The sequence below is a fragment of the Tenrec ecaudatus genome, assembly GCF_050624435.1.
Source record: "Tenrec ecaudatus isolate mTenEca1 chromosome 2 unlocalized genomic scaffold, mTenEca1.hap1 SUPER_2_unloc_17, whole genome shotgun sequence".
Classification (NCBI taxonomy): domain Eukaryota; kingdom Metazoa; phylum Chordata; class Mammalia; order Afrosoricida; family Tenrecidae; genus Tenrec; species Tenrec ecaudatus.
The window spans coordinates 225,377-297,465 of record NW_027457577.1 but is presented as its reverse complement, the minus strand read 5'-3'; positions in this window follow the sequence as shown (position 1 = coordinate 297,465).

Genomic DNA, 72,089 nt, shown 5'->3' with positions numbered 1-72,089 from the left:
ACCCTTCCATTAACCTCCTTAGGTAATATTTTTCCTCCACAAGTCCTCACCTGGGAGATGGTTGAGGGTGTCTACACTCATGGAGTTACACCCCCAGCACCCAACAGGAGCAGTTCTACTCTATAGAAGAGGGTCACTAGGAGTCAATATAGACACCAAGGTAGTGAGTTTGGTTTGGTTTGGAGTCCTCACACAGCACACTTGTGTAAGTGAATAGCACGACGGGCTGCTAACTGTAAGGTCAACAGTTCTAACCACCAGATGCTTCTCTGGAGAACGGGGAGACTTTCTATTTCCACAAAGATCTGCAATCTCAGAAACCCACAGAGACAGCTCTACTGTGACCCATAGGGACACTAACATCAGAGCTGAATTGATAGCAGTGATTTTTAGATGGGACCTCACACTGAGGAGCACAGAGGGTAGAGGGAGTTGTGCCTGCTAACTGCACGGTCAAGAGTTTGAAACCACCAGGACCAAGGTGAGGTTTTCCACTAAACCCAAACCGTAGGGATCAGTTCGGCTCTGTCCACTTGATGGCAGTTTGAAACCACAAGGTGAGGCTTACCACTCCTCACAAACCATAGGGATCAGTTCTGTTCTGCCCACTTGATCACAGTTTGAAACCACCAGGACAAGGGTGAGGTTTTCCACCCCTCACAATCAGTAGGGATCAGTTCTGCTCTGTCCACTTGATCGCAGTTTGAAACCTCAAGGTGAGGCTTACCACTCCTCACAAACTTTAGGGAACAGTTCTGTTCTGCCCACTTGATCACAGTTTGAAACCACGAGGACCAAGGTGAGGTTTTCCACTCCTCAGAACACATAAGTCTTTGCTCAATCCTGCACCATGATTCTCTATTCCCATGTGGAATGGAAGTCAAGTAAAAGGAATAAAACACAAGCTTTCCTTTCTCGACTGTTAATTCTCTGACACTATGCAGGCTCTAAATTACATAGAAGATCTCCACCAACCAGGTTGCTGCTGCTGATGCTGTCACCTGGGAAAAAATTTTATGAGCATTGACTCGATGGCAAGAAGGGCTTGCTCCTCAGAGGACAGACTCTAGTCACCCTTCCATTAACCCCCTTAGGTAATATTTTTCCTCCACAAGTCCTCACCTGGGAGATGGTTGAGGATGACTACACTCATGGAGTTACAGCCTCAGCACCCGACAGGGCAGATCTACTCCATCGAAGAGGGTCACTAGGAGTCGACAGGGACTTGATGGTAGTTAGTTGGGTTAGGTTTTGAGTCCTCACACAGCACACTTGTGTAAGTGGATAACACGACGGACTGCTAAGTGTAAGGTCAACAGTTCAAACCACCAGATGCTTCTCTGGAGAAAGAGGAGGCTTTCGTTTTCCACAAAGATCTGAAATCTCAGAAATGCACAGAGACAGCTCTACTGTGACCCATAGGGACACTAACATCAGAACTGAATCGATAGCAGTGATTTTTTTGTTGGGACCTCACACTGAGGAGCACAGGGGTAAAGTGTATTGGGCCTGCTAACTGCATGGTCAAGATTTTGAAACTACCAAGACCAATGTGAGGTTTTCCACTCTTCACAAACCTTAGAGATCAGTTCTGCTCTGTTCACTTGATGCCTATATATCAGAATATATTTAATAGCAGTGAATGACTGTAATCCACAAACAGAAACCCTATTGGAGCAGGGATTTAAGCATCTGGATGGTAACTGCAAGTTTGGTGCTAGAAACCCACCAGACCCCTCCCCAGGATAAAGATTAAGCTGACTGCTCCCATAAAGAACCGCACACTTGGAAATACTGGTGGCTTTTCCTACTCTGTTCTGCAGAGTCACACTGAATCAGAAGTCTCAATGAACGAGAAGGTGGCTATAAAGTAGAATCAGCAAGGTTATTGGATAATAGCGACTGCAGGACACAGGGTACTAGGAATTTCAGAAGCCTAGGGATTTGAGTGGAGACACTGATTCAGGTCAATGTTACTTGAACCTGGCGACAACTAAACCAGCGTGAACCACTGTGAAAAGCTCTTGTGTTTTCATTGTTCTTGGTTGTCTGAATTACACTCACCTGGAGCTTTTATTTTTTTGTTTTACACCTGTAGCTTTTGATTCTGTCTTCTCTTCTGCAGGCTAGTTTTTCAGGTTATTGACATCTCTTTCTATACTTGTGACAATCTGTTAGTCTGCAGGTTTGGAGTCTGGTGCTGGCTGCAGTTGTGTCTATGGGAGGGATAGGGCCACAGAATCAAAGGGTCTGTTCATAGGGTCTATGTGTCCTACTGCTGAAGTCAGACTGAACAGTCTGGTCACTGTATTTGCCATCCACCCTGGGACTGAGTTTTGGTTGCAGGAGAAGAATGATAGGGAGAAATATGATACAAACACAAGCAAGTATTTTCAATATATTGATCCCTTCAGAATCCATCCTGTACACTCATCCTTTTTTAGAGTCTTTACATACAGTCGCCCTGACTCCAAAACAGTTCTTAGGAATCGGTTATTGTGACTGAGTAGGATGGCTCACTGCCTAGATATCAAACGTCCTACGTCTGCATGAGGGCTCTTCCACCTCAAGCGGTGTCTTCGTGTGCCTCTGTTTCCTTGTCTGGAAAAGGGGGTTGATAGTTCTCCCCACATCATACACTTTGTGGTTAGTCAATTAAATTACTAATCATGAATATTGGTTATTTAAAATTAAGGGGCTTTACTGCTAATCAAAATGCTGGCTATTTGAATCCACCTGGAGGTGCCTTAAAAGAAAGGCCTGGTGTTATACTTCCAAACTATCAGCCCTAGGAAATCTATGGAGCAGAGTTCTATGATAGACAGAGGGTCGCCAGGAGATAGTGTCAGTTTGATTGCCACTCTTCTTTTTTCCCTATTTGTGTCACACATCATGAGGCCTGGTGGTGGATTGAGTGTAACATGGGCCTGCTAATCATATGGTCAAAAGTTCATAACCATTAGCTCCCTTCTCAGGAGAAAGAAGAGGTCTGGTACACACAGAAAAGTGTTCCAGCCACCAAAATATACACAGGGGCAGTACTACCCTGACCCACTGTGTCACTAAAAGTCACCCACAACTCGATGGCAGTGAGTGTTTTAGAGATGCACTTCCATGTGTGTTAGGCAGCAAGAATACATACATCCTGAATCCAGCCTGCTCAGATGTCAGGGTCAACATTTAGGCAACGAATAGGCTTGAACCCACACCATTGTCTTCCTGGAGATGTGACCACTGGCCATGTAGCTAGCCCTCACCTCATACATAGGTCTTTGCTCCCTCCTGCAGCATGATTCACTATTCCATGAGGATGGAAACAAAGGAAAAGGAATGTAACTTGAGCTTTCCACTTTCAGCTGTTAATTCTGTGGCACTCTTCTGGCTCTAGACTACATAGATGAACACCACCAACCAGCATGTTGCTCCTGCTGCTGCTGTTGCTGCCACCAAGGAAAAAAATTTTTGAGCATTGCCTCGATAGCCAGTAGGGCTTGCTCCTCAGAGGACAGACTCTAGTCACCCTTCCATTAACCCCCTTAGGTAATATTTTTCCTCCACAAGTCCTCACCTGGGAGATGGTTGAGGATGTCTAAACTCACAGAAGTAAAGCCTCAGCACCCCACAGGAGCAGTTCTACTCTATCCTGGAGGGTCACTAGGAGCCAACATGGACTCGATGGTAGTGTGTTGGGTTTGGTTTTGAGTCCTCACACAGCACACTTGTGTAAGTGGATAACACGACGGGCTACTAACTGTAAAGTCAACAGTTCGGACCACCAGATGCTTCTCTGGAGAAAGAGGAGGCTTTCTATTTCCACAAAGTTCTGCAATCTATGGAACCACAGACACAGCTCTACTGTGACCAATAGGGACACTAACCTCAGAACTGAATCAATAGCAGTGATTTTGTAGTTGGGCCTCCACACTGAGGAGCACAGGGGCTATAGTGTGTTGTGCCTGCTAACTGCATAGTCAGTAGTTTGAAACCAGCAGGACCAAGGTGAGACTTTTGACTCCTCACAAACCATAGGGGTCACTTCTGCTCTGTCCACTTGATCTCTGTTTGAAACCAACAACCAAGGTGAGGCTGTCCACTCATCACAAACCTTAGGGATCCGTTCTGCCCTGTCCACTTGATCACTATATATTTGAATAGATGTAATAGCAGTGGATAACTTTAAAACTCAAACAGAAACCCTATTGGTCCAGGGGTCTAAGCATCTGGATGCTAACTGCAAGTTTGGTGCTATAAACCCAACAGTCCACTCCCCAGGACAAAGATGAAGCTGGCTGCTCCAATAAAGATCCACAGCCTTGGAAATCCTGGTGGGTTTTCCTACTCTGTCCTGCAGAGTCACTATGAATCAGAAGTCTCAACGAACGAGAAGGTGGCTATAAAGTAGAATCAACAGGGATATTGGGTAATAGGGACTGCAGGACACAGGGTACTAGGAATTCAGAAGCCTAGGGATTTGGGTGGAGACACTGAATTAGGCCAATGTGACTTGAACCTGGCTACAACTAAAGCAGCGTGAACCACTGAGAGGAGCTCTAGTGTTTTCATTGGTCTCAGTTGTCTGAATTAAACTAACCTGGAGTTTTTTTTTAACTGTAGGTTTGATTCTATGTCTTCTCTTCTGCAGGCTAGTTTTTCAGGGTATTGACAGCTATTTCTAGACTTGTGACAATCTATTAGTCTGTAGGTTTGGAGTCTGGTGCTGTCTGCAGTTGTGTCTACGGGAGGGAAAGGGCCACAGAATCAAAGGGTCTATTCATAGGGTCTATGTGTCCTACAGGAGAAGTCAGAAAGAACAATCTGATCACTGTAGTTGCCATCCCCCCTGGGATTGAGTTTTGGTTGCAGGAGAAAAATGATAAGGACAAATGTGATACAAACACAAGCAAGTGTCTTTAATATACTGATCCCTTCAGACTCCAGTCTGGACACTTATCCTTTCTGGGTCTTTATATACAGTCTCCCCTGATTCCAAAACAGTTCTGAGGAGTCGATGATTGTGACTGAGTAGGAGGGCTCACTGCCTAGATATCAAACTTCATAGGTATGCATGAGGGCTCTTCCAACTCAAGCGGTGTCTTAGTGTTCCTCCATTTCCCTGTCTGGAAAATGGGGTTGATAGTTCTCCCCACATCATCCGCTTTGTGGTTAGTCAATTAAATAACTAATCATGTCTGTAGTATATTTAAAATTAAGGGGCTTGGGTGCTAAGCAAAAGGCTGACTATTTGAATCCACCCACAAGTGCCTTAGAAGAAAGGCGAGTTGTTATACTTCCAAATTCTCAGGCTGGTAACCTATGGAGCAGAGTTCTATGACAGACAGGAGTCGCCAAGAGTGGGTGTCAGCTTGATTGCCACTCTTGTTTTCCCTATCGGTAACACACATCAAGAGATCTGGCAGTGGAATGGGTTTAACATGGGGCTGCTAACCATATGTTCAAAAGTTAATAACCATTAGCCCCTCTCTCAGGAGAAAGAAGAGGTCTACTACTCCCAGAAAAGTGTTCCAGCCACCAAAACATACACAAGGGCAGTTCTACCCTGTCACCCGGTGTCACTATAAGTCACCCTCAACTCGATGGCAGTGAATGTTTTAGAGATGCACTTCCATCTGTGTTAGGCAGCAAGACTACATGCAACCTGGATCCACCCTGCTCTGATGTCTTGGTCAACAATCAGGCAACTTCTAAGCTTGAACCCACACCATCGTCTTCCTGGAGACGTGACCAGTGGCCAGATAGCTAGCCCTCACCTCACACATAGGTCTTTGCTCACTTCTGCAGCATGATTCACTATTCCCATGTGGATGGAAGCCAAGGGAAAGGAATTAATCTTATGCTTTCCATTTTCAGCTGTTAATTCTCTGACATTATGCAGGCTCTAGATTACATAGATAGTCTCCACTAAAAAGGTTGCTCCTGCCTCCTAGGAAAGAATTTTATGAGCATTGCCTCAATGCCCAGTAGGTCTTCCTCCTCAGGGGACAGACTCTAGTCACCCTTCCATTAACCCCCTTAGGTAATATTTTTTCTCCACATGTCCTCACCTGGGAGATGTTTGAGGATGTCTACACTCAGGGATTTTCAGCCTCAGCACCCCACAGGAGCAGTTCTACTCTATCCAAGAGTGTCACTAGGAGTCAACATGGACTCGATGGTAGTGAGTTGGGTTTGGTTTGGAATCCTCACACAGCACACTTGTGGAAGTAGATAACATGATGGCCTGCTACCTGTAAGGTCAACAGTTCGCACCACAAAATGCTTCTCTGGAAACAGAGAAGGCTTTCTATTTCCACAAAGATCTGCAATCTCAGAAACCCACAGACACAGCTCTACTGTGACCCTTAGGGACACTGACCTCAGATCTGAGTCGATAGCAGTGATTTTTTAGTTGGGCCCTCACACTGTGGCACACAGGGTTTATAGTGTGTTGTGCCTGCTAACTGCATTGTCAGCAGTTTGAAACCACCAGAATCAAGGTGAGGCTTTCAACTCCTCACAAACTGTAGGGATCAGTTCTGCTCTGTCCAATTGATCAGTATATATCAGAATAGATTTAATTGCAGTGGATTACTATGTAATCTAGAGACTGCATGGTGTCAGAGAACTCACACCTGAAAATGGAAAGCTTGAGTCACTATGGTGTCACTATGAGTCACCCTCAACTCAATGGCAGTGAGTGTTTTGGAGATGCACTTCCACCTGGGTTAGTCAGGAAGAGAACATGCAACCTGGATCCACCCTGTTCAGGTTTCCCCGGGCTGAGAGTTTGAAAGTATAACACGAGGCCTTTCCTATAAGGCACTTCTGGGTGGATTCAAATATCCAGCCTTTTGCTTAGCAGCCAAGACCCTTAACTTTAAATATCCTATTGGCGTTGTTACTTATTATATTGACTAACCACAAACTGAATGATGTGGACAGAAGTATCAACCCCATTTTCCAGACAAGGAAACGGAAGCACACTAAGACACAGCTTGAGGTGGAAGAACACTCATGCAGACCTGGGCTAGCCTGCAGAACAGAAGACATCGAATCAAAATCTACAGTGAAAATAAAAGCCCCAGGTGAGTGTAATTCAGACAACGGAGACCAGTGAAACCACTAGAGCTTCTCACAGTGGTTCATGCTGGTTTAGTCGTGGCCAGGTTGAAGTCACATTGGCCTGAATCCGTGTCTCCATCCAAATCCTTAGACTTCTGAAGTTCCTTGTACCCTATGTCCTGCAGGCCTTTTTACGCAATAACCCTGGTGATTCTACTTTATAGCCACCTTTTCGTTTGTTGAGATTTTTTTTTAATTCTTTTTTATTGAATAATGTTTTTTGGAAATTAAAAAAAATTAAGCCATTAGAAACTTATTTTCTTAAAAAATAATTCCAGTTTGCAAGTAAATGTCTGGATAGGCTGAGTAGAAAATAATAGTGCCGACTCAAAGATGGCAGCCAAGCAATTGCGTCATTGAATGTGTATCACTATCCACAGTGTTGGAAGAAAATTGGCGTCATGAAACAGGTTCCTGAAAGGTTCCCTAATATCTATTCCAAGGATGCAAACCATATTTTCCCCCATGCCATTTAGCCTTCAAGATCATTAAAGTTTTTTTAAAATGGGTCAATTTCACATTCTTTCCATCAGCCCAAAACTGAATTGGCTCATATCAGTTCAAAGACCGAGGAAACACAATCTCTGATTTGTGCTATATTCACGTTATGATGAGCTGCATTATTACCATCTGCTTCTCTTTCTTTTTTAGAAAGTTTACCATTAGTACCATGCACTCATTGTATTCCACATATTCCTGATGTCATTCTAGCTGTAAGTTTATATCTAATGTTTTCAAACCCCACATACTAATGATGGTCAAATGTGTAAAGATCAAAATAAAAAGCAAGAATCATGAGGTACTTGACTTCGATCAGGACTGACTCATGACAGAATCACCAGAATAGAGCTGGTTATAACTCGGGGACTGAGTACCTTTCATCCAAACATTTACTGTGGGGGTAGATTCCAAGTCATGGAACTACCATGTTTGCAGTGCTAAACTGAACCGTGTTAGATAGGGGCTTCAAGGCTGTGTGAGGTTTCAAAAGCAGACCACCATGTCTGTCTTCTAAAGCACCACCATATGGGTTCAGATGATCATTTTAGTTACAAATTGAACTCTTAACTGTTTGTGCCACCCAGAGATGGCATGGAGGAAAATAGCTTTTCTCTATTTAGTGTCTTTCCCAAACTGAAAAGGGTGCTAACTTGTGTCCTGGCTTTTCTTATATTACTTGTGTCTGTCTGAGCACATTAGAGAAATAAATCCCCAGAAACTCAAATGTATAAAAGAAAGATTTAGATAAAGGGTAAATGCACATGAAGAAAGCATCCCAACCCATTGCAGCCCAAGTGTACAAGTCCAAAATTAGTCCATATATCCCACACCAATCCACAATGTCCTCCTCCATCTTAACAAACACATGCAGTGATGGCGGCTGCAGGTGGACAGAACTGCCCATCTGGGTTTTTGAGGTTGTTAACTCTTTACTTGAATAGAAAGCCACCTTTTCTCCCCTGGAGCGGCTGGTGTTTGTAACCACTCAGCCACGAGGGCTCCATCTCCTTGTGCAGGACTACTCATGATTCATGATCTACACCAATGTTGCTCCAAGCGAGGTACATGGACCGGTGCTAAACTGTGACGAGTTAATTATCTGTCCAATTTCAGCTAGGTACACAAAGTAAGGTCAGATTCCAGGTCAGTGGTATTTCCAATGCCAGCAACGTCATGCAAAGAGCAAACCGTACAGCAGTGTGTCCAGACTAAGGACACACTGAGGATGAAGGAATTCACCACGGAAAACCTTATGCTCATTATGGAAACACTGTCAGGTAGTGGAGGACTATTAAACCAAGGCAGAACCTTGTCAGAGAGTGGGCCAGAGGATGAACCCATCTTATCAGAAGAAAGGGGAGGGCCAGTGACAAAGAGGCAAGCTGTTGGCAGGATGGATGTCCACGGGGGCTGCAATGATGGATTCAAACACCAGAACGATGTGATTGTGGCCCAGGACTGGGAAGAATTTCCTTTTCTTGTACATGGGGGTTGCTTTGTGGCAGACCAATTGGATAGCACCTACCAGCAAGACCAACCAAGGAAGAGAAAGCCCCTATGATCCCAGAATCTTACATTACTGGGACGTATTAAGAGTCTTTTATAAAGGTAACCAATGGCCTGGCCCTTCATCACAGAAAGCTGGGGAAGCACCGTTGTCCTGGTTTACCAGACATTCCCCAGATGAATTACTGTCCAGCTGCCCTTAGAGCCAGCTGGCTCACTATCACACCCTTTATTGACCGCCTTCCAACTCTTTGCTTCCTTCTCCATTCCCTTACCAATGTTTCTTGCATCACCCCAAAAAAAAAACTTGCACTTGGTTCCTTCATTATGTCAGGGTCTGCTTATTGGGCACCCCAATCTCAGACACCTTCCCTTCGAAAATGCTACTGACAATGCAATCTGCTGCCTGAGGCACCTCACTGGCACCACCTCTACCCTTCCCCCCAAAAGTTAAGTAGCCCATTAAAGATGGTAAACTTATCTGCCCAGCTCAGCATTTCTTCCTGCTTCCATGGTCCTAGGCCATTATGATTGCGCATACTGCACTTTGCCACTTCTGAGTAGAGAAGACTGGTGAAAACTGATGGAAGGCATGCTGTCAAGCAGATGGCAGCCAAGAATTGCCAATATTTCTGTAAATATCGAATGGCCCACCTAACCTTCCAAATTCGTCCTTAATAGGGGCTGCTGCTTCAAGATAAAATTCTGAAGCATTAATTTGTTGGTCAGAGAGGCAAGTCAAGAAAACCTGTACTTTTTACAAAGCTACTTTTGCGTGCCAGTGGAATGCTTTTGTTCGGCTACAAAGCACTGAGCCATGGCCTTTTATGCCCTGAATCATTTCCAAGTGGCCAAGGGTCTCCTTTGACTTGAGTGCTATTATCCCCTTGTCTGTTAGACCATGCAGCTCTATCTTAAGACTTGCTCCTTGGTTGTTTATAGATTTCACAATCTGCTTGCTCAGGCTGAAAAAGGCTTGCTTACCCATAAAATTCCCACCGTTCTACATCTCTCTCTCTCTCTCTCTCTCTCTCTCTCTCTCTCTCTCTCTCTCTCTCTCTCTCGCGCTCTCTCGCTCTCTCTCTTGCTCTCGCTCTCGCTCTCGCTCTCAAACCTCACTTCTCCCACTTTCCTCCCTGTTTCCATCCCCTCCGTCCCCTTACTCTCAACTTAGTCCTTAGGACTCTAAGAACCTAGATTAAAAGCAATTTTGAAATCTTATTTTGTTCTTCCCCTTATAACACCTGAATCACCTTGGAATATTTGGAGTGTCTACAGGAGCCTTGGTGATGTGGGGTTTACAAGGTGAGCTGTTAACTGGCAAGATCTGCAGTTCAAAATCACCAACAACTCTTAGGGAGAAAACACTGGGCTTCCTCCTGTCCAGGGAAGAATCCCTAGAAGCGATTTTAAAAAGGCCTACCCAGAGCCTAGTTTTACATTTCTCAGCTCAAACCTTGGTTTATCAACTTGTTTGCATGTGAAGGAAAACAGAAAATCCTGCATTTCACAGGCTGCCCTTTTGTGTTGCTTCACCCAGAGTTACGCTTGTCATTTTGAGAGTGCCCCCAGCAATTGCTTTTTCTTTGGAAAACAAGCATGTCATTTCCCATCGTCAGTAATTTATGGGAAACTTTGATTCCCGCAGGTTCCCGTATGTAATAATTACATAAATGATGGAGCTTTATGTATTCAAGTTTTTCACAACAGGATATGCTTATTGATATTGTTAGCTTATCACCCCAATTGTCCAATAAGCACAGCTGGTGTTCATTCAATGGTGCAAGGACACATTCATTTGTCAGAGTAGCTTTGCAGGTACACAGGTATCTTGAATTTTGAAAGACACTCCAGGGGAGAGATGCCTTAGCCAGTTAACGGGTACTGTTTCCAAAGCTCAAGTACACCAAGACATATCTGAACAGAAGCCACAATATCTGACCACAATACAACTTTGAGTGCTCCACAGCTGTATGGAAATGCCGACCATATCTGAGATTATTTCCCTTTCACTGACATGGCTTTTCCCAGCACTCAGCCTCATTCCATCAATTTTATGAGATGGTGAGAGACTTTGTGGATTCGGGAGGGGCATATGAGGTAACGTTGAGCTTATGAGATTGAACCACTCTGCTAGGGAATTTTTCTTGATGTGTACTTATACATTTAATTACAACTCTCTTTTTTACACGTGTGTCTGTGGATTTATTCGACTAAAGTTCACAGAATAGCACATTCCCTTAGATGGGTGAAACTCCCTTCAGTCATGTCTATAAGCATTTTTACTTCCTTGACGCTCACATTTTTCCCTACCCACACATTGCTTGGTGAGTATACTTGACTTCGTTTAAAACAATTTAAGCCTGAAGTCAGGGGTTTCACCACACCTTTCCCAAGAGGAATTGCTTTTACATCAGCTCAATGGTGCTTCAAACACTTTCACTTATGTGAGATTCAAAATTTACGCCAGGAGGTTCATGAATATAATAAAGAGGGAGACCTACTGGTTTATTGCCTTCCTCTATATAATGGGGTTTAAAATTTTTCCCCTTATCTAAACTCACTACTTTCCTTCTGGACTTGATTGGATGTAAACGAAAACAGTGAATCTCACATTTCCTGGGGTGACGTTTTTTGCTTCCTGACCCGCAGTTACCTTTTTCTTTTCAAGAATATACTCGGCAAATATTATTTCTGAGGACAACTAGCATTACATTTCTCATAATCATCAGTTTATCGGCATCCTTTATTCCTGCGTATTCCTGTACACCTAATTACATTAAACAATGGAGCTTGATGTATTTTCCTGTTTCTCACAACAAGTTTTGCTCACGTAGGTAGTTAGCCTATTATCCCAAACTGGCCAATACACACTGGTGGTCTTAAATGAAGGGCAGAGGTATACATGGCTTGGCTTGCCTGGCTTTTCAAGTTCTCAGGTCTCTTGTTTCATAAAGGACAGTCCAGGGTGAAGATGATGTCATCACTTAACATTTTGCTTCCAATGCTTACTTCCTCCAAGTAATCTCGCAGCAGAAGCCACATGGACTTATCATGATGCAGCACTTTTTTGTCAGAAGCAATGTGGAGATCCCCACCATTTTTGAGATGATATGCCCCACACTGACTTGGATTCTGCCCTATATGGGTCTCATTTCGCCTCTTTTGTGAGATGGTGAAAGATTTTTGGATTTTTGTTGCACATAGTACAATGTTGGGACTGTGAGCTTTGGCAGCTATGGGGAGGTATGTTTTCTTGATGTGCACTGAACATTCAATCAAAATTCTCTTCATAAACGAGTTTCTGTGGATTTGTTTCTCTAAAGTTCCCACACTTTCACACTCATGTAGCTGTGCGAACCTCCCTTCACTCATGTCTTACCTATATTACTTCCTGACCTCCACATTTACCTCAAGCCTCATTATTGCCAGAGTTGTTTATTTGACACTCATTGATATGCTTCACTGCCATAAGTAGCTGTTTCACCACAATTTTCCATGAGAAATTGCTCACTGGACTTGGTTGGCTGAATTACACTCACCTGGAGGTTTTTTTGGTTTTGTTTTTCACCTGTAGCTTTTGATTCTATGTCTTCTCTTCTGCAGGCTAGCCTAGATCTGCATGAGGGCTTTTCCACCTCAAGCAGTGTCTTAGTGTGCCACAGTTTCCTTGTCTGGAAAATGGGGTTGATACCTCTCCCCACATCATACACTTTGTGGTTAGTCTCAAACATACACACACACACACTTAAAGAAAGTGGTGAACTTCACAGAATGTAGTGTGGACTTCACCAAAAGGGAGGGTTGATGGAAGTGAACAGGGTTGGGATGGGTCTAGTACTATCCATTGGAAAGGCTCTAGGCTAAACAGAAGTGTCCGGTGGTATAATAAGTTCAGTGCTGACCTGCTAACCACCAGGTCAGCAGTTCTAAATCCACCAGTTCCTCCATGGAAGAAAGATGAGGCTTTCTATTTGAGTAAAAAATTACAGTCTCAGAGACTCATTGGGGCATGTTTATTCTGCCCTATAGGGGCACTGCGAGTCACAATGAACTCAGTACTGTACAAAAATAGCAAGCTGTGCTAATACAATTCCAGATAGACAGTGGTGTCTCAGGGAAGACCCAGTGGGACATTGGTTTGAACTGGCTCCTGTCCCTGAGCAAAGATGAGGCTTTCAGGTTGGTAAAATTACTTCTGTGGGATTTTCTAGAACCAGAGATGCTCTGAATCCCAGACTGGAGAGAATGTTATGGTCATTACCCTTGTATGCATTATTTTGGCTGAGCCTCTTCCCCATCCTGTGTCAGGGAACACCCAGTGCTCCCTTCTCAGCCCCGATACACGGTGTTGCCAAAATAGTTCACAGACGTTAAGCAATCTGCTCAAGATCACGTGGCTCAAAGTCAGTAACAGAGCCAGACAATGAAATGCAAGAAAACTGACTCCTATGCCCAGACCTGGGACAAATCTAACCCTCTGACAGAGCTGGGTAGATGCCCCTAAACATCCGTCTGCTGTGTTTGTATGGGTGTGTGTATCCACATGTGTATGTTTGTTTTATTTGTCATCAATATAATTACAGCATTTTCTATGCAGTTAACAATGAATTAAGCCAAGGTTGGTGTTTTGCAATTTGCACAAGTCCCTTTATGAACTATCATGATTTACTTTCTTTCATTGGGAGGTAGCTCCAAGATTCAGACCGCTTCACTCCCCAGGTGAGGTTCTACATTCAGACCAGAGTCAGAGGAAAGGATTGACCAGAAAGAGTCAGTTGACTGAATGAGGATCCTTTGAAAAGGAAGCCAAAATGGCCCTTAAGCTCATGACCATCAAGTCAATACTAGCTCATAGTGAAGGACCCTGTTTAACAGGAACCTATGGTACAGGGTACCTCTGTCTCTGTGAGTTTTCAAGACTAACTTTATGGAAGCAGAAAGTGCCATCTTTCTGCCACAGGGCTGATGGTGGTATCAAACTACTGGCCTTTGGGATGTCACCTCAAATTGTAACCACTATGCCACAGGGGCCCTTAGTCAATCTAAAACATCTGGCAAAATGTTGAGGCAGACAATATATACTGCAAATGGCTGACCACCACTACTGCCACCACCACCACCACCACAAAAGGCTGGCTTTCTGATAGGGTCTTCTTCTATTGGCTGGTCCTCTGTTGTGGCCCTCCTCCTTTCAGGGATGCACATTCTGGCACTTTTATCAACCACGTCCTGGTGCCCCAGATTTCATGCTGTGTTCTTGTCCCAGAAACCAAACTCGAGGCTATTTGGTCATAGTTAGCATAATGTATACTTTATTCCCCTAGCCATTTCATTTGCTCCATTATCTTGGTTCTCATTCATTGGTAAGGAAATGTTTCTTAGTCTGCCCTTGCCCTTCCTTTGTGCTGAGGAGGAACAAAGGGAAAACTTGTCTCTACTTCTCCTTTGCAGGACAACTTCTGCCATATCCCTCCATTATCACCCCTTTTCCCATTGCCAGTCTGTGTGTAGATAAAACTTTCCATCACTATTAATTAGCTTCAGTGCTATGATGGGTAACTGCTACCACCAGGCAAGAAGTTCAAACCCACCAGCCTCTCCACAAAAGAAAGATGAGGCTTTTTGCTCCGCTATAGATGTACAGCTCCAGAAACTCACGGAGGCAGTTTTGCTCTGCTTTACAGGCTCACTATGAGTTGGAATCAATTAGATGGCAGTGAGTTTTTTTGTTATGGTTTGGTTTGATTTGGTTTTCTGCCATTGTGTTATCAACTATAAGATGGGTAAGAGTAGGACACAGACTCCAGAGCCCTCTATCTTGTGTCCCCCAGATTTTTCACTCAACAGTGACTTGTCTTGCACTGCTTCTTCCTTCAGCTCTGCACTTTTACCTGAGGCGCCGGCTACTACTGCTGAGTAACAAAGTTCCCCAATGCAGTGACTTAAAACACCAGTCATTTTCTCATGCTGACAGATTCTGTGGGTCAGAAATTTCCTAAGGTGGGTTGATTACTCAACCGATTTGTTGGAGAACTGTGGGAAGAACAGATTATCATACGTGACAATGACTTGATGGTTGCATCATGACGGTTCCTTCATTCACATATCTGCCTCTCCTCTGCCCACCTAGGCTAGGAGGACTGTCAGCTGCATATCTACAGGTGGTCTCTCTATGTAGCTCGAGCTTCTTTGCTGCAGCAGCATAGTAAACACAGGATCATTGGATGACTTACAAGGCAGCTGAAGGCTCAAGTCTAAGTAAATAACCCAGCAACTGCATGGCCCGGCCAAGAGCATCACTTACTTACATTGTCATCTATTGTTTGAAGCTGACACCAGCTAACTCATCTACAAACAGAAAGGACGCAGATCCAACCTTATATTGGGAGGAATGTCTGAATTATGTGGCAATGAGTCTATTGGTTGCAAATGATGGCTGCCCATCATCTTGGAAAATTTTATCTCACCTCCTCTGGCCTCTGGTACAACAATTTATATCTTCCCACCTACCCTTCAATGGCTTATTCCTCCCAAGGCCTCCTCCTAAAACTCCTATCTCCAGGAAACAGTCTCTGGTAACTCCAGTCCACCTTATTGCCAATTTTATCTCCATCATTTCTATTTAAAATCACACAGTATACTAGTGGTTGTGGTTGTGCTGTTCGAGGTGGTAATAGTTAATATTATGAGGCAGAATGACTATGCTCTCCTAGAAGTTGTCAACCTGTAGGTCACAACTGCTTTGTGGTCCAACGACCCTTACACAGGGGTCACCCAATTCATTACAGTAGCAAAATTAGTTATGAAGTAGCAACAAAATTAATTTTATGGTTGGGTGTCACCACATGAGGAACTGTATGAAAGGATCATGGCATTAGGAAGGTTGAGAACCACTGTGATAGACCATTGTCAATGACTCCAGCCTTATTCAGGGTGATACCATAGGATAGGCTAGAACAGCCCCATTGGGCTTCCAAAGACAGCTTTGCCATGAGGAAATATTAGTGAGAAGGGCTCCAATTGCGATGAGAAGATGGCGTATAGGGGAACATATGTGCTGCTACTAAGAGGAGAGTGAGGAGCAAGAGACCAGCAGAGGCTAGTTTCAAAGACATCTCCAATAACATTTGCCCAACAGGCTGTTTGTCTCTCTCCACTCTAAACACAACACCCTTAACCTCCACCGAGCTCTGAACCCCCCCGCCCCCCCGCCCATGCGGACTTTATCTGAACATTCCCACCAACTGGTCCAAGTTGCTATGGAATACTAAAAGGGGAGTAAGGTGATCCCTCTATTACTACCAACCTCACTGATTTCAGCACAGATCAATCAATCCTTCCCCCAAACCCCATGTGTAAGGGGAAGGTCCTAGGGGAGATTAAGGACAAGAAAAATTCAACACAGGACGAGAGCAATAGTGAAAAATGAAGAAAGAGTGTGACTTATGTAATTCCAGAGTGTTAATCAATTCCTTTTTTCCTTACAACAATCCTCTTCTCCCACAGCTTAACTCCCTGAATGTACAAGGGACTCTCAGTGGATGTCTGTGAAGGTGAGGTTTCAGGCCACTTTGGTGCTTCTGAGGGTTCCCTTCCAAATGTGCCTTCCCTCCCTTCAAAAGGATGTCACTGGAATTATCCAGCCAGAATGGGCAAGGTTATCACTGAGTTGCCCACTTAAGATTTATGTCCTGGGGCAGGCTGTAACACATAAAATGCCTTCAAGGGATTGTTTCTTCCCTACAAGCACTTCCAGAATCTTGTCATTCTGCATCCCAAGTTGGAGTCTATGTTTCCTCCCTCGAACCCACGCCGGCCTTATGGCTCTCCAGGAGTCAATTATGGCAGTTGACATGCAATGTGACTTCTGAGGTAATACAACTCCCACCTGGCTCATTCTCTGCACAAGACCCTCGGAGTCCAGTCCCCTTGCTGTGAGGAAGTGTGATGAAGAGGCCACATGCAGATGCTGACAATAGTCCCCTATTAAATTCGCAGCGAACACCAGTGCCCATTGTCAAGTATCCCAGCGGGGAAGCTGTGTGAGATATCTCCATCATAAGCCATTGCCGGACAGCAAACCCACTGAAGAATCTGATAGCTTAGTACTGCCAATCCGAAGAACTATAGGAAATGATGACAGTTGAGGACGATAATAATTTACTGCAATTTTGATTCAAACCAGAAGAAATGTGCTACACAGCACCGGACTTGTATCTCTGGAGCCACAGTCTTGAAGCAGATGTATTAAGTAATTTTTTTATGTAGTGATTCTTTCTGGTCCTCACCCTTCCCAGCTTCCCTGTGCCCACCATTCCAAGCAGCAGCTTCATCACTTATTCTGTAAAAGTATATGTGCGTAAGTCAGAAAGCATTGCTCTAAAACCACAGACACTCTATTAAACAAAAATATCAAAATGTGAAGCGACTGTTTGTAGACATAGCCTCCTTCTTGGTTTATATCCGGGGAGGGACACTTTTGAGGTAGAAGAGCCAAATTTGTCACTCAAACAATTGAAAAATGCTTTGAGAGAGATAAAAATATATTTTTGTACAAATTCAATCACCATTATCTGAATAATGACTGCCCTTGAAAAGGTTTCCTTTTTACTTCAGAGTCACATGCATTGACCAACAGACCCGCAGTGTATCCCTGACCCCTGCTCGATAGACCTCTGTATTTATTCTCTGAGGTATTCTCTGCTCAAATACACTTCTAGTTACACTACATACCATGTCAAACAGGGTCGTTGAAGAACCATTTTGAAAGAGGTCTTGGCGGCAGCAAGCAGCCCCTTTAAAAGTGAGGAGGCTAAGCGCACAGGTGGAAGCCAATGGCCTCTTTAAGGCTTGGCCTACTTGGAAGCTGTTGGAACCACTATTGAGGACAAGGCAGGAGGCCATCCAGCACTTCCTATGGAGGCCCAGGGCTCAGGAGCTAAGCAGTCCAAGCTCTGAGCACTGAGTGAGCCGGCCTTCGAGCCTTACCACCTCCATGGGCCAGAATGACCTGATGGACAAGTGTGGCTTGTGCGACCTCCCGGGCCCTCTGGGACTCCTGCCCAGTCGGGGCTGCCACCATGACCCCTGATGGGGGTCTGCAGCCCACCTGGCGCCTGCCCAGCCACCAAGGCCCCTGCTCTGTCCCTGGCCCACCCTTGTGGAACCTCTCTCCAGGACCCTACCTCCACCCTGAAAATGCTCACCACCAAGAATCCACCCTGCTCCCGCTGCCCTCCCACGAATGTGCATCAGGTCCTTACGAACCCGGGGCCCAGCCCAGGTCAGTCACACACCTGGAATCCCTGTTCCAGGCCCCTGCCCACCTATGCCTGAGACTGGCACAAAAACCCCGCTGCAGGCCCTCTGCCTACCCACTAAACACCCCCATCCCAGCTAGCCCGAGGCCCCTGCCTGCCCAAGACCTTGTGTTACCCTGGCTGGACACTGGTGACGGAGCAGAAGAGGGACCCTGCACAGACCCCTGTACCCTATCCCACTTGGGATGCCCTGGTGGTCCAGCCCCCAAAGAAGATCCCCTCCCCCAGGACAACTTACCAAGAACTCCATTGGGCCCATTGTGTACCTCATGCCTCCCCATCAATGTCTGGGCATATATACTCCCCTCTCCGCAAGCCCCAACTACTTAAGATCCCTAGAATATGTCTGTTTGTGTGGGCCCTTGTAGGAGCACACTGCGGCTGAAAGGGGCTAAGCTCTGGCTCTTGGAACTTGTCTTCTCCATTGGGAACCTTTAGGTCATTGTTCCTTCCACAGGGCAGTTCTACAGGAGTGGCAGGGAACTTTAATCCTGAGTGGAGTTGGCCATATTTGAGTGAGGGGGGTGGTGTGTGCCTTGGAAGGGATGCCAACTTGAGAGAAGAGCCCATCTCCCCTTCCTCTTTCCTGCTGCAAAAGAAAAATTAAAAAGCAAGAGGTCTCATAGAGCATATTTACCCAATGCAATACGTCCCTTGAGTTCTTGACTGGGGCTCGCATGATCACTTATTGTGGATCGCAGCAAGAAGATAGGCCTGATCACTTCATTCTTTTCTCCATTTATCATGATCATGTCGTAGATGACAGGGTCATAATTACATATAAATATGTCCCGGGCACCCAGCTCCTGGGGGGTCCCAAACAACTTGATGTAAAGGAAAAAAAGAAAGAGAAGACAAGATCTCTGACCCCTTGGTTGGATTGACATTCCTTTGTGAATAGAGAGCTGCAAGGATATAGGAGTTCCTAAAGGGGGGCAAACAGTTCCACACACAACTATTTAACAAATCATTGGCACTTGGAACCCACCCAGGGACACCATGGAGGAAAGGCCTGGCAACCTGCTTAAAGCCTATAGTCTTGAAAGTCCTATGGAATGCACACATGGCGTCACCATGAGTCAGAATCAACCCTTAATGCCTGTTTTGGTTTGGGGGAGGAGCTATTAGAAGCGGTGGGGTATAATGTTGAATCCAAGAAGAGGAAGCATTTATTAACCATGAAAATGACTTCTGACCGCATTAATAATAATCATACGGACTTTAGTGGGAGAAAGATGAGGATCTCTACTGCTGTAAATATTTAGTGTGAGAAACACACAGACAGTTCTACCCTGCCCTATGCAGTCGCTGATTTGGTGTCAACTGGATGGCACTAAGATAGCACCTATCTGCTGAAAGGTTGCCATGTGGCAGGGCTTGTGCCAAGTTCATTATGGTTATGCCTATGATCTTTGCGGGAGACAAAGGCCCTGCTTATGTTTAATGTGTCTCTTGTCAGATCGCTCTATTGTCCGGTCTTGGCTCTATGTCCCTCTAGTTCCATGACCGTGGACAAATCATTGAATCCCTTTTTTTGCTGCTGTGTGTAGAAGGGAAGTGAAAACTACTTCTTACTTTGTGTTTTCGAGGTTGAGATTGAATGCTAGCAATACCGTTTTGTTGTTATTCACCAGCAAATCAAATTTCATTCCTTGTGGCTTTATGTCGGATAGGACAAATTACTTCCAGATCCTAACCAATTTTCCTGCCCATTGGCATGTTTCAGGTCATTGTTGTGGTTATTGTGCCAGTCCGTGTCATGAAGGGTTTCCCCAGATCCACAACACGATGTCCTCTTCTAGCAATTGGTCTTTCCTAACGACATTTCCAAAATCACCATCACACATTTTGCCATTCTCTCTTCTAGGAACATTCTGCAAAGAATGTCCTGGCTCAATTTACTCTAGGACTGATTTGCTCATTCTCCTGGCCACACACAGTATCCTCAACACATGGTCTTTGCCATCACTGTCATTCGAATGCCTCAATCCTTCTGAGAATCCTGGTCCTCACTGTTGTCCCAGTTAGAAATTCCATTTCTTTCAGCTTGCTTCAGATCTGCTGCAGTGGAATCTGAGTTTCTGTTAGGCCCCAATGGCATTGCATTTGTGTGCCTACTAGAAGCACAGCTGGGGAACAACGTCTGACACATAATTAGTGCTTTATAATTGTTGGTTGCAATCAGTGTTATTATTTATTATCCCATATAATCTTTCCAGCACACGCACAGGTCAGAAAACCAAGATTCTGAGCCTGTCAGTGCTTTCGCTCAGGCTACCCCTCAGGAGAGGGCAGAGGCTCCATGCAAATGGAATATATGATCAGACCAGTTGGCCTGGGTGGAGGGATTTTCAATGCTAAAATAAGGGAGGAGGTTGTTGGGTATGTGGGAGGAAAGGCATCTAAAAAAAATCAGCAGAGTGCTCTGAGGTTCTGGGATTCTGACTACAAAGACACATCACCTTGTTCCCACACCTCCTCTTTTTGGCAGGGATATAAACCCAGCATTTTCTATTTTGCCATGTACAATCCAGTTGCTGGAAGAACATTCTAAATGATTTACAACCATGACCCCCATCTAGTTCAAGAGCATTTGGAACACTTTGAATAGAGATATAGTCAGTGCTCATTAACCAGTTACTCCCCATTGCTTTCGTCACCCAGCCCTTATCAACCGTGACTCTGCTTGCTGTCACTATGGATTTGCCTAAGGTTGTGCATATTTCATATCAATCTCTCATTTTGATCTGACTTGTTTCACTCAGCAGAAGGTTTTCAAGGTCCCTCCAAAGTGTAGCATGTTCCAAAGCATCATTCCTTTTTAAAGGCTGAATAATATGCCATCGCATGACTTAGATATTGTTTGGTTTATCAATTTTTCAGGGGCCAGGCATTTTGGAAATAGCTATCTTTAACCTACTGTGGGTAGTGCTGCAGTGAACTTGTATACCACTATCTCACTGAGTGTCTGTTTGTTATTCTTTGAGGCACATGCTTAGATGTAGAATTGTGATGTGGTCAAGGATTTCATCTTCCTTGGATACATGATCAACGCTCATGCAAGCAGCAGTCAAGAGCTTAAAAATGCAATACATTGTATTGAATAAATATTCACAAGACGTATTTAGAGTATTGAAAAGCAGGGATGTTATTTTGAGAATTATGGTGCATCTGACGAAAGCCATAGTATGTTCAAACACTTCCTACACATGTAAAATTTGGAGATTAAATGAGCATGTTCACTTCCAAAGATGGAGTGATGCGTTTCAATTATGGGGCAAGGAAAAATAAACAAAAAACATTGAACGTACCATGGACTACCAGAAGTACCAGAAACTTTTCTTGGAAGAAGCACAGGCCAAATGCTCCTTAGAAGTAAGGATGGTCAGATTTGGCCACCCTTTGGACAAGTACTTTCAACATGTTTTCAGGAGAGACGAGGCCCAGGAAAAGGACATCATGCTTGGTAAAGTGGAGGGCCAATGGAAAAGAGGAAGGCTCTCATGAGATGGATGGACATGGGGGCTGCAATATGGGCTCAAACATGAGAACAATTGTGATGATGATACCGGGTGGCATTTTGTTCTGTTTTACATAGGGTTGTTATGAGTGGGAACCAACTGGACCGAACCTAACAACAATAGTAAATCTCTGACGTGTTAAGAAGGAATAAGCATTTTTCATTTCCTCTATTGGCCAGGCACTGAGATAACCCTGAAGGTCCAGATAGAAACAGCACTTGTCCCCTACCCATGATGCGTTCCCTGTCTAGGGGTGAGGCAGCAGATCTCCACTTTTGGTTGAGTCCTATGCAGCCCCCGATTGGGGTGCCAGTGTGTGCTGGAGAGACTCCAGTTAACCTTGCCTTTCCTTATACTGTCCTTTAGGGAACTGGAAGAACTTTACTCTAGAATAAACCATCCCCAGAGATTTGTGTTGCACAATTAGACAAAAAGGAAATCAATGGGGGCTAAAGAGAGTGAATACTGAATACAGAGCTGTGTCAGTGTCCTTGACCATGCAGCTATCAATCAGCACAGTTGAGTTCAAGAATCAGTAAGGGAAGAATCTCAATATCTGTATCCACCAGGTGAAGAAGGAGTATCTTCAAAGATAAAGAAGGATGAGCCCTCTTTCACTTTCAGGAGGAACTCACCTAGGGAGAACTCATTCAGGTAGGGCTGCACTGAAGCCTTAGAACTGGGAGGATCCATAGAAGCATGGTCACTGCCAGAATGGTGGCTTTAAATTCACGAGCTTCTATCATAATCCAGCCCATGAATGGTCTTTGCCGAGTCCCTGGGTTCTTTTGCTGTGACTTATGTGGAATAACTCCAAAGCTCCATCCCCTCCAGTCAGGAGCAAAGGCAGGAATACCTATTAGGGATAAGTAGGAGAGTGATTTAGGAACATTCCATACCCAGATTGCATCACAGATCTTGGCTGTCTCCTTAGCAAAGGCCCTGTGGGGTGGGGACTTGACTTTTCTGATTCTCTCCGGTTGGAAGTCAACACGGAGCTAAAGAAGTGTGAATGGAAGAAAGCAGGATAATAAGCTGACAGCTTTGCCATGAGGAAATAATAGCCAGAAGGGCTCCAAGTGGGGATGAAGGGGTTGCAGGTAGGTGCATACACAGACTGATACCGAGAGTGCGGAGCAAGAGATCAGGAGTGACTAATCTCAAAGCCATCTCCAATACCATTTGCCCAACAGACTTTTTTCCTCTCTCCACTCTAAACAAATAACACTTAACCCCCACCAACCACCGAACCCCCCCAATCATGACTTTATTTGCACATTCCTCCCACCAACTTGTCCAGGTTGCTATGGAAACTATGGGGGGAGTAAGGTGATCCTTCTATTACTACCAACCTCACTGATTTCAGCACAGATCAATCAACCCCTCCTCCCAACCCCATATCTAAGGGGAAACTCCTAGGTGAGAATAAGGACAAGATAAATTCAACACAGGACAAGAACAATAGTGAAAAATGAACAAAGAGAGAGAGTGATGTAATTCCAGAGTGTTTGTCAATTCCTTTTGTACTTCCAGCAACCAAATTCTCCCCCAGCTTAACTCCCCGAATGAGGAAGGTGAGGTTTCAGGCCACTTTGGTGCTTCTGAGGGTTCCCTTCCAAATTTGCCTTCCATCCTTTCTAAAGGAAGTCAGTGGAACTAACCAGCCAGTGTGGGCAAGGTTTTCACTGAGTTGCCCAGTTAAGGTTTATGTCCTGGGGCAGACTGTAGCTCACAAAAGCCTTCAAGGGAATGCGTCTTCCCTACAAGCTCTTCCAGAATCTTGTCATTCTGCATCCCAAGTTGGAGTCTATGTTTCCTCCTTCGAACCCACGCCGGCCTTATGGCTCTCCAGGAGTCAAGTATGGCAGGTGACGTGCAATGTGACTTCTGAGGTAATACAACTCCCACCTGGCTCCTTCTCTGCACAAGACCCTCAGAGTCCAGTCCCCTTACTGTGACAAACTGTGATAAAGAGGTCACATGCAAATGCTGACAATAGTCCCCATTAAAGTCCCAGAGAACACCAGTGGCCATTGTCAAGTACATCAGTGGGGAAGCTGTGTGAGATGTCTCCATCATAAGCCATTGCCGGACAGCAACCCCACTGAAGAATCTGCTAGCTTAATACCGCCAATCCGCAGAACCATAGGGAATGATGACAGTTCAGGAAGATAAAAATGACTGCAATTTTGTTTCAAACCAGAAGAAATGTTCTGCACAGCAACGGAGATGTAGCTCTGGAGCCACAGTCCTGATGCAGATGTATTACATAATTTATTATTTAGTGATTCTTTCTGGTCCTCACGCTTCCCAGCTTCCATATGCCTACCCATTCAAGCAGCTGCTTCATCACTTATTCCGTAAAAGTATGTGCCGGTAAGTCAGAAAGCATGGCTCTAAAATCACATGCACTTTGTTAAACAAAAATATCAAAATTTGAAACGACTGTTTGTAGACATAGCCTTCATCTGGAGTCTGGTGCTGGCTGCAGTTTTGTCTATGGGAGGGAGAGGGCCACAGAATCAAAGAGTCTATTCAGATGATCTCTGTGTCCTACTGGAGAAGTCAGACAGAACAGTCTGATCACTGTAGTTGCCATCCCCATTTTCCAGACAAGGAAACGGAGGCACACTAAGACACCGCTTGAGGTGGAAGAGCCCTCATGTAGACCTAGGAAGTGTGACATCTAGGCAGTGAGCCCTCCTACTCAGTCACAATCACCGACTACTCAGAACTGTTTTGGAGTCAGGGAAGACTGTATGTAAAGACCCCACAAAGGATCAGTGTCCAGGCGGGAGTCTGAAGGGATCAATGTATTAAAGATGCTTCCTTGTGTTTGCATCACTTTTATCCCTATCATTCTTCTCATGCAACCAAAACTCAGACCCAGGGGGGATGGCAACTACATTGACCAGACTGTTCTGTCTGACTTCTCCAGTAGGACACATAGACAATTTGAATAGACCCTTCGGTTTTGTGGCCCTCTCCCTCCCATAGACACAACTGCAGCCAGCACCAGATTCCAAACCTGCAGACTAAGAGTTTGTCCCAAGTCTAGAAAGAGCTGTCAATACCCTGAAAAACTAGCCTGCAGAAGAGAAGACATAGAATCAAAAGCTACAGGTGAAAAATTAAAAAAAAAAAGCTCCAGGTGAGTGTAATTCAGACAACTGAGACCAATGAAAACACTAGAGCTTCTCACAGTGGGTCATGCTGGTTTAGTCGTGGCCAGGTTTAAGTCACATTGGCCTGAATCAGTGTCTCCACCCAAATCCCTAGGCTTCTGGGTTAGGAGTATACAGGGTTAGACTTAGAGTTAAGTTTAGTTTAGGTTTATTGCAAGTACATCTGCTCTACCTGGTTTTCCTTCATGATCATATTGTTTCTGAGATTCATGGTTTAAGGAAAATCTGGCTTCTTGCAGGTTTCAAAATACAACGGCGCCACCTGCAGTCTGTTTTTTCTTCAAACTTACGCTCCCTCTTTGAGATTCCTGAGTCTTTGGGAAAACCGTGAATCCTGCAAGTTTCTCAGTTCAAGTGTGCCTCAAGCAGTGTGTTTTCTGTTTGAGCAATACAGCCCGTGGAATTCCTGAGAATCCGGAACCCTACCATGAAGTTCAGCGTGCTTTCTATTTTCACACGGAAGTGGTTTCTTAGAGGTTCACATGCCTCTGTACACTGATGCTTCCAGCAATGTCATAACTCGTGGTCAATAGTGCCTCTTTCAGATTCACAGGTGTAGGGAAAAGGGTGATGCGCACGGATTCCTGGGCTTCACTACATTATGGCGAAGTGGAGATGTTTGTAAGTACAGCGGCAAATCCATTGGTGTCAATTCTATCAGATCGTCATTGCGCTGGGAAAATTCCTTATTCGCTAGGAAACGTTTTGCCGTGGAAGGAGACGTGTCTCTTTTGTCTTGAGAAAACTCTGCTAAATGGTGCTGCCAGCAGTTCTGTGTCTCTCCGTTCCTCTTACGTCGATGGAGACGCATGAATGTAAGGATAACTGCGAATGGTGGCCGTTCAAGACCCAGGATATTTAGAAGCCACAGATTAAATTTAACAAACGTAGATGTTGGACTCCAGAGAAAATTTCATTCAGGGACTTAAGTGAAGTTTCCTTAAAATGTTGAGGAGTCACACGCCTAGTGCCTGAGGCAACTGTGCTCCTGCTCTAAGATAGTTTTGTTCAACATGCCTCCCTCAGGTGGTTCCTTTTCTCTCCCAACAATATTACTCTGTGAAATTCTGAGGATGATGAAAACTCTTTGTCATGGGAATGTAGTGTCACAATATTGGCCCCTTTGAGCTACAAATGCTTCTCTACACGGATGCTGCCTTCGTGAGCTTTCATTACTCTTGGCTCAATTGATGCAGATTCCTGTGCTGAATATGCCACGCAGTGGCAAAGGTGTTTGCTTGTCAGTATGTAGTGCATATGCAGCAATTTGGTTTTTCCAAGATGTAAATGGCTTGATCAAATTTCCTTTTTTCCATGAAAACGTTTTTCGTCGAAGTTTTAGAGGTGCACCAGTGTGCCTCTATGAGCTTCACCCGGGTCTGCGGAACAGAGGCTCTAGAGGTTTCATTTCTCTGAGTTCTAATTTAACATGGAGTTTCATGGATCTAAGGAGACCGTGAATTGTCAACGTACCAGATTCTCACATTTTCATTGACTAATGGAAGTTTATGTTTTCCAGTCCGATCTGGCTGCTGCTTTATTTCTGGGCAATTTCCATTCAGTCGTGGACTTTCCACCTTTTAAGGAATCCAGTGATTCCGGTAGGTTCCCGTGTCTCACTCAGAACACCCAGTGGAGGTTTATGGGTCTCAGGACAACTGCCGTTATTTCAACCGTCTAGAACAAAGAGAATTCACAGAGGTTGATGATCACGGAGAAAATAGAACTTCGTTTATTTAAGTGTCCACCTATGGCACTTCTAGCATCTGAGGGCAAGGAGCTCATGGAGAGCATGACATTCTCAGGTTAGGCATGCCTGCTGCAATTTCTTTCTTTCAGAACAATCTTAATCAGTGTAATTCTTTAGACTCCAGCAAAACTGTGGCACAGATGATTTAGGTTTAGGGTTAACTTTAGACAGGGATAGGTTTAGGCATTTGGATATGTTTAGGGATAGTGTTAGAGTTCAGGTTAGACATACAGCTTGCGTTAGGCTTCGGGTTATGGTAAAATTGAGGTTTAAATTTAGGGTGAGGGTGAGTTTGAAGGTGAGGGTAAGAGTAGGGTTTAGGGCTTAAGGATGAGGGAACCAATTTTATGATTTAGAGTTATGGTAAACCACTGTTAGGTATGGGTTAGGGTTAGTTTTAGGGTTAGGGTTAGGGTTAGACCTAGGGTTAGGGTTTGGGTTAGGTTTAAAGTTAGACCAAGGGTTCGGGTTAGGGCTAAGATTAGGTTTAGGATTAATTTTCGGGTTAGGTTTAGGGTTAGGGATAGGGTTAGATCTAGTGTTAGGATTAGGGATAGGGTTAGGGTTAAGGTTAGACCTAGGGTTAGGGTTATGGTTAGGGTTAGGGTTAGGTTTAGGGTTAGTGTTAGGGTTAGGTTTCGTGTTAGACTTAGGTTTAGAGTTAGGTTTAGGGTTAGGGTTACGGTTAGGATTAGACCTAGTTTTAGGGTTAGGTTTAGGGTTAGGGTTATCGTTAGGGTTAGGGCTAGGATTAGACCTAGAGTTAGGGTTAGGGTTACGTTTAGGATTAATTTTAGGGTTGGGGTTAGTGTTAGACCTAGGTTTAGAGTTAGGGTTAGGACTAGACCTAGGGTTAGGGTTAGGTTTAGGGTTAATTTTAGGGTTAGGGTTAGATTTAGGTTAGGGTTAGGGTTAGACCTAGGGTAGGATTAGGGTTAGGGTTAGGGTTAGGGTTAGACCTCTGGTTAGGGTTTGGGTTAGGTTTAAGGTTAGACCTAGGGTTCAGGTTAGGATTAGGGTTAGTGTTAGGGATAGGATTAGACCTAGGGTTAGGGTTAGGGTTAGGGCTAGGATTAGGTTTAGGATTCGTTTTGGGGTTAGGTTTAGGGTTAGGGATAGGGTTAGGGTTAGCATTAGAGTTAGGGTTAGGGTTAAGTTTAGGGTTAAGGTTAGGTTTAGATGTAGGGTTCGGGTTAGGGATTGGGTTAGGGTTAAAATTAGACCTAGGGTTAGGGTCATGGTTAGGGTTATGTTTATTGTTAGTGTTAGGGTTTTGTTTAGTGTTAGAATTAGTGTTAGGGTTAGGGTTACGGTTACGGTTAGGGTTAGGGTTAGTCTTAAGGTTAGGGTTAGACCTAGGATTAGGGTTAGGGTTAGACCTAGGGTTAGGGTTAGGTTTAAGGTTAGGGATAGGGTTAGACCTAGAGGTAGGGTTAGGGTTAGGTTTAGGATTAGATTTAGCGTTAGGGTTAGGATAAGGCTTAGTCCTAGGGTTATTGTTAGGGTGTTAGACCTAGGGTTATGGTTAGGGTTAGACTTAGGGTTAGGGTTAGGGTTAGGATTAGTTTTATGGTTAGGGTTAAACCTAGTGTTAGGGTTAGGTTTAGGGTTAGGGTTAGGGTTAGTGTTAGCGTTAGGGTTAGACCTAGGGTTAGGGTTAGGGTTAGGATTAGGTTTAGGATTAGTTTTAGGATTAGGGTTAGGGTTAGTGTTAGACCTAGGTTTAGTGATAGGGTTAGGGTTAGACCTAGGGTTAGGGTTAAGGTTAGACCTAGGGTTACAGTTTGGGTTAGGTTTAAGGTTAGACCTAGGGTTTGTGTTAGGGTTAGCGTTAGAGTTAGGGTTAGGGTTAGGGTTAGGGTATGGGTTAGGGTATGGGTTAGGGTTAGGGTTAGGTTTAATTTTAGGGTTGGGGCTAGTGTTAGACCTAGGTTTAGGGTTAGGGTTAGGACTAGACCTAGGGTTAGGGTTAGGTTTAGGGTTAATTTTAGGGTTAGGGTTAGAGTTAGGGTTAGTTTTAGGTTAGGGTTAGGGTTAGACCTAGGGTAGGATTAGGGTTAGGGTTAGGGTTAGACCAAGGGTTAGGGTTTGGGTTAGGTTTAAGGTTAGACCTAGGGTTCAGGTTAGGATTAGGGTTAGTGTTAGGGATAGGTTTAGACCTAGGGTTAGGGTTAGGGCTAGGATTAGGTTTAGGATTAGTTTTCGGGTTAGGTTTAGGGTTAGGGATAGGGTTAGCATTAGAGTTAGGGTTAGGGTTAAGTTTAGGGTTAAGGTTAGGGTTAGATCTAGGGTTCGGGTTAGGGATTGGGTTAGGGTTAGGGTTTGGTTTAGGATTAGGTTTAGGGTTCAACCAATCAAGCCCAGGCAGAAAGTGGTGAGTTTAGACAAGGGGGAAATTTTTAAATCCCATTATATAGAGGAAGGCAATACACCAGTATGTCTCTCTCTGCATTATATTCATCAACGTCCTGGTGTAAATTTTGAATCTCACATATGTGAAAGTGCTTGAAGCACCACTGAGCTGATGTAAGAGCAATTCCTATTGGGAAAGTTGTGGTGAAGCCCCTGACTTCAGACTTAAATTGTTTTAAACGAAGTCAAGTATACTCACCAAGCAATATGTGCTTAGGGAAAAATGTGAACATCGAGGAAGTAAAAATGCCTATAGACATGACTGAAAGGAGTTTCACCCATTTAAAGGAATGGGTTATTCTGTGAACTTTAGACGAAGAAATCAATAGACACAGGTGTAACAGAGAGTTGTAATTAAATTTATAAATACACATCAAGAAAAATTCCCTAGCAGAGTGGTTCAATCTCATAAGCCCAACGTTACCTCATATGCCCCTCCCGAATCCACAAAGTCTTTCGCCATCTCTCAAAATTGATGGAATGAGGCTGAGTGCTGGGAAAAGCCATGTCAGTGAAAGGGAAATAATCTCAAATATGGTCGGCATTTCCATACAGCTGTGGAGCACCCAAAGTTGTATTGTGGTCAGATATTGTGGCTTCTGTTCAGATATGTCTTGGTGTACTTGAGCCTTGGAAGCAGTATCCGTTAACTGGCTAAGGCATCTCTACCCTGGAGTGTCTCAAAATTCAAGATACCTGAGTACCTGCAAAGCTACTCTGACAAAGGAATGTATCCTTGTGCCATTCAATTAACACCAGTTGTGCTATTGGCCAATTGGGATGATAAGCTAACAATGTCAATCAGCATAACCTGTTGCGAAAAACTGGAAGATACATAAAACTCCATCGTTTAATGTAATTATTACATACGGGAACCTGCAGGAATCAAAGTTTCCCATAAATTACTGATGATGGGAAATGACATGCTTGTTTTCCAAAGAAAAAGCAATTGCTGGTGGCACTCTCAAAATGACAAGCATAACTCTGGGTGAGGCAACACAGAAGGGCAGCCCGTGAAATGCAGGATTTTCTGTTCTCCTTCACATGCAAACAAGTTGATAAACTAAGTATTGAGCTGAGAAAAGTAAAACTGTTCGACACCATATTTACTAGAGGCAGGCATAGCACCAGAAGAATTGCCTCTTCCTTTAAGCAGCTCTCACTGAGTGCCAATCCAAACCTCTGGAACCCAACACCTCAAAGAGCTTGACCTGGGATGGACTATGGCAGCACCACCATGAGCCACTTCCTCTGGTGGCCCTGACTGAAGTCTCAGAACCTTCCTCTTTGTGCCAGCTGAGAGATAAAAGGACTGTCACCTGCCACATCACCTGTATTTTTCCTGGCAGTAAGAAATCCCCAAAGTACATTATTTCCGGGAAATCTTTCCAGACTACACGTAGTTGTTGCTTTTTCTGTCAGCTTTGTGCAGGGGAACAATCAGGTTTTGAAATTGAAACACTTGCATGTGACTCTGGCTTGGCCTTTGTACAAACTGTGACCCTAAATTTCTCCAAGTTTGCGCGGAATGCAACCATTACGTAGTGCAGAGGAATAGTGTCATTTAGCAATTGCCTCTTATTATAATGCTGTGTATCAGATTCATTGGAAAACTCAAACTCAAAAGGAGAGTTAATTCTGACTCATAGCGACCCTATGGGACAGTGTAGAAGTTCCTCTTTATACAAGTAGAAAACCTTGTCTTTCTCCCAGAGTACCTTGTGTTTTTAAACTGTTGACTATGAGGTTAACAACCCAAAGCATAACCACTATATTACAAGGGTTCCTTCCTCTTGAAGGATAGGTAAACAACAAAAGGACCATTTCTCTTAAAACCTCTGATCGAGAGAGCCATACAATTCCTTCCACTTTTATTCTATTCACCAAGCCCTTCGCTGGCAGAGCAGGGAAGTTTACTCTTTCCTTGGATTACTAGGGGGTGAATTTTTGTCATCTCATACAAAGTGAAAAGGGAAACATGTTGTATGATCAAATAAATTGGGGGTACAATGCTTTTTAAGAAGTCAAAATATTCATAGAACTTGCCGAGTGTGCCAAAAGCCTGAGCACTCCCTTTGTAGAAGAAGCACTGCTCTCGGGAACCACACTGTGCCTGGCAAGGGAGTCTAGGATGATTTATGCTTGCTCACTTTGGCCAAGTCATTAGGCAAGGCTGATCACTAGAAAAGGAAATTGGGTTTGGTGCGGGGGAGGTGTCATTGGATATGCAGGCGATTCCCCTTGAGATGTATTGGCACACAACTTCGGATACAGCAGTGATCATGAAGATGGCACGGGACCAGATGACATTTCAATTTCGTATATAGAAAGTTGCCACAAGCATCTCCTGGTGGTGTAGTGGGTTCCACATTGGGTCCCTAACCTTAAGCTCGGCAGTTCTAAAACATCAGCCACTGAGTGAGGGAAAGATGAGGCTTTCTACACCTGTCAAGAGTTACAGGCTCAGAAATTCATAGGGGCAATTCCCCCCTGTCCTACAAGGACACTATGCATCAGCAGTGACTCAATGGCAGGGAGATTAAGTTGACATTATCTGTTTTAGAAAATGTTTCTGGTTATTCAATAAAGTAAGGCAGGTGCAGCCATGTCACACAGGGTTAGCTTAGATAGCACAATAGTGTCCACTCACTCATTAGCTCAGTGTGTCTGGAACCCCAATGTGTATTTCCACATGGGACAAATCAAGTTGAAGACACTGGGGATTCCTGCATTTTTCAGCAAGGCTTGAAATTGGAAGTTCTAAAAAAGCGTCAAAGTTCCCATTTGTATAACTCTCACACAGACACACACACAGAGAGAGAGAGAGAGAGAGAGAGAGAGAGAGAGAGAGAGAGAGAGAGAGAGAGAGAGAGAGAGAGAGAGAAGTGGTGAACTTCACAGAGCGTAGTGGGGACTTCACCGAAAGGGAGGGTTGATAGGACTGAACAGGGTTGGGATGGGTCTTGTTCTATCCATTTGAAAGACTCTAGGCTAAACAGAAATGTCCTGGTGGTATAATAAGTTCAGTGTTGGCCTGCAAACCATCATGCCAGCAGTTCTAAACCCTCCAGTTCCTCCATGGAAGAAAGATGAGGCTTTCTATTTGAGTAAAAAATGACAGTCTCAGAGACTCATTGGGGCATTCTTATTCTGTCCTATAGGGGCACTACGAATTACAATTAACTCAGCGCAGTACACAAATAGCAAGCTGTGCTAATACCGTTCCAGATAGACAGTGGTGTTTCAGGGAAGGCCCCAGTGGGATATTGGTTTGAACTGGCTCCTGTCCCTGAGCAAAGATGAGGCTTTCAGGTTGGTAAAATTACTTCTGTGGGATTTTCTAGAACCAGAGATGCTCTGAATCCCAGACTGGAGAGAATGTTATGGTCATTACCCTTGTATGCATTATTTTGGCTGAGCCTCTTCCCCATCCTGTGTCAGGGAACACCCAGTGCTCCCTTCTCAGCCCCGATACACGGTGTTGCCAAAATAGTTCACAGACGTTAAGCAATCTGCTCAAGGTCACGTGGCTTAAGGTCAGTAACAGAACCAGACAATGAAATGCAAGAAAACTGACTCCTATGCCCAGACCTGGGAAAAATCTAACCCTCTGACAGAGCTGGGTAGATGCCCCTAAACATCTGTCTGCTGTGTTTGTATGGGTGTGTATCTACATGTGTATGTTTGGTTTATTTGTCATCAATATAATTAGAGTAATTTCTATGCAATTAAACCGAGGTTGGTGTTTTAAAATGTGCACAGGTGCCTTTATGAACTATCATGGTTTACTTTCTTTCATTGGGGGGCACCTCCAAGGTTCAGACCTCTTCACTCCCCAGGTGAGGTTCTACATTCAGACCAGAATCAGAGGAAAGGATTGTCCAGAAAGTATCAGTTCACTGAATGAGGTTCTTTTCTAAAGGAAGCCAAAATGGCCCTTAAACTCATGGTCATCAAGTCAATAGTAGCTCATAGTGAGATACCCTGTTGAACAGGATCCTAGGGTACAGGGTACCTCTGTCCCTGTGAGTTTCCAAGATTAACTCTATGGAAGCAGAAAGCACCATCTTTCTGCCACGGGGCTGATGGTGGTATCAAACTACTGGCCTTTGGGAAGTCAGTTCAAATTGTAACCACTATGCCACAAAGGCCCTTAGTCAATCTAAAACATTTGGCAAAGTGTTGAGCCAGACAATAAATACTGCAAATGGCTGACCACCACCAACACCACCACCAAAACCACCACCAAAACCACCACCACCAACAACACCAACACCACCACTGGCTGCCTTTCTGATAGGGTCTTCTGCTATTGGCTGGTCCTCTGTTGTGGCCCTCCTTTCAGGGATGCACATTCTGGCACTTTTATCAACCACGTCCTGGTGCCCCAGATTTCATGCTGTGCTCTTGTTCCAGAACACAAACTCGAGGCTATTTGGTCATTGTGAGCATAATGTAAACATTCTTCCCCTAGCCACTTCATTCACTCCATCATCTTGGCTCTCATCCATTGGTAAGGAAATGTGTCTTAGTCTGCCCTTCCCCTTCCTTTGTGCTGAGGAGGTACAAAGGAAAAACTTGTCTCTACTTCTCTTTTGCAGGACAACTTCTGCTATATCCCTCCATTATCACGTCATTTCCATTGGCCGGTCTCTGCGTAGCTAAAACTTTTCATCACTATTAATTAGCTTTAGTGATATAATGGGTTACTGCTACCACCAGGCAAGAAGTTCAAACCCACCAGCCTCTCCACAGAAGAAAGAGGAGGTGTTTTGCTCCACTAAATATTTACAGCTCCAGAAACCCACGGAGGCAGTTTTACTCTGCTCTATGGTCTCACTATGAGTTGGAATCAATTAAATGGCAGTGAGTTTGTTTGCTGTGGTTTGGTTTGATTTGGTTTTCTACCATCGTGTTGTCAACTCTAAGATGGGTAAGAATAAGACACAGACTCCAGAGCCCTCTATCTTGTGTCCCCCAGGTTTTGCACTCAACAGTGACTTGTCTTGCACTTCTTCTTCCTGCAGCTCTGCCTTTTTACCTGAGGCGCCAGGTACTAGTGCCGAGTAACAAAGTCCCCTAACACAGTGACTTAAAACACCAGTCATTTTCTCATGCTGACAGATTCTGTGGGTCAGAAATTACCTAAGATTGTTGATTACTCAACGGATTTGTTGAAGAACTGTGGCAAGAACAGATTGTCGTACATGATAGTGACTTGATGGTTGCATCATGATGGTTCCTTCATTCACATATCTGCCTCCCCTCTGCCCGCCTAGGCTAGGAGGACTGTCAGTCGCATATCTACAGGTGGTCTCTCTATGTAGCTCAAGCTTCTTTGCAGCAGCACCATAGTGAACACAGTATCATTGGATGCCTTACAAGGCAGCTGAAGGCTCATGTCCAAGTAAATAACGCAGCAACTGCACGGCCTGGACATCAGCATCACTTACTTACATTGTCATCTATTGTTTGAAGCTGACACCAGAACTCATCTACAAATAGAAAGGACCCAGATCCGACCTTATGTTGGGAGGAGTGTCTGCATTATGTGGCAGAGAGAGGTCATGAAACAGTTTCTCTTACAGCCCCCCCCCCATGGAACAGTTATCTAAGGTTAGTGAGAAATTTCAGGCTCCCACAAGAGAACGTCCGCCTGCATTTTTAAAGTGGCAGATGGAACCATATGGGCTTTATAGCCCTATCGACCTGGAGGCCCCCGGGAATAGGAGGCAATAAATATTGCGCGCTTCAGACGTGAAAAAGAAGTAGGAAGGAATTGAAAGGAAACATCTTAGTGATTTGGTAGATTGGCTTATCTGGTGTATAACAAAAGCGATAACCCTACCACGACAGAAGCAAAGACACAAGGTAAAATACTAGTAATTGCCATGAGAGACCCCAGCGGCTAAGGGAAAGGAGATCATGACCCACTCCCAGAGAGACTGACCTGTGGGCACCGCCAAGCCCTGAGGAAGGATCAATGTGCCTACTACAGAAAAGAAAGACATTGGAAAAATCAGTGCATTGAGAACCACAGGATAGTTGACGATTCTTCCACTATAGAGGACAGGCCTCATCCTCACCTAGAAAATCCCAAGCGAGAGACAATAATGCTTGAAGAAGCTGAATGAAGGTGCCAGGGCTCTGATTCACTTGGCCCCCAGGATCCCATGCTAACACTCCAAGCGGGGGACCAGCTAATAAATTTCTTGGTGGACACAGGGGCCATCTTCTCAGGTTCAAAAGGAGAACAGGCACATTGTCAAAGGAAAGATTTGAATTCCTGTCAGCTTACGATTGCTTCCAAAGAAAAGTCACACCAGAAGGTTTGCATGGAGGTTGGTGCACTTCCCAAGAGATCAAGATAAAAAATATCTATCTGCCCTTTGTCCAAGTTACCCACATGCTTTTCATGGCATGGGCTCCTGGCTTGGCTGTTGAGCCAGTGAAATTGTTTTAGCAGGAGATGACGTGGTCGTTGGCCGGTGGCCATCAGCGGAAAGACAAAATCCCCACAGCGGGCTTCCAGTTTCAATACAGAGACACCTATAACACCTCTTGGACATTATCGTTGCCTGGGCTCAGAATCGCCACCCCAGATCTAGAATGCACCAGACAGGTACACACTACTTGAATCAGGCTCTGGTTAGCCCCTCTTGATCACTTAGTGACAAGGGAATCTGGACAATGGAGTACCTTTACTTTCCAGATAAGAAAGCTCACTCAAAAAGACACAGGTGTTGACCCACAGGCACACATCTGGATTAAAAAAAAAACCATATTCACAACCAGTGTCTAGAGCCAGAGCTCTGAACCCCACTTGCCTGTGACCCACTGAACACTCTCTCATGGACCCTCTGATCAGATATTACCCCCGTAACCCCTGCCTCCAGAGATTTTATTTCAGAGGATGGCACTGAATCTCCACGCTGGGAAGGGGCATATCTGATCAGAGCACACGGAGAAGATGAAGGAGGTGGAGAGGACTATGAAGCACATCCTGGCACACGAGGCCTTGAGGATGATGTTCCCACTCAGAGAAGCCAGTCCACATAGAAGACCACATGGTCAGCCACACGATAAGACACGAGGTCCCTCAAAGACCCTTAGCCTTAGAGGGGACAACACTTGAGACACATGGTGGGAATGGCGCCTGAACTGATCCGCCACACTGAGGCATAAAACTAAGGGTGTGCAGCAGAGGAGCAAGGACACGGAGCAGCAAAGTCCCTAGGGTATGCTAAAGGTGGACTTGGGGTACAGGAGTTGGTGTCCCAACAGACTGGATTAGAAAACACCCCTAAAGTCCAATAAACAGTCCTAGAACTGACTGAACTTTTCTTTCTTGTCGAGTTTTGTTTTCTGTTATTGTCATTGGATTTTTGCTGTTTTGTTTCTTTTGGTGCTTGGTTTTCCTCTGTCTTGTTTTTGTGCACGTTATTACCTCTACTGTATGTCTGAAAAGAGACGCTGGATGAACAATCTGCAGGAGAGAAACGGGACCAACACATCTGGGGGGCCATGGCAGAGGGGGAGTTGTGGGGAAAGGAAGTGGTGTTAGGAAACCCAGAGACAAGGGAACAACAAGTGATGCAAATCCGTAGTGAGGGTGATGTAGGAGGCCTGCTAGGGCGTGATCAAGGGTAATGGAACCAAGAGGAATCCCACGGACAGGCTAGTCAGTTCAAACCCCCGACCTTGCGATTAGCAGCTTAAATCATAGTCCACTACACCACCTGGGCTCCTAATGATATAATAAGAGGTACTATGGTTAAATCTCTCGTGAGAGAGTTATACCTCAGTCCTTGGCTTCGCACAGAAAGAATTCACTCTGAAACCTGGATTGTGATCCAAGTGATGTTTTTGAGAGAAGTTTCAGGTTTACACAGGCACCTCAGAGCCCCTCACCTCCGCACAGCCTACCTAGATAGAAGCTGCTGGAGAGAAAGTCACTCAGTGGGCTCAGGGATCCTGCCTTTTCTTTCTTCCTTTTTTTTTAGTCTTTTTATTAGGGGTTCATACTACTCTTATCACAATCCATATATACATCACTTGTGTAAAGCACATTTGTACATTCATTTATCCTCATTATTCTCAAAACATTTGCTCTCCACTTAAGCCCCTGGCATCAAGTCCTCATTTTTTCCCCTCATTCCCCGCTCCCCCATCCCTCATGAACCATTGATAATTTGTGAGTAGTGATACTGGGAGGGTAGAGGGAGGGTGGATTGGAAAGAGGGAACCAATTACAAGTATCTACATGTGACATCCTCCCTGGGGGGCGGCCAACAGAAAAGTGGGTGAAGGGAGACATTGGAGAGGTCAAGATCCTGCATTTTCAATTCCTCCATAGGGAGGCATGGTTGACAGTCCTGGTCAACCCCATTGACTGGATTGAATTTACCTGGCCCAGATGAACCAATACAGGTGTAATGCCAACCTAGGTGTACCACCCCTTCCTGGCCGGAAGTTTGAACCTGAGCATATGTAATGGATGACCCAGTCCCTATGCTAAGCTACCTAACAGTACCTAGCAGTACCTAGCAGTTTCAGCACACCAGCCACCAATCCAAGAGAGAAAGAGGAGGCTTTCTGCTCCCATGGACTTACAGTGTTCAAAGTGCCAGGGAGCAGTTCCATGCCTCCTATGATTAGGATCCAGGAGGGTGAGGGTGGAGTTGGTTGAGACCTGGCTTCAGGGCATTTCCCAGAAGGGCTTCCTGCAGTGGCTCTGCCTTCAGGAATGTCTGATGACCTTGAGGGCAGCAAAGTCCTAAACACACTCGGGCAGTGGTTCTCAACCTTCCTAACACAGGTCCTCTTATTGTGGTGACACCCTGACCTTTAAATGATTTTCTTGCTACTTCATCACTGTAATTTTGCTACAGTTATGAATTGGGCGAGCCCTGTGAAAGGCTCATATGACTCCCAAAGGGGTCAAAACCCACAGGTTGAGAACCACTGCACTAAGGGTTCCCCTCCCAGGCAGCCCTACCAGTGTCTGGTGTGTATAGTTCTGTGAGGTGAGAGAAATGGACTTAGTGTCTGCTTCTGGTGACAGTTGATGTGGGTGGGCTTTCTCCCTATGTCAAGTCCCTCTCAAGCCATTTGTCACCACAACAGAGGGAGCCATGCACATAAAGCAAGAAGAGGAGGCAGCACAGCAGGACAGTAAGCAGAACAAAGATTGAGTAAGCACAATTCACTTCAATCATGAATCGGGTCCCCTTGAGATTTGTGGAAGACCCCAGTCTAATGACATTAGATGAGGTTTATGGATTGAGTGAAGGAACCCTCTTGGCTCCCCTCAGCCCCTATTGTGCTTTCCCATTGACCCTGACCCTTGCATCGTGATCGGTCCTTATTCCAGCATGATGGTTGGTTTCATAATTACAGCATATGGGAATGTGTTAGTCGATAGGTTATACAGGCAAGCCTCTGTAATGGGTAAGTGAGGAGGTGATTTGGGCTCGCTCATGCAGACCTCTAGTTGTCCTTGACATGACTGGTGGAATGGATTGTGTGAAGTTCTTTGAGATTGGTGTTCAGACCTGATGGGTCATCCAGGCAGGCCTCTAGCTGATCCTGGCAGTACCCTAGTTTAAGAAAACAGAATGTTAGGCATTTAAGTCATATTTGAGCTTATATTTTGAGCAATAGGTTGTGGCTCTCAGTGAGAGCCTATGTGGAGAGCCTATATTCATTTTGAGGGGCCACAGATTCAGCCGCCATTGAGTTCTTTCCTACTGCTGACTGGGAGTGGAAAGCTTGGCCCTCAGGCAGTGTGTTTGCGTCCACTCCCCGGGCCAGACTCAGAGATATACAGTCGTGTGCACATCCCACTGAAGGTCCCGCTCATGCTCTCACAGGCCCTCCTGAAACTCCATGAATTGATCTGTCTTCAGTCACAGTTTTGTGACAAAGCTGTTTGTTTTCCATGTCTTATTTAAGCTTTCAGGAGCCCAGGTGGTAATGCTGGATAGTGTTGGACTATTAAGAGCAAGGTCGCTGGTTCAAAGCCACTAGTCATTCCACAGGAGAAAGATGAGGTTATCACATCCTGTAAAGGTAGCAACTTCAGAATCCCTACACAGAGTCATTATGAGTCAGAGTCAGCAGGACAGGATGGGTGTCATTTTATTTAAGTAACTGTGATTGTGGGTCCTTCTGACACCATTGTGGCCTCATGCGGATGCTCTCCTTCATCCAGAACATCGGTTTTTGCCTTTTTCTTGTGTAAAACTTAGCAAAGGAGTTCCTAATATAATATAGTTAAATTGGGAGTCGTTTTCCCCTAAAACAAAGTAAATACACAAATAGAAATGAGACTATGGTGCTAATAACCAGTTGGAGAGTTGAGAGAGCTGAACTCTCAATCCTGATAGAAACCCATTGTGACTTTGAGCACCTGCTCAAGGTCATTCACAGCCTATGAGGTTGAGTTGAGTCAGACACAAAACAGATGTCTTGGGGAGTAATTGTGTGCATTAAGTAAACAATTTCTCTTTCTAAAGATTCTATCTAAAGCTTACTTTAAATAGTTAGTTTTCCCCTGGGCAAGGGAAAGGTCAGGGAGCTTAACCCCCTAGTATCCACCCCCTCTCAGCATTCATCATGTTAGGCCAGAGGAGCCAAATCACACTCACTACCCAGGGAGTGCTGCTTCCAAAAGCACATTGCCTGTGCTGGGGCAGAGGGTAGGTTCCCGGACCATAAATGCTCACGGAGTGGAACCAGAGAGCTCAGCCCCCAGCTTCCCGAGGGAGCAGCTGTGGTGGTTCACTTCTGGATGAATGTGTTTAGGCAAATGCCAAGGGCATGACTTGGGCAGCACGAAAAGCAGATGTGCAGAGGTTGTTTCCTGCATTCCAGAAGTTCACACACTCTCCGGAGGCTCCTTGGCTCAATGGCAGGAAGTCATTGGTGGCTTCCACCTTCAATCCCAAAAGGCCACTGCCATCAAGTGGATTCCAACCACAGTGACCCTATATGGAGTGTTCAAGACTGTAAATCTTCATGGGAGCCAGCAGTCTCATTGTCCCCCTTCGGACAGGGAGCTAGCAGCCCGTTTTGCCACCAGGGCTCCTTTCTGTCTAATTCTGGATCCAGTCCCTCCAAATATCCTGTCCTGCCCTTGTCTAGGCTTCTTAAATGCTTTCCATGCTGCTTATGTTGGTCTGGGTGCATTAGAGAAACAAATCCACAGAAACTCATATGTATAAGAGAGAGTTTTATGTAAAGAGTGAGTGCACATCAAGAAAACATGCCTGCATTTGCTTATGCACCTGCTTTGTCTTCAGTGATCATGTCAGGGTAAGCTGGTGTGCTTCTTCCATGTGGGCTTTGTTGCTTCTTAGCTAGATGGCCTCTTGTTTATCTTCTAGCCTTAAAGACCCCAGACGCTATATCTTTTGATAGCCGGGCACCATGGTGCTTAGCCACTACACCACCAGGGTTAATTAGCATGTGATTTAGCTCCTGCCATTCACACTAGATGCTCAAAATAGCACGAAACCAGGTTTCTCCTTTGTGGCCACACCAGGTACTGACAGAACCAAGAACAGAGACACGCTTAGTTATATATCTTGACTATCATTTGCATATTATATGCCAGGCAATCTGTAAGCCTTTGCTCCCCTGACCTCTCACAGCCTCGGTAAAATGAAGCTAATAAAAGTAGTGATCTCACAAGCTTAGTAGGAGACTAAACAACTCACGTAATGCTACACAGCCCATCAACCAGGAGGCGAGATGAGGCAGTCTGCGGCTGCTGAACCCACACCCTTCAGAACACCTCCATTAAAATGACTGAGGGCTATGGGGAACCAGACAGAAGCAGGTTCACACCCCAGATTTAGTCAATTAAACTGCCTATTGTGCCTGACCCTTTTATCTCCGATCTTAGAAATGGGGTTAACAACAAAACACTGTAAAAGAAATGTCCAGCAGGTGCCAGGCACATGATTAAAAAACAAAAAATAAATCACTTAAGTTGAAATTCTAACTCCTGGAAACCCCTCACATGCGTGCAGAGAAGGATTGAGCCCCATATGGTGTTTCCAGTGCCCCCACCCTTCCCACCTAAAATGAGCATTTGATATGGTAATGCCTGGATTGTTCCAAGCCCAAGACTGTGGAGAACTGAAGGAAAACCCAGCATTATGAATCTTTGAGCACAGCCCTGCTGGGAAACCGCCCTGCAGCCACTTACTGTTGATGGCTGGAGGAGGGACAGGGGTTGGGAGAAGAACGGGAACTGAATGTGACACATAAGCAGGGGTGGCCTACATTCCATAAAGGGAAAAGCTCAAGGTCTGCTTTTCTGGTGCCGGAAAGTTAGAACCCATCCGATGCAGTTGAAAAGGTGTGTGTGTGTAAGGGGGGATGGGGGGTAGGGGGTAGGGGCGGTGAGTCCAAAGGATGAACTCCATCTGCAATTGTGTCACCAACTGCTTTCCCCTGCTAGCCACACAATATTTGTGGCTGGCCTGCCCGGCTTTTGTTATCAAGCCCAGAGAGGGCAAGAGACTAGCTCAAAGTCACACTGCAAGTTGGCAGCAGAGTCAGGCCGAGAACTCGGGATGCTTAGAAAGTTTCACACAGACCTGAGAAAGTACCAAGGGAAGACCTGTTCGCTAACTGGGCAGCACTCACTGCATGCCAGCGCTGCTCCAGTGCTCCAGCCAGGGCATTGCTCCCTGTGTCTGTGTGTCTTCAGTCATACACACAGGTGATGAATTGGCTTTTAATAGCATGCTTGGAAGGTTGAATCCACCCAGCAGCACCTAGAAAGAAAGGTCTGCCAATCTACTTCAGACCAAGCAGCATTTGAAGATCCTGGGGAGCACAGTTCTGCTCGGACACACAAGGGGGCCAGGAGTTGAAGTTGATTCCATGATGTAGTTGCTCCACGGTTACTGGTTGTAGCTATACCTAGAGTCACAACCACATTCATGTTTATATCTCTTCACTCCATGGGGTGTTCATGGCTGCAACTCTTCTGAAGCAGACCACAAAAATTTTTTTAAGGGGCCTCAGGATAGGTTTGAACTGCCAACCTTTTGGTTTGTAGTTGATTGCTAAACAACTTGTGCCATGCAGAGTGTTAAGCTCAGAAACTCAGTCGGTGCTTGATGATCTCAGTTGGAATTATAGAGAGGGTCAGTGATGACCCATTGACTGCTGGGTAATTGTTGATGTAGTCTCCCTGTGCAGACATGTAAAGTACCTGAAAACTTAAAATCCAACTCATCAAGTGCATTATCCTGCCGTGCTCCAGCCCAGCAGCGTGCTCTGCAGGGGACATTTGACCATGCCTGGAGACATTCTGAAGAAGGGAGTCGCACTGTCATCTAGTAGCTTGAGACCAGGGATGCTCGCTTAGCATCCTGGTGCAGTGAACAAGACGGCCCTACAACAATGATGTTGCCCAAAATTTCAGCAGTGCTGCCACTGGGAAAATGGTCTAGTCCAAGCCCTAACTTCGTAGAGGAAGAAAGCCAATCCAGAGCAGCTAAGTGGCCTGCTATGGGTTGCACAGTCTGATTCCAAGCCCAGTACTCCATGCAAAGCTCTGTTACCACATCCAAAATTAAACAGCAACACCTGCCCAAAGGCCTCTTCGTTTGAGGACCAAGTAAGACAGTAAATGAGAAAGCCCTTTGACAAATGCAGCATGCTGCACAAATATGAGATTTTACTACCCAGGATATATTAATATATGTAAATAGATCTTGTACTAGGTCAGTTAATTTTCTAACTGCTCTATCTGAGGTTTCAGATGGCAGCACCTCGGTCCAACCCAGTAAAGGTCTCCTGTGCAGGCTGAGCAGCCCTGGAAAACGTCATGCCTGGCTTCTCAACCCCTCAGCTAATCTCCAAGTGATTAATAAGGGCTCTATGTGTGCCTCCCAGCTGACAGATGCTAGACTATCAATGCATTCATATCATCTCCTTGATGCCTGAGGAGGAATATAGTTTAATGTGTAAGAGAAGCCATGAATATCTCCTTCTCACAACTGTGCAGCAAATGAGATCTCCCAGTCTGATTTTTCAGCCCTCCTGTCTTTGTAGGTGAAGTAGATGGTCCATTTCACGTCGTCTCAAGTCTCTGCACATTGCAGGCCAACATTGTGATACAGGGTGCAGCTGTGGGGCTTAGTAGACAAAGCCCCCACCCGGACCCCTGCCCCCAAAGATCGTTGGTCACCCTGCACAATGCAGGTCCAGGCCGGGCTCCACAATGCAAGGCGATCAACCCTGACCCTCCAGTGTGGCCGTCCTCACACGCTCCCACATCCACCTAGAAGGACTGCAGATGAGAGATTTAGGAAGCAACCTGCTTCATCTGCCTCCATCCCCAGAGTGACAGAGCAGCTGTAACTGATGAGGCAGGATGCAGCCTCGTTCCCAGTCCCCACCCTTTCTGGGAAAGCAGGGCTGTCTGGCACCTCATCCAAGGCCTTTCCCCTGTGATCTCATTATTGAGGAGCTGCTCTTCTACCGTCCACCTCCGTCACCTCATCTAAACACGGGGGAGATTATTACATCTTATTTGCTGCTTCTTCCCTGAGTCCATCCCAGGAGCTCCCTGAACAGATCACCAATCACTTCTCATTATACCTGCAGCAGCCTTCAGATAATGCTGAAAAGAGACAGGCGCCTCCCCTGCTGCTGCCAGGCTCCAGTGCACATGTGCACACACATTGTACAGGCACACTCTCATGTACACACACACATGCACACACGTGTGCACAAACTTTGTTAAGAGGTGGGAATTCTGCCCATTTTTGCCTCTAATATTGCAATCAGAGAGTGATAGAATAATGAAAGATGAAGGTGGATGAAGGAAGATCTATTTATTCCCTTACTTGTTACATAAACCATCAGGGCTCTTTTTTTCCGTGCAAAAACACCACCACCAACAACAACACCAATAAAGTAGCTGTCATGTATGTAGCACTGCCCTATTCAAGGCGGTGCTGAGTATGTCAGGAGGATTCTCTCTAAAGCACAGCTCTGAGGAAGTCTGTCTCCTTTGCCCTTTTACACAAGCAGGGAGAGGAGCCTGCAGGAGGCTCTGTGAGTTGGGTGAAGCCACACGATGAGTGAGGAGACCGAGGGTGAAGCCAGGGGAGTGAGAGCCCAGAGTTCACCACTTCACCACCATGCTGGTGTACACAATCGTTGAAAGGGTGGCTACCAAGAGCAGGACAGAAAAAAACTAAAGCATGTAACTTGTGGTTTTAGCTCTGGCTTACTTCCAAAATGAATTGTTGTTATTGTTCTAGAAAGCTTTATACCTCTATAAAAACAAAATACTGGGAGGGAGGGGGGAAAAAAGGACCTGATGCAAAGGGCTTAAGTGGAGAGCAAATGCTTTGAGAATGATTGGGGCAGGGAATGTGCAGATGTGCTTTATACAATTGATGTATGTATATGTATGGATTGTGATAAGAGTTGTATGAGCCCTAATAAAATATTTTTTTAAAAAATACTACTGCTGTCCAGCACCTTCAGACTCAAGCCAGAGGAGAGCTCTCCCAGTGGACTTCCAGAGCTGTAAATCTTCACAGAAACAGAGTACCTCCTGCAGAGCAGCTGGATGGTTCAAGCCAGCAACCTGGAAGTTAACAAGTGCTTCCCTTGTACCTGTAATACCTGTATAAAGGGTACTAAATATGAACTACTCCTGGTTTGTGATTTTAAATTGAATTATTGTGCCTGGAACATTTTTTTTCAATAGCTAAGAATGGTGAAATCAGACTCCTTTAGATGTTATGATAAGAATACACACTGCACAGGGCTTGGACCCAACCCATTTTAATTCAAAGGAAGGCAGATTTATTTTCTTCTGCTTCCCAGAAGGTTCCTCAGCAGAACGTGTGTTAAACAAAACTGCTTAGATATGGAAAAGAGCAATCTCTTCTTGGGAAGGTTCTGGTAGAAGGGGCTTTGGTTATATATCCAGCTCAACCCAGCCCCAGAGGCCTTGTCATGTTTTATTTTGTTTTGCCCTTGACACTGATTGTCTTGGGGACTGTGGTCCCCGAGCAATGGCCAAGAAGTCAGGTCTTCTTTATGTAAATCCACAAATATCGCCTACTATGATTTTCAGTGCCAATGGTAAGCCCCACCAAGTGGCTGCAACATGCCCCTGAGCAGACACGTCGAAGCAGATGAGAGCATGGGACAGCATTTAAGAGAATGGTAGGCTGGTCCTTGACTTAGGTGTTTGGCCTCTCCTCAGAAATCATTTGTGACACTGACTGGCTGCAGTCATGGGTCTCATTAAGAACAAGTCTATCTTTACCAAAGAAAACTGCAAGGTAGGAGGACTTTCAGCTCCAGCTACATATGTCCCCAAACTTACTTACCTATTGTCCTGTTTTCAGAAAAAAAAAAATTTACTCAGTGCCTCCCCGGCAAATAAAAACTTTGCTACTACAACCCACGATCCCAGATAAAGTGTAAGTATCTGCTTTGGCAGCTTCCCTGGATCGAGCTGCTCCAGAAGCTTTCACAATAGCCTAGTCTGTTCTTCAGAAAGAAGCTACCCCTGAAACCTCAGTGGCTTAAAATCTAGAAGTTCATTTCTTGTTCATGCAAATTCTGACACTAGAAGGGAAATTCTACAGGGTGTTTGTCCTGCACACAGTCACTCAGTGATTCAGGCTGCTTCACATATATGATACAATGTGACTGGGAGAAGTATCATTTCATTAAATTATCATTAAATTATCAGTCACATTGTATCATTGTCTATAATCTTGCTACTCTAATATCAAATTTAAAATAAGGAATATATTTAAGCTCCATATCCATAAGCATTTGGATCATTAAATCTCTTTGGACACTATTACTTAAAAAAGAAAAAAAACTCTGTCCAATTATTTTCAGCACAGAGAAGTTTCCAGTGTTTGCAGCTTAGTATTTAATTGCTTTTTCTCTTCTTCTTTTGCATTGGTGAAACATTTTGAGCTTATAATAATTTCAAAATAAATTTTTTCAGAGCCTCCAGGCATTCACTGTGTAATGATCATTTAAAAGATTTCTTGGTTAGAGGGTTCTCAAAAGAATAAAAAGCTTGTCCGCATCCCTGGTCATTTCTATATTCAAAAGATGAAATTGCTCATTAAATGTTACAAGTCAATTTCTTTCTTCAGCCGAACTGCCCATTTTAGCAAAGATTCCATCACTGAATTAAGCAAATGGTTCTACATTTCAAAGTCAACAGCGATACTCTTTTCCCTTTAACACGAGCATCTTAAATAGCTCCAAAAGCAGTCGCGCTCTTTATTATGCCTTTTCCTGAGAAAGCTGTTTTGTTGTTTATCTTATTTATTCATTTAGACTTTCATTTTAAGATTTGTGTATTTTAAGTTCTGCCAGTCAGGACATTTTAAATGGAGCCATATTTTTTTTGCACTTTGTCTTTTAAAATATAATGAGGTTGATCAGTACATTCCATAATAAAATATGAAGTCTTCCTATTTCTGTTGTTTGTAATTTCCCTAAGGATAACTGTTAATATAGTAAAACCAAAAAAAAACTCATAATGAATTACATTTGGTTTACTGGGGGTTGTGGCCAACCTTTTGATAGAAAAGCCCAGCGACTCCCTTCTGCATCTCCTTTCCCAACCAAACCCAGGTGGTTTGAGGCTGGAAGGAAGAAAGAGGCTGGGCTGCTAGGGCAGGGTGGGGAAGGGATAACCTTGCAGATTATTTCAAATTCTACCCTGATGGCAGAAGGTTATCCAAATGAAATAGCTAGAGGTTCACTTCCTTAGGAAACGATTAAAATGAATTTGTCCCTTAGAAAAGCCAAAGGAAAAAGTCATTATTAATTTAGGCAATTAAAGAACTTTGAAAGCCATGTCTAGTACATAAAAAAGCACCTGTCCCTAGAGCCCATCGGCCTAGGAAAAAGGAATTTTTATACCATGTAAAATAAAGGAAGGTCATTTCTTAGACTTGCTCAACAGAAGATTGTCATTTTTAAATGGTTACTTTAATGAGAAGCTGGGTTTTCGTAAAAAGTGAATGCTTGAGTGAGTTTGAAAAGAAATTTCAAAATGAGATGCATGTTCTGTCCATGGCGGCATTTCCAGAGGAGTCTGTGTTCCCATGACTGCTCTCGCCCTGTCTCGTGCCTTCTGGGAAACTCAAAGCTTGGTGCCCACATCTAGTCTCTCTGACTTTCTTGGCAGCTTTTGAAAGGTGTTGAGTCTGTTGGATCTGCTGCACAGAGACAGCATGCAAGTGGACCCTTCCCAGATTCCTCATAGAGCAGCTCCCCAGTGTAAAGCTGTGGGTGAGGTTTGATGACCTTTGCCCCTTCTGCATCCCACATTCTTTGACAGACCCAAGCACTCCCCTGAGGCATTACTGGAGAAGCAGCTACCCCATAGTTTCCGGATGGTGGGTATCAGCCTAGTGTGCTCATTGGACTCGCCAGAGAGCTTTCCAAAAGACATCTTTGTCCCATCTCCACTGAGTCTAATTTGATTGGCCTGGAATTCAGTCTAGGTGCTTGGATTTTTTTTCTCTCTCTTAAGTTTTTATTGTGAATTGGGTGAAGATTTACCAAGATCATCAGTTTTCTATTCAACAATTCATACACATTGTGTTTTGTGCCACTTATTGCAATCTTCACAATATAATATCACTTATTCCACTTCCTACTTGTGTCTTCTATTTCCATTCCTCCTCCCTTCCTACCCTTCTGAACTTGATCCTTGGATTAATACTGCCCTTTTGAGATTAAATGGTTTGCTATTTTAAGGTTGTGTTATTGCTCCCATTATAGACCGATCTATTCTTTGGCTGAATATTGAGCCGCAGGTATGGGTTCATTTTCAGACTTAGTGAATAAGGACCATAGTTTCAGAGGTTCCGTTAGTCCCTATCCAGCCAATAAACCTGGTCTCTTTTATGACTGTGAATTTTGATTCACCTTCTAGGACCTTTTGATGTGAGCCCTTTCAAAGAAGTTGGAATTGATAGTTGGAAATCATCTAGTTATTCTGTGCTCAGAGTCATGAAGTCTAATGTTCATGTGGTCCATTCACCACTCTTCTTTCCTCCAGAGTGAGAGTGACAATACTTGTCCCCTAGATGGCCACTTGTGTGCTTCTAAGATCCGGCTGCTACTCAGCAGCGTGGATGTCGACCATTGTCTTTATAGTCTAGGTTATGACAATTGACCTTGGCGTCCCTTATAACTATAATCCTCAGCCCCCAAGCCCAGTAAAGTACTCTCTCCAGTTGTTTGGTTATGCCTAAGAAGTTTTTATAACTTCATCCTCTGCGTGCTCCAGAATATTCAATTCCCTGGATGATCAGACTGCTCAGTCAGGGCTCAGAATCTTGGTGTTAAGGCTCCTGGTGAGAACATGGTACATCAGACACAAAGTAGAGGCTAGAGGATGGGCAGAAGGTGATCATACTGGGTCTAACAAGGAAAGAAAAGGAAATGAAGGATATAAGAAATTAAAAGCAAGAGCATAAATAGATACAAATACACAGATGTCCCTTGCAATATTATTCCCAATCTCGCAAATGTGTAAACAGTCTAAATACCCATCAACAGATGAATGGATAAGTCAACCATGTTGCCTATGGTATATACAATGGACTACTACTCAGCCATAAAGAGAAATGAAGTCCTGACACAGCCTACAAGAGAAATGAACCTCATAAGCATTATGCTGAGTGAAATAAATCAGCTTCAAAAGGGACAAATTTTGTTTAATTCCACTTACATGAACTATCTAGACTAGGAAAATGAATAGAGACAAACATCTATCAATTGTTTCCAGGGATAGGTAGGAAGGTAAGTATGGTTGTTATAGAATTTCATGTCAATTGGATACATAAGTGGGGTGGAGTATTTCTTATACCTATATGAGTGACCTTGGATTCATTTCTCTAGTCAACACAGCCTAACACAGTAGGGCCTGGAGGGGAAGTGCCAGCCCTGAGACGATACTGAGCTTCCATAAGGGTGATGGCATAATTTTGAAATGGGTAAGGATGATATATGAACAACATGCAGAATGCCACTTAACTATAATCCTGTAGAGTGTGGAAGTGTCGAATGTTTTGATGCATGTATATTTAGTACAATTTTTAAAGAGTGTATGCAAAAGAGCAATATGGCAAGTCTGCGTTACCATTTGCTGTTGCTCAGCTAAAAGCGATTCGGGCCTATGTAGTCCAATGGGAACCGCAGAGGCTCAGGAGAAAAGCTGGTACCATCTCAAACTAAGACTTGTCTGACCAAATGCAGAGTCTCTCTTCAAGTAACTGACAGGTCAGAGGCAGCTCATCTCTGCTGCAGAAGCAATTATTTGTCTTAATTCCTAGACCACTGCCACAACCATGCCTTGTTGCCCTCGGTGCCCTCCTTCCCCACCACAATAAGTCACTAGAATGCTGTGCTTCATTAAAAAACAAAAAAAAACCCACCTTCTGTCTCCAGCCTGGCACTGTTGCAGCTTATTTAGCATCGTAACATATGTCATCTGTTTCCCTAAACAATCTAACATGGACATGGCACAATGGGACTGATGATTTAGGCAAATGAGAAACAGCCTGCCCTCCGAACATATACCATGGCATTTGATTGGCTGTCAGTAGATGCTATCGTGTTTCTTCTCCTCTTTCCTGGAAAATAAATACAGAAAAGAAAGAGGACATGAAAAGGGATGCAAGATGTTTAGCTCTGGTCCTTCTAGAAAGTCTAGAAAAAGTATGCGAACCCTGCCTGCCTTTAGATGCCCCACTCACCTGGCAAACAAGGAATGCACACTGACCATGGAGAAGACATCTGGATCTGGGGGGAGGATATAACAATTGCACCCACTAGCAAAGAGCTTCCAGATTTACAGGAGAGCACAGGCCAGGGAGCAGCTCATAAAAAGAACAAGCAGAATCACAAAGGAGGGTGTGCGCCAGCACCACTTCGTCCAGTTGCAGACACATGAAGGAAAAGCTTCCTTTGCTTTGAGTCAAGTTTATGATTTCCGCTGCATCCCTTACCAACATCTTCACAAAGATCTAGGTTCTTGGGTTGTTTCATTCCAGGGCTGACATCTCCTTGGTAAAGCCACACTTTATGGACAGCTCATGGTCCAAGAATTCCACCTATATGTTCTGAAAGGGGCCACGCTAAAACCCCGGGCTCAGACTTTCAGGACTGGGCACAACACAGCAAACCCACCATGGGGACAGCCGGATTTGGTAACACTATCATCTCCATCACAACCTGGAACTGGCAAAGTGATTTTCTTCCACTCACCATCTTTCAATCAATATTTACTCCGCTATTAATTGCTCCCAGGCTCAACATCAGAAAAGTGTTCAAACGTTACTAAATTGTTCATCTAATGGTAGAGGTCTGTACAAGGGATACGAGATGATCAGTGGGTAACGAGAGGGGGATTCACCTTTGCCTTTGGTAGAAAGCCCCTGAGGTTTAGTCACATTGGCAGACTTTCCCTGGAGCAAGCAAATAAAGCTGCTCCCGGCTCAGCTCCATTCATGATCTGGTCTTGCCATGAAACTATCCATGCTTTGTCCCAACCCCACATTCTGGAAACCACAAATGGAAGGAGGTGGATCTTGGGGATACCATTGAAAAGAATGGGAATTACAGAACACTTCATTGTACTCATATGGAACTTATACATAGACCAAGAGATAGGACAAGGTGCGACTGTGAACAGGACAAGGTGATACTGCATGGTTTAAAATCAGAAGAGGTGTGCATCAGGGTTGTATCCTTTCACTGCTCTTATTCCATCTGTATGCTGAGCAATTAATACAAGAAGCTGGTCTATGGGAAAAAGAATATGGTATCAGGGTTAGAGGAAGGCTTATTTAATACCTTGTGATATGCAGATGACACCACCTCTCTTGCTAAAAGCAAGGATGACTTGAAATAATTTCTGATGACAACCAAAGATTGCAGTCTTCAGTATTGGTTGCAACTCACTGTAAGGAACACCAATATCCTCACAACTCCATATCAAGGATAGCACAATCCACATAAAATAGGGAACATCATGACAGATGGAGAAAAATTACATTGTCAAGGAGTCCATTTTTCTCACATCCACAATGATGTTCATGCACCATGTTATACAAAATATTGCATTGGGTAAATCTGTTGCCCAAGATCTCGTCAAAGTGTTGAGGACCAAGAACAGCACCTTGAAGACTAAAGTGGACCTGACCCAAGCCATGGTATTTTCAATCACCTCGTGTACATGTGAAAGTTGGGTAATGAATCAGGGAGATTGAGGAAGAATTTATGTATTTGAACTCCGGTGTTGATAAAGAATATTGAAAAGTACTGTGGACTCAGGTCTGTCTGATTAGGACAGGCTGGATGAACTATCTGGAGGAAAAATGATGGGACAGACAGTTCCGGGGGGACAGACAGATCTGGGGGGGGGGGTAAGGAGGTGGTGTTAATAAACACAGGGACAAGGGAACAACATGGGACCCAAAATGATATTGAGGGGGGAGTGACAGGCCTGATGGGGAACGATCAAGGGTAAGGTTGCGTAGAGAAGAGGTATAGCTGTAGCCCAGGTGGGGACGGAGCATGGTGGTGGGGCAGGAGGAAGGTCAAGGGAGAGGGAGGAAGGAGCTGGGAGTCAAGGGACATTTATGGAGGTCTAGACAAAGACGTGTACATGCAAACATATATATGAGGATGGGGAAATAGATCTAATTGTCTACATTTATAGGTTTAATATTAAGGTGGTGGAAGGACCTTGGGCCTCTACTCAAGCACTCCCTCAATGCATGAATACTTTCATTTATTAAATTGGTACTCTATGATGCTCACTCTCGCGAAACAACTGCTGAAGCCAAAGTGGGTGAACAAGTAAATGTGGTGAAGAGAGCTGATGGTGCCCGGCTATCAAAAGAGATAGTGACTGGGGTCTTAAAGGTTTGAAGATAAACAAGTGGCCATCTAGCTCAGAAGCAACAAAGCCCACATGGAAGAACACACCAGCCTGAGTGAGCGAGTGATCCCAAAGGGATCAGTTATCAGGCATCAAAGAACAAAAAATCATATCATTGACTGCACACCTCCATGATAGGATCGCTGAAGACAAATGGGTGCATAAGCAAATGTGGTGAAGAAAGCTGATGGTGCCCAGCTATCAAAAGAGATAGTGTCTGGGGTCTTAAAGACTTGAAGATAAACAAGCAGCCATCTAGCTCAGAAGCAAAAAAGCCCACATGGGAGAAGCACACCAGCCAGTGTGATCACGAGGTGCCAAAGGGACCAGGTATAAGGCATCATGCAAAAAAAAAAAAAAAAAAGAATGTGTGTGTGTGTATATATATGTATATATGTATATATTTCTATATATACCACATTGAATGAAGGGGGAAGTGCAGAGTGGAGACCCAAGGCCCAAGTGTTGGCCACTGGAGATCCCCTCATAGCGGGGCTTAGGAGAGGAGATGGGTCAGTCAGGGTGCAAGGTAGTACCGACGAAGAGCACAGCTTTCCCCCAGATCTTGGATGCTTCCTCCCCCCAACTACCATGATCCGAATTATGCCTTGCAGGGCTGGATAGGGCAGAGGTTGTACACTGGTACATATGAGGGCTGGAGGCACAGGGAATCCAGGGTGGATGATACCTTCAGGACCAAGGGTGTGAGGGGCGATGCTGGGAGAGTGGAGGGTGAGTGGGTTGGAAGGGGGGAACTGATTACAGGGATCCACATGTGACCTCCCCCCTGGAAGAGGGACGGCAGAGAAGGGGGGTGGGAAGACTCCGGATAGAGCAAGATATGACAAAATAACGATGTATAAATTGCAAAGGGCACATGAGGGAGCGGGGAGCAGGGAGGGAGGGGGAAAAAAAGAGGACCTGATGCAAAGGGCTTAAGTGGAGAGCAAATGCTTTGAGAATGATTGGGGCGGGGAATGTATGGATGTGCTTTATACAATTGATGTATATATATGTATGGATTGTGTTAAGAGTTGTATGAGTCCCTAATAAAATGTAAAAAAAGAAAAGGGAAAAGAAAGAAAGAAAAGAAAATGATTAGGGCAAAGAATGTACAGATGTGCTTTACACAATTGATGTATGTATATGTATGGACTGTGATAAGAGTTGTATGAGCCCCTAATAAAACCTTTAAAACAAAAAAAATGTAAAAAAAGAAAAGAGGAGGAAAAAAAAGAAAATGATTAGGGCAAAGAATGTGCAGATGTGCTTTATACAATTGATGTATGTATATATATGGACTGTAATAAGAGTTGTATGAGCCCCTAATAAATTGTTTTAAAAAAAAAAGAAAGAAAAGTACTGTGGACTGCCAGCAAAACAAATAAATCTATCTTGGAAGACATACATTTAGCCTGCTTCTTAGAAGCCAAGAATGGAAAAACTTCATCGCACCTACTTTGGGCATGTTATCAGGCGAGCGCACTCCTTGGAAAAGGACATCGAGTTTGTTAAAGTGGAGGGGCTTGAAAAAGAGGAAGACTCTTACGGAGATGGATGAACAAAGTGGCTGCTTCAATGGACTAAACCCAATCCAATTCTGAGGACGGCACAGTACTGGGCAGTGTTTGGCTCTGTTGCGCATAGGTTCACTAGGCATCAGAACTTAATAGCATGCGCTTGTTGGACTAGCAGGGATCAGCAAATGCAGCTCAAAGACATATGCAGCACTTAGTGTATGTACAGGTGACTCTGAAATAAAATGAAAATTTCTAAAGGATGTTATTCAGATAACGGGGATTTCATTTGTCTAGAAAATATATTTATGGCTCCAGAATTCTTTTTAAATGCTTGTCAGGGACAGGATTAGGTCTTCCATCTCAAAGGCTTGCCAATCCCTGGTCTAGCCTAATGCTTCTTCCCTGCTCCCGGGCCTTAGTCATTCATTCCTACCGAAATATTCACTACCTGGTTCTTGTAGACCCCAAATTCCTCTACAGTCCCGGGGCCCATGCTCAGTAAATGTTTAAGGATGTTTTTCCATTCTCTCGGGGCGGGGGGGGGGGGGAGGATGAAGATTGAAGAAAAAAATTGTCACTGTTCATATTATTCTCAAATAAGTTCTACATTTCTCAGAAATATGCAAAGTTATGATGCAAAGTCTCTCACCTATAATGGTACCAGGTCTCTGCTGTTTGTTCCACTAAAAGAGGAGAAAGCTGGAAAACAATTGGGCTCACGCTCAGGCAGATCTAGTAGCCAGACTGATCCGAACGGGGAGAAGTGTCTGGCGGTGAAAGTACTCTCTGCTCCTAGCTCTGTTCGCCTTTTCCCAAAGTCTAGTCTCCTTAAGGTGAAATTAAAGAGACCCAGATGGACAAAAATCGGGAACAGTGAACACTGATCACAAGGAGACAGACTGCTGTAGCCTTAAAGCTTTGGAATAGAGCGCTCAGGCACAGAACGACTCAGCATGGAAGGTGGTGACCTCCTTGGCCCGGGAGACATGAAAACAGCTAATAGATCATAAATGGGTGAACAAAAACTATAAAAGGAATTGAAAGAAGACGAAGAACTTTGCTCCGGTGTCAATTATGTGTCAGGCACTCTGTTTGAACTTTGTATCTGTTACTTCATTTAACATCCACCATGGTGCTGAGGAAGATATTGTCATTTGCACTGTGCCCACGAAGCAACTATAGGTGGAAGAAGGGGGACAACATTAAAATGCTATAACTGATGAGTGGGCCTGGTGCTAAAGCTCATCCCTTTTCTATTGGAACATACTGACTCCTTAGCAGGGACCAAGGACAATGTACAAGATTCATTTGTTCATATATGCAAATATCTTGGAGTTTCCACAGACTGGGGTGGACCTGGGGACACAGGGGAGAGTGCCTGTGACACCAGTATCCTGGAAGGCAGTTCCAGCACCTGCTGAGCTCACCACAAGAAGGACTTGCCGAGCCAACACTCCTTCTCCTTCTATGTATGTTTAGGTCATGATTAGAGCTGTATGAGCCCCCAATAAAATGAGATTTTTTTAAAACCCCAAACCATTTTATAAGGAACTAATCTAGATATCATACCATTCTATAGTTCAATAATATCAAGCAGTACTGTACAATTATTACCACAATCAGTTTTAAAATCTTTTCTTTCTTCTTGAACTCCTTTATATCAGTTCCCCTTTACCCCTACCCACCACCTCCCCTACTGCACCTCCCCGGGACCCTTATTCTAGTTGTCTCTGTAAGTTCATCAATCCTCGGTTTCATATACAAAAAAAAACATAGAAAAATAAAGAATGAGTCAAGGTTACCCACAATGTCAAAAAACAACAGAGATAAACCCCAATATGAAAAAAGTAAAGAGAAAATATTAAATGTCAGATCAAGTCCAAAGTATATCAGAGGGAAAATCAAGAGGAAAGGTTCTAACCATTAAATTCAGATGTATTATTTTAATGTCTTGTTGTCTCCTAGTCTCTCTGTCTGATAACCAAGTTATTCCCATCCCTCAGTTATGGTTAGAGAAATTACTGGAGGAGGTTTAGTCCCTGTGGAGATCCTGAAAATGTATTTTGGGATTCCACTGTCATCCATAACCTCCGCACATCAGAATCTCACAATTGGATTTACAATCCTTGAATCGTGGATGTTGCTTTGCTTCTTCCATGTGCCCTTAGCTGACATCTCACTTAAATGGCTGCTTGTTTACAAACAAGCCTTTTGGATCCCATGCATTATTTTATCTGATAGCCAGCATCATCTAGTTTCTTCAAAACACTTTTCTATTGCACTCATCATGAGGGTTTCCATCATGAGGGCGAGTATCAAGTACTAATGCTCCTTCTGACCAGCCTACTGACAAAAGCATACAAAAATGTGCCCCCTCCCCAATAAATAAATCAAACCCACTGCCATCAAGTCAATTATGATTCACAGCAATCCTGTGTGGCATGGTAGAACTTCTCCATAAGGCTTCTGAGACCAAAAAGCTATATAGGAGCAAATAACTTCTTCATCTTCTCCTGGAGCATTGATCTTGTGAATGACAGCCATATATTTAACCCACTGTACAGCCAAGGTTCCTTGTGTCTAAACAGGGTTACCCAAAGGTGAATTTCCCATTCTTTTTCCAATTCATTCACCTAGAAACAGCATTTCCCAAAGCAAGTCCCCAGAACACAGAGCCATAGCCTGCTGCTTAGACTAAAATGATGGGTGCAGATGGTGAGCTTGCCTACAGGTTGCTCTTGCCACTGGAAGGTATCAGTAAATGCTGGACCCTGGCAGAACTTCTTAAACATTTTCCACTCTCCACCCCTTCTTGCCTGAGCAAATTTTATTCAATCTCAGGTATATAGGTACATAAAACAGGTAGACAAATCAAACGCTTGTAGTAGTTGTTGTTGTGTGCCATGAAATTGGTTCCAACCCATAGTGACCCCAAGCACAACAGAGGGAAACATTGCCCCATCCTGCATCATCCTCACACGTGTTCCTATGCTTGAGCCCATTGCTGCAACTGTGCTGTCAATCCATCTCCTTGAGGGACTTCTTCAGTGGCCTGCTGCTTGACCAAAAATGATGGGCTCCTCCAGGATCTGGTTTCTCCTGACAACATGGCCAAAGTCTGTAGAAGGAAGTCTCTCAATCTTTCCTCTATGGAGCGCTCTGACTTTACTTCTTCCAACACAGATCTGCTTGTCAATTTAGTAGTCCATAGTACTTTCCATAGTCTTCTTCAGCATCCAAATTCAAACACATTGGTTCTCCCATTTTCTTTTCCAACTTTCATATGTGTATGAGGCGACTGAAAATACCATGGCTTGGGTCACCTGCACCTTGGTCTTCAAAGTAAGTCTTGTGCAGTAGATTTACTTAATGCAAGTCTTCTTTTGATCTTTTTTTTTTTGACCGCTGCTTCCATGAATATTGATTGTGGATCCAAGCCAGACAAACTCCTTGACAACTTCAACCTTTTCTTCATTTAGCATGATGTTACCTATTGATCCAGTTGTAAGGATTTTGGTTGTTTTTACGTTGAGTTAAAATCCATACTGAAGACTGTCATCCTTGGTCTTCATCAGCAAGTACTTCAAGGAATCCTCCCTTTTCTTTCACAGTGCTATGAGCAGAATATTGAATGATGAGGAAGCATCCAAAGAAGCTGGAAAGAATACACAGATTCACTGTTCCTAAAAGAACTCACCAACACTCAGTGAAATGCCTTGGCATAGTCAGCGAAACCCAAGTAGACATCTTGTGGGTGTTATCTGCTTTGAGGCAAGGTCCAAATGATATCAGCAGTGATATCCCTTGTTCCATGTCCTTTTATGAATCCAGACTGAATCTCTGGTAGCTCCCTGTTAAGGTACTACTGTAACCATTGTTGGTTGATCTTCAGCAACATTTTACCACCATGTGATATCAGTGATATTGTTTTATAATTTGAGCATTCTACTGGGTCTCCTTTCTTTGAAATGGGCACAGATATGGATCTCTTTCATTCAGTTGGCCAAGTATCTTCTAATTTTTCTGCCATAGATGAATGAGGGATTCAAGTTTTTGATCAACTTAATGAAATATTTGGATTGGTATTCCATCAATTCCTGGAGCCTGCTTTTGGCTAATACTTTCAGTGCAGCTTGAACTTCTTCCTTTAGTACCATGGGTTCTTATCCGTATGCTACCTCCTGAAAATGATAGAAGGTTGACTAGTTCTTTGGGGTACAGTGTCTCTGGTGCATTTTTCCATCCTCTTTTAACACCCACATCCATTCCACATCGTTCAATATTTTATCCATAGAATTTTTCAACATTGCAATTTGAGGCTAACATTTTTTTTCTTGAGTTCTTTCAGTTTAAGATATGCTAAGAATGTTCTTCCCTTTTGGTTTTCTAATCCTAGGTCCTTTACATTTTATTATACTATTTATCTTTGTCTTCCCAAGCTACCCTTTGAAATTCTCTGTTCAGTTCCTTGACTTCATTCTTTCTTCCATTTGCTTCAGCTATGCTATGATTAAAAACAAGTTTCAGGGTCTTCTGACATCCACTCTGATCTTTGCTTAATTCTTGTATTTTTAATGATCCTTTGCTTTCTTTATGAATGACCGTCTTCATTTCCTCCCACAGTTCATCAGGTCTTCTGTCATTATTGTTCAATGCAGTAAATCTGTTCTTGAGGTGTTCTCAAAATTCAGGTGGGATAGACTAAAGGTTGTATGTTGGATCCATGGTTTTGTTTTAATTTTCTTCAGCTTTATCCTGAACTTACATATGAGCAATTGATGGTATGTTCCAAAGTCAGACCCTAGCCTGGTTTTAGCTGCTGATATTGAACTTCTCCATCATCCCTTCTCATAGATGTAGTTAATTTGATTTCTATGTACTCCATCTGTAGAAGTACATGTATATAGTCACCTTTTGTGTTTTTGAATACAGGTATTTGCTATGAGCAAGTTGTTGGTTTTATAAAATTCTATCATGTGATTTCCAGCTATGTTTCTATCCCCAAGTCCATCTTTTCCAACTAATGTAATGTTCCTTCTGGTTCATTTCTATATTTTGAATTTCAATCACCAATAATTACCAATGCATCTTGATTGTATGTTTGATCATTTTCTGACTGAAGTCATTGGTAGAATTCTTCAGTTTCTTCATCACTTACTTTTGTGGTTGGTGCATAAATTTGAATAATAGTTGTATTGATTGGATTTTCTTGATGGTGGATAGATAAAATCCTATCACAGATACCATTGTACTTCATGATGGATTTTGCATGTCCTTTTTGACAATGAATGTCACACCATTCCTCTTGATTGTGTTATTCCTGACATAGTAAACCACACACTTTTCTGATTTAAAATGGCGAATCCCCACCCATCCACTTCAGCTAACTACTGCCTAGCATATCGACCATTATGCCTTCCATTCAATTTTTGACCACCTCCAATTTCCCTAAACTTCACACATTTCAAGTTCTGATCATTAGCAAATATTTACACCTGTTTCTCCTTACCCTGAGTCGTGCCTTATCAGAAATGAAGATCCTGAAGACTCCACTCGCACAGCCTTTACTCAACTGAGGTCACCCTGGAAAATGACTCTGAGAAAGCAGCTCTTCCTCAGTGACCTTTCTAGTGCCTCTGACCTGCGAGATACATCCTCCAACAATCTCCCATAATGCTCTGCTTCCATTCATTAGGCCATCACTCTCTGACAGTGTTTCTAAGCTGTGTACTAGATTTTAAGTGCCTCCCTCCTCTGACATGGGGAAATTAGTCCTTTGTTTGTTTTTGGTCTGAAAGTTCTGCTGAAACCTGTTCACTTTGGGTGACCCTGCAGGTCTTTGAATATCAGACACATAGCTTTCAGCATCACAGCAATACACTTAATTAATAATAAGTCAGAAAGAAATTTATTTTAAAACATTCTTTGGTATACATATTATTTTACCATTTATTAAAGACTAAAATTTGCATAGTAATGAGATGTATGTGCTTGTTTATTTTTACATAAAGAATTTAACCTTGGTGGATTATTTGATATTGCAGGACACAGAGCATCTCTAACGCTTTTCAGAGTTTAGCAATATTTTGATTTTATAATCATCAATGCTGAGAACAACATATAAATATGTACTACAAAATTGCAGAAGTATGTTTAGGGCTATTTCAAAAATTGTTAGAAATTCTGTTCTAGCCACAAACCAGAATTTATTTAACAATTCTTTTAGGGAACTCAAGTTTTAAACCTCTGTCACTTAATAATTTTGCAAATTCTTCATGAACTTTTATTGACCAATGATTGGCAATTTTTTATTATTATTTCAACTGAGTATGGTTAACGAACCCAATTTATTTTTTTAGAATCAAATTTTGAAGTGAAGTATTTCTGAAACTGTATCTCCAGGGACTTCTGGTGATCAATTGTAACTCTTACAATTAAATATTTTGGAAGGTTATTTTCAATTTTAAAAAAATCCGTAGTTGTAAACATTTCTGAAGAACTATTTTCCACCTTCTTCTTGTAAATACTAACTATTTTAGTCAAATTTTTATCGTTTAACATAAACATGTTATACTTTTTCCACAAAGAAACATGTCATTGAGTTTTCAAAAATAATTGACAGATAAAATAGTTTGGAACGTCATAATTCATTATGAAAAACTTAACAAATTCTTATTTATGCTCCGTCAAAAATACAAATAGCTTCTCTAATCTATTTAACCTTTGCCCTCTTGAAAGCCACCGTACTTCTGCATGCAGTAAGAAGACTTGTAATTAGAGTCCATGGCTTTGCATAAATTTAAAAACAAACAACTGTAAGGATACTTAATGAAGTTAATAATGTTGATAGTAGCTTGAAGCACAACATCTAAGTCTGGTGATTAATTTTTATTTCAAATGTCTCCTGTTGGATCATGTGGTGACTAAAAGTGGTATGTTCATTGCCACAACCTTTAACTGTTGCTACAAGTCCAACGTTCTCATGCATCGTGCTCCAGCACTGTACAGACTCCCTTACAATTTTTCCAATGTAAACCCTTTATTTGTGAAAAATTACTTGACTTTAAGATATATTTATATATATTCTTTTCTTGTGTGCCCTTTCAAAGGGCAGCCAAATAATAATTTTTCGTGTATGCTTCCTTCAGAGACATATCTTACATAAAGTAACAGCTGTGCTATATTAGCTGTTTCATCTAACTGAATTGCAAACTTTTGACTTCCCTTAAGCCTGATAAGAAGCTGATGCAATTGGTCGTTACTAATTTCACAAATCCTTTTGGAAATAGTATCATCCAATAAAGAAATTTCATTAATTTCTTCCCATACTTTTTCCCATGAACTATTTCTGACATTTTAATTACAGCAGGTAACACAACATATTCTTCTATCATATAGGGTTTTTTAATAGCCCTTAAATAAGAAGTTCCATTAGATGAAAGTAAATAGTTTCCATTAACATTAACAAAATTGTCGATACATTATTTCTCTTTAATTTTAAGGCATTCAAAATATTCCTTTGGTTTATTGTAGTATGCTGCATAATTGCTATTAAAAGGTCATTTTCAAAAGATAAAAGGTCATTTTCATTTTGCTGGTTTCATGCTCTCCACAGCGAAAATTTCACTACAAATTAAACAAAGAGGCTTCTCCACATCATCACTATCATTAGAATTAAATTCATATTGCTAAAAGGCTGCCACCTGTTTCCTTTCTCTTGTTAATTTAGGTGCACTCAACCTACTAGTGAAGACTGAGCTGCGGTATCATCAGTATTTTTACATCTTCTGTGTCAATTTGCCACTTATCCATAATAAAAAATACTTTATATTAAAATATAAATATTGTTAATACTTTCTACCAACAAAAATGCACTTGTTTACTCCAAAATGTGCATACCCCCTTCCCCTATCTTGACTTGACTCTCCCCTCAGCATTACTTATCTTTCTGGTAGGAGTGTCTGTTCATTTTGGGTGACCTTAGCAACCCTAATCCTAAGAACCATAACCCTAATTTTAACCCTAACGCATCTTACTCTTAACCCTAACAGCCCTAACCATAATCTTACCCAAAGACACCAAAACCTAACCCTAACCCTAACAACTCAAACCCTAACCCTAGCCTTAACATTCCTAACCCTAACCCTAACCCAAACAACCCTAACCCTAATTCTTTTTCTTTTTAACAATTTATTGGGGCTGATACAATTCTTTTCACAGTTCATACATATACATACATCAATTGTATAAAGCACATCTGTACAGTCTTTGCCCTAATCATTTTTTTCTCTTTTCTTCTTTTACATTTTATTAGGGACTCCAACAACTCTTACCACAATCCATACATATACATACATCAATTGTATAAAGCACATCCATACATTCCCTGCCCCAATCATTCTCAAGGCATTTGCTCTCCACTTAAGCCCCTTGCATCAGGTCCTCTTTTTTTTCCCCCCTCCCTCCCCTTTCCCCCCTCCCTCATATGCCCTTGGTAATTTATACCTCGTTATTTTGTCATATCTTGCCCTATTCGGGGTCTCCCTTCCCCCCTTCTCTGCTGTCCCTCTCCCAGGGAAGAGGTCACATGTGGCTCCTTGTAATCAGTTCCCCCTTTCCAACCCACACACCCTCCACTCTCCCAGCATCGTCCCTCACGCCCTTGGTCCTGAAGGTATCATCCACCCTGGATTCCCTGTACCTCCAACCCTCATATGTACCAGTGTACAGCCTCTGTCCTGTCCAGCCCTGCAAGGTAGAATTCGGATCATGGTAGTTGGGGGGAGGAAGCATCCAGGATCTGGGGGAAAGCTGTGTTCTTCATCGATACTACCTCACACCCTAATTAACCCATCTCCTCTCCTAAGCCCCTCTATGAGGGGATCTCCATTGGCCGACACTTGGGCCTTGGGTCTCCACTCTGCACTTCCCCCTTCATTTAATATAATATATATATACACATACATATATGCATATACACATACATACACACACTTATATCTCTTTTTTTTGCATGATGCCTTATATCTGGTCCCTTGGGCACCTCGTGATCGCACTGGCCGGTGTGCTTCTTCCATGTGGGCTTATTTGTTTCTGAGCGAGATGGCCGCTTGTTCACCTTCAAGCCTTTAAGACCCGAGACACTATCTCTTTTGATAGCCGGGCACCATCAGCTTTCTTCACCACATTTGCTTGTGCACCCATTTGTCTTCAGCGATCCTATCATGGGGGTGTGCAGTCAATGATATGATTTTTTGTTCTTTGATGCCTGGTAACTGATCCCTTTGGGACCACTCGATCACACAGGCTGGTGTGTTCTTCCATGTGGACTTTGTTGCTTCTGAGCTAGATGGCCGCTTGTTTATCTTCAAGCCTTTAAGACCCCAGTCACTATCTCTTTTGATAGCCGGGCACCATCAGCTTTCTTCACCACATTTACTTGTTCACCCACTTTGTCTCCAGCCGTTGTGGCGGGAGAGTGAGCATCATAGAGTTCCAATTTAATAAAAGAAGGTATTCATGTATAGAGGGAGTGTTTGAGTAGAGGCCCAAGGTCCTTCGCCACCTTAAAACTTGACCTATATATATAGACACATAGTTCTATTTCCCCATCCTCCTATATATATTTGCATGTACACGTCTTTGTCTAGACCTCCATGAATGCCCTTTGACTCCTAGCTCTTTCCTCCATCTCCCTTGACTTTCCTCCTGCCCTACTACCATGCTTCGTCGCCATCTGGGCTAGAGTATACCTCTTCTCTAAGCAACCTTACCCTTGATCATTTCCCACCAGGCCTGCCACTCCCCCCTCTCTACCATTTGGGGTCCCATGTTTTTCCCTTGTCCCTGGGTTTGTTAACACCACTTCCTTACCCGCATTATCCCCCCACCCCAAGTCCCCCCGGAACTGTCGGTCCCGTTGTTTTTCCTCCAGATAGTTCATCCAGCCTGTCCTATTCAGACAGACCTGTGGAGTCACTAACATGCACGAAAACTAGACAGAGGAACACAAAGCAACAGTATACAACCAGACAACAAAACAACCAAAACAAACCACTGAAAAAGAACAGAACAAAACAGTTCACAAGAGAAAAGCTTGTAGTTAGTTCAGGGATCTTTGCTGGCCCTTAGGAGCGTTTTCCAGTCCAGTCTGTTGGGGCACCACGCCCTGGCCCCAAAGTCCACTTTCAGCATTCCCTGGGGACCTTGCCACTCCATTCCCTTGCTGTTCCGCTGCACTCCCCCAGTGATTTGCCTCGGTGTGGTGGTATCAGGTCAGGTGCAATTCCCACACTGTGTCTCCGGTGCTGTCCCCTGTATCGCCCTTAGTCACTGAGGGGCATCATGTCTCATAGTAGGGCCAGCCATGTTGTTCTCTCTGTGGACTGGCTGCTCTACTCAGGAACATCATTATCACGGCCTGGTGGGCCAGGCTGTGCTCCACTCTCTCCTCCTGCCCCTTCATCTGCTCCCGTGTGCTCTGATCAAATATTTCCATCTCCCATAGCTGCAGGGTCAATGTCGTCCTTTGGAACAAGTTCTTTTCGGGGGAGGGGCAGGAATCCACTTAATTTATGGTGCTGGGGCCAGCCTCCCAGACCTCTCCACCGGTTCCCTCCTCCACGCCGGGATATTGCATTCACACCTTGCGACACTCTGGTCCCACTTTCCCTGTGGAGATATAAACCATACCCTCCCCTTGGGTGGATTAATGCCCCATTTCTGTCATGCTGATTGTACTTACCTCAGGGGACTCATGTTGTACTTGTCCCTTTGGGTCTGGCTTACCTCGCTTAACATAATTCCTTCCAGCTCTTCCCATGAAATAACGTGTTTCATGTGCTCATCGGTGCTTTTCAGTGCTGCATAATACTCCATTGTGTGTATGTGCCAAAGTTTGCTAATCCACTCGTCTATCGATGGAAACTTAGGCTGTTTCCAAGTCTTTGCTATTGTGAATTGTGCCGCAATAAACATTGGAGCGCATATGACTGGTCGTGTTTTATTTGCTGCTTCAACCGGGTATATGCCCAGTAGAGGGATGGCTGGGTCGTAAGGTAGATCAATTTCCATTTTCTTTAGGTATCGCCAGATTGCTTTCCACAGTGTCTGTACAAATCTGCACGACCACCAGCAGTGGAGGAGGGTTCCTATTTCACCACAGCCCCTCCAACACTTGTTGCTCTCTGATTTACTGATCTGAGCTAGCCTGAGGGGTGTTAGGTGGTATCTCATGGTTGTTTTGATTTGCATTTCTCTTATGGCAAGGGACTTCGAGCACTTTCTCATATATTTATTGGCCATATTGATCTCCTCTCTAGTGAAAGTTCTTCTCATTTCTTTTGCCCACTTCCTTAGGGGGTTAACTGTTTTCCTCTTTTTGCAGGTCATGATGGTGTTGTAGATTTTAGTAATGAGCCCTTTGTCTGACGTGTCATTACTAAAAATCTTCTCCCAGTCTGTGGGTTGCCTTGTCACCCTCTTGGCAAAGTCTTTCGAGGTGCACAGGTGTTTTATTCTTATTAGATCCCATTTGTCGATTTCCAGATCACCTGTGTGTGTCCCCTTCCCTATTGCAGTGAGCCTATGTGCTCCCTGGGCCATTGCTCTGAGATTAGTCCTGATTCCCTCCTTAATGGTCCTGATGGTTTGGGGTTTGACTTCTAGATCTGTGATCCACCTTGAGTGTATTCTTGTGCATGGGGTGAGGTAGACGTCTTGTTTCAACTTTCTACATGTGGATATCCATTGTTTCCAGCACCACTTATTAAAGAGGGCATCTGCTTCACACTTGACGTTTTTGGGACCCTTGTCGAAGATCAGTTGTCTATATGCTGATGATTTTACTCCTGGGCTTTCTATTCTTTTCCACTGGTCTGAGTGTCTATCATTGTGCCAGTATCATGCTGTTTTGACCACTGTAGCTGTGTAGTAGGCATTAAAATCAGGTAAGGCGAGTCCTCCAATTGTGTCCTTCTTCTTGAGGAGTTCTCTGCTAATTCTGGGTTTCTTCCTTCTCCATATGAAGTTGGTGGTCAGTGTTTCCAATTCTTTGAAGAAGGTTGATGGTAATTGGATTGGTATAGCATTGAACTTGTAGAGTGCTTTGGGAAGAACTGTCATCTTTAATATGTTCAGCCTACCTAACCATGAGCAGGGGAGCTTCATCCATTTGTGAAGGTCACTTTTGGTTTCCTGTAATAGGGTTTTATAATTATGCTTATATAGGTCTTTAGTATTTTTTGTTAAGTATATTCCTAGGTATTTCAGTTTGTTCTTGGATACTGTGAAGGGTAATTCCCTCTTAATCGCGTCTTCCATGGCCCTGTCTGATGTGTATAGAAACCCTACCGACTTCTGTTTATTGATATTGTATCCTGCTACTCTTCTGTATTCCTCTATTGCTGTAAGTATTCCAACTGTGGAGTTTTGGGGGTCTTCAATGTATAGGATCATGTCATCTGCAAATAACGATAGTTTCACCTCCTCCTCTCCCAACTGGATCCCTTTGATGTCCTTCCGCTGTCTTATGTTGTTAGCCAGAACCTCCAAAACGATATTGAATAGAAGAGGGGACAGGGGGCATCCTTGTCTTGTACCCTTTTTCAGTGGTATTGTTCTTGTCTTTTCTCCATTGACTATGATGTTGGCTGTTGGTCTTTCATAGATAGCTTGTATGAGCTTGAGGAACTTACCTTCCAATCCTATCTTCATGAGTGTTTTGATTAGGAATGGATGCTGGATGTTGTCAAATGCTTTTTCTGCATCTATGGATATTATCATATGGTTTTTATCCTTTTTCTTCTCGATGTGGTGTATGATATTGATGGATTTTCGGATGTTAAACCATCCCTGCATCGCTGGGATGAATCCTCCTTGGTCGTGGTGAATGATATGTTTGATGTTCCTTTGTATTCTATTGGCTAATATTTTGTTAAGGATTTTTGCATCTATGTTCATTAGAGATATTGGTCTATAATTCTCTACACTTGTGGGGTCTTTTCCCTGTTTGGGTATCAAAGTAATGCTGGCTTCGTAAAATGAGTTTGGGAGCTTGGCGTTCTTTTCTATGTTATGGAATACTTTGTGGAGGATCGGTGTCAGCTCTTCCCTGAATGTTTGGTAAAATTCTGCTGTGTAGCCATCTGGCCCTGGGGCCTTTTTCCTTGGTAGGTTTTTGATGACACTATCTATTTCTTCCTTCACTATGGGTTTGTTGAGGTTCTTGATCTCTGTCTCAGATAATCTAGGGAGAGATTGTTTTTCTAAATATTTATCCATGTCTTCCAGGTTTCTGAATTCATTAGAATACAAACCTTCATAGTACTTTGTGATTATCCTTTTTATCTCATTGGGGTCTGTTGTTATTGCCCCCGATTCATCCCTCATCCTGGCTATTGATGATTGCTCCTTTCTATCTTTGGTAAGCTTTGCCAGGGGAGTGTCAATTTTATTAATTCGTTCATAAAACCAGCTTCTAGTTGCGTTAATCCTTTGCATTGTTCTTTTGTCTTCCCACTGGTTTAACTCCGCCGTGATTTTTATTATTTCTTTTCTCTTGCTATTGGAGGGGTAGTTCTGTTGACTCTGTTCTAGTTGTTGGAGGTTTTGTGTTAACATATCTGTCATACGCCTTTCTTCTCTTTTCATGTATGCATTCAGTGATATCAAGCTACCTCTGATAACTGCCTTTGCAGTGTCCCATAAGTTTTGATATGTTGTATGCTCGTTCTCATTAGTTTCTAGAAATTTCCTGATATCCTCTCTGATCTGGACCTTAACCCATTCATGTCGCAGGAGATCGTTGTTTATTCTCCAATTGGTGGCCCTTGCTTTTCTGGGTGCCCTTCTATTAATCTCCAGCTTTATGGCATGGTGGTCTGAGAAAGACGTCTGGATAATATCTATGTGTTTCAATTTACTCAGGCTGGCCTTGTGCCCCAGCATGTGATCTATTCTTGAGAAAGATCCGTGTGGATTGGAGAAGAATGTGAAACCTTTTGCTTTTGGATGAAAGGCTCTATAGATGTCTATCAGGCCCTGTTGCCTAATTACATTGTTTAGCTCTCTGGCCTCTTTGCTGAGCTTCTTTCCCTGTGACCTGTCTTTCTCTGATAGTGGAGTGTTGAAGTCCCCCACTATTATTGTTGTTTCCGTGATTTCTTCTGTCATTTTTTTAATAGTTTGTTTGACGAAATTTGCCGCACCATTATTAGGTGCGTAAATATTCAGTATGCTTATTGCTTCCTGGTTTACTGAGCCTTTGAGCATTATGTAATGTCCCTCTTTGTCTCTTTTTATGTTTTGGATCTTGAGAGCCATTTTGTCGGAGATTAAGATAGCCACTCCTGCCTTCTTGGAGTTACCATTTGCTTGGTAAACTTTCTGCCAGCCCTTTATTCTCAGCATATGCTTGTCTGCTTGCTTAAGGTGTGTCTCTTGCAGGCAGCAGATTGATGGGTTATGTTTTCTAATCCAATCCTCCAGCCTCTTTCTTTTAACATATGAATTGAGCCCATTTGTATTCAAAGTGATTATTACAATCTCTGGCTTCATGGTTGCCATATTCTGTTTTGTGTTTTGGGTCTTTGCCTATCTTCCTTCATATCAGTGTACTGCGTTTGAGTGGAGGGTTTCTATCCTGTCTTCTTTTCCATCTGAGACCGTGTTGTCCTGGTACGTGTTGCTGGCATGTTGGCTTCTAGATGGAGATGGGCTATATGGTGGTCTCCTGGTGGTTCTAGTTGGAGCTTGATCTTCTGGCCATAGTGAGTCAGCCAGTATGTTCTGCAGGGTCGGGTGACTTGCAGTATATTTTTTGAGTTCTTCCTTGTCCTGGAAGACCCTTATCTTACCCTCTATCTTAATGGATAACTTGGCAGGGTATAGGATTCTGGGGGAGGCATTTTCATCTTTCAGTTTTTGGAAGATGTTGCTCCATTCTCTCCTCCTCTTCATGGTTTCTGCTGATAAGTCTGAGCATAACCTTACCTGCGCTCCTTTGTATGTGACTGTCTTCCTTTCTCTTGATGCTCGTAGAATTTTCTCTTTTTCCTCTAAGTTGGATAATTTTACAATTATATGCCTTGGCGTGTTCTTCTTGGTGTTTAGCTTAGCCGGCGTCCTCTCTGCTTCCTGTATGAGAGTCGGATTCTCCTTTGTTAGGTTGGGGAAATTTTCTTCCAGGAATTCCTTTGCTATCTTGGCGGTCGATTTGTGTGTTATGTTGTGTTCCGGTAGACCGATTATTCGAATATTATTCCTCTTCATAGCATCTGTCATTGATCTCAGGCTGTCTTCTGTTTCTTTAATTTTCCTATCTGATTGTTTTTCTCGCTTGCTTCGTTTGGTTTGAGCGTCCTCAAGTTCACTGATACGGTTCTCAGCCTCCTCAAGCCTAGATATAGCTTCTGTGACCTTTTGTGTGGCCTCTGCTACCTCCTCTGTTAGTTTCTGCAGTTCCTTTTGGTGGATAGTATTCATCCCCTCTATTGTGGACTTCATCCCCTCTATTGTGCATTTCATCCCTTCTATCGTTGCATCCTTATTTTGGTTTGCTTCTCTTAGCTCCTGTATTACTGCAAGCAGAGTTCTGAAGATTTCCTTTTGTGGCTGATCTATATCTGTTTCTTCTATGAGTGACGTTAGGTCTGTTAAAGTGCCTCGTTTTTCTGATTTTTTTGTTGGGAGTGATGTGGTCTGTTGATTTTTCCTTGATCCTTTAATAGGCCCCATGCTTCTGGGAGACAGGAGTAACCTTATTGTGTGGAGGCTCAGGCCACTGTGCCGTCTCCTGGGGTGGCTGGGGCGGGCTGCGGCAGGCTTAGGGCTGGCACTGGGGACCCAACAGGGCCCCAGGTGGTGAGAGCTGGCTGGAGCTCACTGACGGCTCCTCAGGGACTGCAAAGCCGAGACTCAGGCTCCACTGCAGGTGGAGTGTTTGATCTGCCCGGGCTGTGAGCGGGCGCGGGGAGGCCCCTTGGATAGCTGCGCAGGCAGCTGCGGGACACTGCAGGGAACAATGGTGTTCGCTCTCCGCCCTTTTGGCGCGAAACCGCAGGGGGTAATGGCGCCGGCAAAGGAGGCTTGGCGCGAAACCGCAGGGGGCAATGGCGCCCTTCCTCTGCTCAGGCTCAGAGTCGCGGCCGCCGGGGTCCCCGCAGCACCCTGGGGAGGGCACCTAATCTTGTGCCTTGCGCAGGGGGGGGGGCCCTTGGTGGGCAGACTCAGCAGCGCGGGGCGCGGCGCTCCGCGGAAGCTCAGGGTCCGGGACAGGCGCGGGTTGGGCTATGGCTCCTGTTGGCGGGAAGTGCTCAGCGCAGGGTCCCCGCCAGGAGTGGAGCTGGCGCTAGGCTGCCAGGGGCTGGCGGGGGCGGGCGGGGGTGGGAGGCCAGCACACGGAGGGCAGGTGGAGAGGTCCGCGGCAGCGGTGCGGGTGGATGGTCCCCCGTGGGGGTCGCCAGACAACCCGCGGGTCCGCTCCCCTGAGCTTGGATGAATGGAGGGAGGGACGTGGGCCCGAGGGCAGATCGCTGCCCTGTGGGGAGAGGGGAACTGCGGGAGAGGAAAGCTTCTCTCCCAGTGGGGATCCGCGATAGGGAGTGGGGAGTGGGCCGCTGGAGTAGGCAGGGCAGGCAAGCGGCTCTGGGCTGGCGTCGGGTTTGGGGATGGAGCCTAAGCCTGTCGCCAGTGAGCTCACGACAGCTTAGTGGCCAGAGATGTCCCACTAGTCCGGTCCTCTTTCACCTAGACCCCTGCTCCGGACAAATACGTGGGGTAGGACTGGGGTGCTGACCCAGGGGGATATTTCACTCACCAGACTCTTACTATTCAGCTACCTGGTCACCAATCCCGCTTTGTTTGGAGGAGCTCTCAGAGTATGCGGGTGTCCCTGTCGGCCATCTTCCCCCTCTTCCTCACCCTAATTCTAATATTAACATTGACCGTAACAACCCCAACACTAGCCCTATACCAAACCTTAACCCTAAAAACCCGAAAACTAACCCTTATTGGAACAAACCTAACATAATGCTAAGCCTATCCATAACCCTAAACATAACAACCCTAACCCTAACCATAAGCTTAACGCTAACATTCCCAACACTAACCTTAATCTTAACAATCCAATACATAACCCCTAACACTAAGAACCCTAAACATAACACTAACCTTTATCCTAACCCTAACCCTAATATCCATAACCATAACTTTAACCCTAACAATCGTACCCTTAACCCTAACAGCCCTAATCTTAACACTAAGAAACCCAAACCTTACCCTAACCCAATCCATAACCCTAACAAACCTAACCCTAACTTTTACAACACTAACGCTAATCCTAACACTAAATTTAACAACCTTAACCATAACACTAACTCAAACAACACTAATCCTAATTATAACCATAACCATAGCAACCCTAACACTAACCGTATACCAAACCTTAACTGTAAGAACCCTAACAATCATAACCCTAATCCTAATCCTAAACTTAAGTCTAACCCTAATCATAACCATAATCTTAACCCTAACATTAACCCTAAAATCCCTAACACTAACCCTAACAACAGTAACCTGAAACATAACCCTAAAATTAGCATGAACCCTAACACTAATCTTAATCCTAACAAACATAAAACTAATCCTAACACTAGAGCCTAACTCTAACCCTAACAATCCTAACCCAAATCCTAACCAGAAGAACCCTAACCCTCACATCCCTAAACCTAAACCTAACAACCCTAACATAAGCTGAACAACCCTAAACGTAGCCTTACTCCTAATTCTAAGAACCCCAAACCTAACCCAAACAATAAATCTTACAACACTAACCCTAACCCTAACCCTAACCACGATAATACTAACCCTAACCCAAGCCCTAACCACCCTAACCCTAACCTTAACCCTAACAACTTTCTCCGTAACCCTAACCCTAAGAACCCTAAACATAACCCTAACCCTAACAACATAACCCTAACCTTAACAACCCTAATGCTAACTCTAACCCTAAACTTAACAATCCTAACCCTTACCGTAAGCCTAACAACCCTAACCCTAAACCTGACCCTAACAACACTAACCCTAACCCTACATCTAACACTCACCTTAGCAACTTTAACCCTAATGGTAAAACTAAACCTAACCTTAACCCTATCTCAAACCCTAACAACCCTAAAAGTAACCCTAACTCTAAAAAACCCAAACCTAACCCTAACCTAACGCCACTAACCCTAATCCAAAAAAGCTTTACACCAACCCTAACCCTCAC